The 71,634-nt window shown below is 36.4% G+C and overlaps 7 protein-coding genes, 1 long non-coding RNA gene and 1 pseudogene across 10 annotated transcripts in view; 6 read left to right on the forward strand and 3 right to left on the reverse strand.

The window, feature by feature from the left end:
* The window catches only part of LOC115969086, an 8,501-nt gene extending 4,417 nt beyond the window's left edge, over positions 1-4,084 (reverse strand). For all 3 annotated transcript variants that reach the window (XM_031088652.1, XM_031088651.1, XM_031088650.1), the window contains exons 1-4: positions 3,012-4,084; positions 2,373-2,924; positions 1,872-2,279; positions 307-558 (exon numbers count right to left, since the gene is read on the reverse strand). In XM_031088652.1, the coding sequence (XP_030944512.1) occupies positions 2,169-2,279; positions 2,373-2,924; positions 3,012-3,989 (1,641 nt within the window). In that variant the 5' untranslated portion in view covers positions 3,990-4,084 and the 3' untranslated portion in view covers positions 307-558; positions 1,872-2,168. The remainder of the gene's footprint in view (positions 1-306; positions 559-1,871; positions 2,280-2,372; positions 2,925-3,011) is intronic.
* An 11,653-nt stretch (positions 4,085-15,737) lies between these two features.
* On the forward strand, positions 15,738-17,639 carry LOC115966646. Its single transcript, XM_031085840.1, has 3 exons — positions 15,738-16,070; positions 16,155-16,705; positions 16,955-17,639. The coding sequence occupies exons 1-3, from the start codon at positions 15,738-15,740 to the stop codon at positions 17,637-17,639; spliced, it is 1,569 nt and encodes a 522-aa protein (XP_030941700.1).
* A 4,593-nt stretch (positions 17,640-22,232) lies between these two features.
* On the forward strand, positions 22,233-33,821 carry LOC115966648 (annotated as a pseudogene).
* A 1,258-nt stretch (positions 33,822-35,079) lies between these two features.
* LOC115969332 (B3 domain-containing protein At1g05920-like) lies at positions 35,080-36,326 on the reverse strand. Its single transcript, XM_031088956.1, has one exon. It carries the CDS (start codon positions 35,720-35,722, stop codon positions 35,138-35,140), a length of 585 nt encoding a protein of 194 aa, XP_030944816.1. The 5' UTR covers positions 35,723-36,326; the 3' UTR covers positions 35,080-35,137.
* Positions 36,327-41,117: 4,791 nt separating this feature from the next.
* Positions 41,118-41,856, forward strand: LOC115966649 (citrate-binding protein-like). The gene is made up of 2 exons (XM_031085841.1): positions 41,118-41,393; positions 41,473-41,856. The coding sequence occupies exons 1-2, from the start codon at positions 41,118-41,120 to the stop codon at positions 41,854-41,856; spliced, it is 660 nt and encodes a 219-aa protein (XP_030941701.1).
* Positions 41,857-45,145: 3,289 nt separating this feature from the next.
* Positions 45,146-46,669, reverse strand: LOC115969532. Its single transcript, XM_031089199.1, has one exon. It carries the CDS (start codon positions 46,316-46,318, stop codon positions 45,218-45,220), a length of 1,101 nt encoding a protein of 366 aa, XP_030945059.1. The 5' UTR covers positions 46,319-46,669; the 3' UTR covers positions 45,146-45,217.
* A 306-nt stretch (positions 46,670-46,975) lies between these two features.
* LOC115969493 lies at positions 46,976-49,887 on the forward strand. Its single transcript, XR_004086979.1, has 3 exons — positions 46,976-47,081; positions 48,439-48,515; positions 49,007-49,887. It is a non-coding gene; the product is annotated as an uncharacterized LOC115969493 (long non-coding RNA).
* Positions 49,888-59,808: 9,921 nt separating this feature from the next.
* On the forward strand, positions 59,809-63,796 carry LOC115968334 (receptor-like protein kinase 7). Its single transcript, XM_031087711.1, has 2 exons — positions 59,809-62,769; positions 63,158-63,796. The coding sequence occupies exons 1-2, from the start codon at positions 60,204-60,206 to the stop codon at positions 63,577-63,579; spliced, it is 2,988 nt and encodes a 995-aa protein (XP_030943571.1). The 5' UTR covers positions 59,809-60,203; the 3' UTR covers positions 63,580-63,796.
* A 3,973-nt stretch (positions 63,797-67,769) lies between these two features.
* Positions 67,770-71,634, forward strand: part of LOC115968434 (proline iminopeptidase) — a 12,196-nt gene continuing 8,331 nt past the window's right edge. The window contains exons 1-7 of the mRNA XM_031087831.1: positions 67,770-68,022; positions 68,308-68,516; positions 69,295-69,393; positions 69,480-69,590; positions 69,732-69,794; positions 69,917-70,010; positions 70,660-70,757. Of these exons, the coding sequence (XP_030943691.1) occupies positions 67,884-68,022; positions 68,308-68,516; positions 69,295-69,393; positions 69,480-69,590; positions 69,732-69,794; positions 69,917-70,010; positions 70,660-70,757 (813 nt within the window). The 5' untranslated portion in view covers positions 67,770-67,883. The remainder of the gene's footprint in view (positions 68,023-68,307; positions 68,517-69,294; positions 69,394-69,479; positions 69,591-69,731; positions 69,795-69,916; positions 70,011-70,659; positions 70,758-71,634) is intronic.

The following is a 71,634-nucleotide window of genomic DNA, read 5'->3' on the forward strand; positions in this document are numbered from 1 at the left end:
TGATCATTTCTCAAACTACCTTATGTTTTTTGCCTAATAGTTGCAATAGAAGGATATTTATTGTTGGAAAATTATCTTTTTTTCTCAACAAATAATTGCAATATCTTCTGTAATGAAGCCAAATGCAAATTAGCAGAATCCTTAAAATGGGGAACACAAATCAACATATCTAGTTATTGTTACCTACCACAAAAGTATTTGATCACTCAACATTATGCATTGTAATTCCCAGAAGTCGCTTTGGATTGTAAGAGGGAGGGGACAAAAGAATAAGAAAATTTAATAGCATTTATAATGAAATATTACCACAGCACCAGTGTCCATGTGAGTAATATCAGCAGTAACACCAGGTGAGTTTACAACATCATAAAGATGAAGAACTGAAACTAGAGGGTTCATCTTCATCAACATAGCCAAGAGGCAAGCCAAAGCCCCCAGTAGCAACCAAGATTGCAACTTTGAACCCAGCTGCCCCACCTTTAGCTCAGCAACTTGTCATCCTCAAACTAAAGTTTCCCTCCAACTTACATAATCCACGTATCACATCAATTTCATTTCCTAGCATCAGAAGGCAGGGCATTAGCCAAAATTTCAACTTTGTTGAAAATTATGTATCACATAGGTAATTAGATCCTGTTACAGAAATTACAGTAGAAATGAATGCACAAAAGGAAAGAATGAGGAAAGTTCTCTAAGATGGTTGTCATTATGTCCAATGGCTATCAATAATCATCTAAGAAGCATAGATACAGACATGGGTACGACACAATGACACAAGCAATTTTTGAAAAATTATAATATGAAACGGCCAATATGACATTGGTATGACATGAGTATGACACAGATACGACATGGGTACGACACCCTAAATAAAGTGTCCATGCTTCCTAGGTAAACATAACAGTAGCAGGGAAGAGAAATTTGATTTAAAATAATGACACCAGAACTTATGAGTCCACACTCCACTAGTACAAACAAGAGAATGTGGCTCAAGTTTTATTTAGTGGGATCTGACCTTACACAGAGGTGAAGGGCACAAAAATCATGCTTGCTAAAAGAAAATGAATTGAATTTAAGGGCTTGTTAAATTAAGAACATTTTTATTTAGATATAACAAGTTAAACAGTTGAGGCTTCTCATTCATTATCAAATACTTGATACAACCTTGGTCATTATCCAAAGTCGAAATCCAAAAAACAAAAAAAATAATAAAGAATGATGTAGTAGATTATAACAGTCATCAAATAAATCATTCTCATGCATCATTGATGATCACCATAGCTCAGTCGCTCAAAACTTTTAGTAACACCTCTGTGTACATCACAATCTAAACAGATATTGCGTAATTCTTAGTTTCAAAAGTTTCCTCCAAATCCAAGAGCAGTTGCTAGGACTCTTCATAGTCCATAAGCTTCTTTCTTTCTTTCTTTCAGTAGATAAGTGTGAACCCAGGCTACACAAATGGAGCCAGCATGAACAAAAACTTATATTGTAACTTTAAAATATCATTTTTTAAGTTATAATATCAACTGTTAATAATAATAAAATGTCTTGAATACAAAAGAATTGATAAAGTTTAAATGCCTTTAACATACATGTAGCAATGGAGGACTATATATGCTTCTATCGTGTGATAACACGGGTTACAAAGCTGAACTTCCCTTTTATAACTTTAATTCAGCACAAGAGGGATTAATTAAACTGTCTCTGAATACCCTAAAGCTGGTTAATCATGCCCATCTGTTTATTTTTTCCCATCATCATCAATTTAAGCATTATCACTAATATAAGCATTTCATGTTGTATAACTACTACTTTTCTCACATCAATAATAATTCTGAGATGTTGGATAATAGTTTATGACTAAATACCTTCTGAAGAAAAATTGAAGGCAGAGAGTGTAAATACCAAGCCGAAGAATTGCACGCTCATCTTCAATTTAACTTGCTTGTATAAAATAAAATGCCCTCATATCTACAATCTGTAAGCATGGACTATCAATTGTCCATATCTCAGTTATCAATGATTGTTGAAAGACAGAGGTAGAGTTAATGTGCCTGAACAAGATAAAGCGCATGCTAGTGGAGACACTTGCATTTTAGGCAGTATTCATATATTCAGATTAATTGAGGAGTAATACACCGATGCACCACTATCCCAAACAAAAGTCACAGAAAATCAGTTATAGAACTGAAAGCTGCCTTCTCACACTGTCCAACTGTTAATATAAGACCTTCTTCAGTGGTTTGGTTAAGTTTGCAACATAGGCGACGTGGTGCCTGTCCAAGGACATTCAAACCATTAAACTACATAAAATTGAAACAAACCTTTGTAGAGATAGAACAACAAAAAGCAAAGCAAAAGAAACACACCAAATGCCAATTCTTGGTCAGTGGATTTCCCATGACCTGAATATATTTCAAACCGCGCAGGGGAGGTGAACGAGGAAAGCAGAGAACTCTTCTTTTGAAATCATCTCTTGGTGTGGCCCGCGCATACAAACCCAATGTAGCATTACCTTGCTTTGATACATGTTTCAAGAAAAAAAGGGTAGGCTTTTTACAGAGAGAAGAGTATGGATCCCTGGTGTCAAAATCAAACTCATTCCTCTGACGAACTTTGTTCCAAGCAGTATAGGTGACCTCCGAGCGTTCCAGCTCACGGGGGAGCACAATGTTTGGGAACACTTGAACAACATAACCCAACGAGACAGAAAAAGTGAGACGCCGTGGTCTATCATAACAAATTGATCGCTGCAAGAAGCTAGCAGGGTCGAGTCTCATGGCCTTAGTGAAGAGTTTCAAGCTGTCTAGAGAGCTCAACCCGGGATAGATAGGGTCAACAGCTTCAACATGGTGGATAGACACAAATGGGGCAACTGGGTGTGAGGATAGAATACCATGTGCACTACCCCTGATATCCCACTGCAATTAATTAACTAGTTTCAATTTCAATTTTCAATATTCAACTATGCTAGCACTACAAATGAAATGAGAATTGAGAATTGAGACCTGGTGGAAACCGGGTTCTCTGGTGAGAGGAACTCCGAGTTCAGAAATACAAGCATGGAGGCGATCATCACTGCCATAGAGCTTTGGATATCTATCAAGGCAGTCATCGAGAATGGAAGAGAGCGCCTGTGCAAGTGGGTGGCTAATGGCAATGCCGCCACCACCAAAGGCCATGGAGTGACTGAAATAGGTGTTGGCAGAGTGGCTCTCAGATGGGCTACCAATGTAGACCATTTGAGAAGGATCATACTTGTCAAGAAGAGCTACCAAGTTATCGACATTGAAGATGGTGTCATCGTCACCAAGCACATACCAGCGAGCATTGGGCAAACCCAGTCGAAAACACTCTGTGATTATGCGGGAGATGCGGAGCCCAGATGGGTGGCCCGTCGGATTCGTGTAGCGGAACCGGGATATGTCCTCTGAAACCATCACCGGCGGCAACAACAACAACGATCCATTATCTGCTGCTTCTTCTGCCTCTTCTTCTAACCACACGTGTCCTCGCATCTCGGCTGGTCGCCACCAGAGCTTCACGAATTCCCTGCGACGAGTCCAGAGTTGCGAGGACCCGGCAATGCCGAATACGATGTGTTTCAGTGACAACTCCTCTTCTTCGTCCTGCTTTTCCGTTTCGGAAAGGCTGCGATTGCGAGACTGAGTGGGTGGCGACGGTGGTGGTGGTGGTGGTGGTGATGACACAAATGATTGGTTGTTCCAGGCCCAGCGGAGAGAAGAATGGGGGCTGGCTTCCCAATTCTTGAAGCGGTGCCAGCAGTCGGTGGTGGTGCCGGAGAAAACGAGAGAGAGCCATGCAGTGGTGGAGAGGAGAAGTGCCGCCACGGCCACCGCCGCAGTGCCTATGCGGCTGCGACGCCATGGACGAAGTCGGCTTCGGCTTCGTTCAAAGTGATGATTATGATGATGGGGCATTGGAGATGTCGACAATGTCTTGATGTTGCTGTTGTTCACCATCATCTCCCCTCCTCGTCACCTTCGAAAAAAGTGTGTGTCTACAAGTCCATACAAATTCAACTTATGTGTCCCCAGACAGGCACTAATTTTGAATTTCACGACCGCGTCGATTACCGATTATAATTACTTAACTTCAAATTTTTAAAAATTTAAAATAAATACTAATTTTTTTGAATAAAGTTTAGGGGTGCAAATTATGAAAAAATTTCTAACCGAAAATTTTAAATAAGTGGAAGTTTTTTAGTGGAATGACGGATCACATCATTTGTCTACCATGTGGATCTTATAATTTCTCCCAACTATGACACTTGAATTTTTATCTAAACAGTATATTATCGGGTGCAAATGATTAGATAACTAAACAGTAAGTCTACGTAATACTTATTTAGCGAAAAAAATAGATTGAGGTACTACTGATATAAATAAAATAGAATTTTAGAAGTAAAATTTAAATTTGGAAACTTTAAGATGTAAAATTTAATGATCCGAAACTTTAGGATGTAGTTTAAATAATTGAGGGTAAATTACATAAATGGTCCCTATCTTTTACATCAGATTTCAATTTAATCCCTAACCTTTTAATTGTGTCAAGTTAGTCCCTAATCTTTTAATGTCATGTTAATTTAATCCCTGCTATTATCTATTGGATGGAAAAGTCTGATGTGTCAAACGGTTTAAATAAAAAAAAAAAAATTGTTGCCACATCAATTACCAGTTGGACTAACATGTCAACATAATTTTAAATTAGAAAAAAAAAAAAAAAAAGTGAATCCCTAACTCACGTCTATCAACAACGAAAAATCCCTTTCCTCAATAAACAACAAAAATCCCTAACTCACAATCACGATTGCTTCACATTTGGTCCTCTAGAGAGAAAGGTGAAGCACTACAGTGGAGTTGCCGATCTACTGGTAATATCTCTCTCTTTCGGTATTATCTTCCTCGTAGGTCTTTATCTCTTGTCTGTTTGGAACGTACCAAAAAGCGAAGGTTCGGTTTGAGCTGGTATTGACTTTTGGTGTAGTTTCAGGCAAATTTATGTTTTTGTTTTCCTTTTCGTTCACCTTTAACGTTACCTTTTAGTTGTACTGATTTTTGGGTACAAGCAGATAGAGAGCCCCAATTTCGTACACCATATCTAGTTCTCCAATTTGATTTTTTTTTTGTGAAACTCTTAAGGTAACCCTCTGATTCTAAACAACCCTCACTTATTAAGGATATATTCATTCTTAATTTTCCTTGTGCTAGTATTTTAAGAGCAATATATTGGGAACAATTTGTTCTTGTTATAACTGTGTTTATTTCTTGATTTTCTTTAATACTTTGGAATGCTGTTTGAAATTTTCTAGCTAAGAACCTTAGCTATTATTAGTCTTTGATCAATGACAACATATATATGGAGGATAGTACCAGTGTGTAAGAGCACAATATCTTCCATGATAGGTAAATTGGAAGTAGTAGTGCAGCCATAATTTTGTTTAAAACTACTCATCTGCTTTTGCTTTAATTTAATGTCATTAAAGGTCTTTTTATGACACTTTTTTTTTTTCCAGATTTTCAAGCAATTCTATACTCGTGGATATAGGAGCAACAAAGGAAGACAGAGGTGGTATTTTGTGTAAGGCAAGAAATGACAGACCTCTTTACTCAGCTATGACTTTAGCTAGACTTATCTCATAAAACAACGATCATTCTGCTTGCTGTGAGAGAAGCTTTATTTAGCCTTAAGGAGCTTTGGATTTAAGTAGTCATCCTTTTGACTAGTTGGAGTGAAGTATTTTTGTTCTGAAGCTATATGAGAAAAAGTAACTAGGGAAGGAATGCAATAGTGATCTTAACAAGTTATGCAAAGCTACCTGTCAACAAAAATAAGAAGTTATGTAAAGCTACTGCTCTTTTTTGAAGATTTGTAAATCCTACCTGTTATTGTAGCAGAGCAAAGAAAGTTGGCATTAGAGGAGGCCTCTTGGTCTTTTGTAGATAGATTTGATTTGTTGTATTCTCTTTTTTATCTTGTTTTGTGTACCGATGTGTTTGAACTTTTCTTCGTTTAAATAAAATTTTCTTGATACCCAATTGTTTGAATAAATTATTGTTCTTAATATGAATTCATTGGATTTTTCCCCTTAAGTGCATAATGATTTTGTTGTATAAAACATGTGTCACAATCAGAATGAATCATTTTGTTGCATAAAGAAAGGACTAAACCATTTCGAATTTCAGGAATCAGATTCAATCTCATAAAGTGGGACAATTGTATAGTGGGATGAAGAAGTTTACTGATTGTAATCATAATGACCATGATAATGACAACAAACTTTTCACATCCAACAATTATGTCTCATGTACCACAAGAAGGCTTTGTCTGATTGGAACTCTCCCTTATATATAACTTTTTAAACCTGTTATGTACTGCAAAGTAATATATGCTGAACTTATCTTCTCACTGCTGAAGAATTGAATAGGTTTGTAACAAATTATCTGGATAGTGGACAGCACGAAGTTTTACTGATATAATGAAGGGATTGGGGACCAATAGGAAGATTGTGAACCCATTACAAGTAGAGTACCTTAGATTCATAAGGTTGGTCATTGTCACTAAGACCAGTTACGATCTTGGCATTTGACCTCGTCACCATGTTACTATCTTGTTCTTTGCTTGCCTAGCCCAAATCAACTGGCCCCATCACCAACTTGTCAAAAGCATCATCATCACTATCACTTGACTCTTCAGAATTGTCAGAAATGTTTATATCAACACCCTCATCCATATCACAATCATATCCCTTAAACACATCATCAAAAGATGCATCACAACCAACCCCACCACTAGCTGCAACAGATTAAGTGAAATTTCCCACATCATCAATTATGTTAGGCACATCCACACAATGCTCTACATACAACTCTATCACCTTATGGCCTTAAAAAGCATCTGCCATTCCCATAGCCAAATCATCATTGTCAATAGTTACAAGCCTAAGCCCACCATCCTCCAAGCTCACCATAGGCATCCTATACCACAACATACCATAACTCATATACCCCAACTCTTCAACCATATTTCTCAATTCTTGGGTAGACCAACAATCACGATCATAGCCATCAAAATAATTTATAGCAAACCCCTCATACCTAATTGGATTGTTCAGAAGTTTCTCACCATGATGAACTTCCACAGAAAATTGATCCATTCTTGCAAAAAAAAAAAAAATCAACATTAATTATATTTCATAATTTTATTAATGTGTGGTATTTTTGAAACATACCAAAATAAATTAAGAAGTACATGTGATATTATGCCGCTAGAGTGTAAACATTGAAAAGCCAGAAAATTTATTCAATGAACAAATCAAATACTGTTAACAAATCAAACACTCAAGCAATAACAATGAAAACAACACAATACAAAACTACCACTTTCAAAGAACGTAATCAAACTTTTTTTGTTTTTTCTCAATACCCAACAGATTGAATAGATATTTTATACCATGAAGGACAACTTTGTGATGAAACTATGGAGTAGAGAAATGGGTATAGGGAATTGTGGAGGAAGAGTCAGGGGTTTGTGAATGTTTTATTGTTGTTTGGATTACACAGAGAGAGAGAGAGAGAGAGAGAGAGAGAGAGAGAACCTGAAGCCACTGGAATAGAGAAGGCGCCGCCGGAAGGAAGGAGAAGGCGCCGCTGAAAGGGAGGAGAAGAGATTTTGGATTTTAGGGAGAGTGTTTTACATGGGACTGTGACTGTCCTTGTTTAATGATATAATCAAAATTCTGAATCAAATTAAAAAGATTTGATTTGGGTTTTTTTAAAAAAAAAAAAAAAAACTGATATGTTAGTCCGGTGGTGGTTGATTTGGCAAATTGTTTTTTTTATTTTATTTATTTTTTATTTAGGCTGTTTGACACGTCAGACTTTTCCATTCAAGAGATAACGGCAGAGACTAAATTGACACACCATTGAAAGGTTAGAGACCAAATTGACACAGTTGAAAAGTTAGAGACTAAATTGAAATATAATGTAAAGAATAGGGACCAAATATGTAATTTACCCAATAATTTGAAAAATGATATGTTCATAACAACCTATCACCTAAAAAAGTATCTAAAAATGATGTTGTATCTAATGAGTTTAAAAAAGTAACAACTTATCACCTAAAAATGATGTTGTATCTAATGAGTTTAAAAAAGTAATTTAGTAGTAGATTTAGATTAAAAATCCGTAACAACCTATCACCTAAAATTTGTAGTGATATTGTAAAAATATTGTGAATACAACAGTTCTCAAATAATTTTGGGTGAAAATAGTAGGTGCAAAAAATCCAGTGAAAATAGTTTTTTTCTTTTTTATAGGAATTAATTAATAGTAGTAGATGCTTGACTAATCTAGGCTGGGTTTTGTTGAGATCCCATGATTATGACCATGAAAAAAGAAAGAAATGCTAATTAATTAATTAACTAATATAATATAGGGTAAAGAATTAAAAATGAAAGGAGATCATGGGAATAATCAATATTAAAATCCGTAAAGGAAAGTTTGAGACATTGATACTGAAAGGAAAGGTTGTTATAGACAATGTCTTTGAGTGTGGATGTGTGTCAGTTTATTAGTTATTGACACCGACAAAGATTTGTTTGTCTGTGTCAGTGTTTGTGTCTGTCAGAATAATAAGATATTACTTGCTAATCTAATTTATGTTGTGTGTCACAATAAGATAAGCATTATTTTTTCTTTAATTACTCAGTTCTGAATATTCCCAATTCTCGTGATTTTTTTTTGGTGTGTTTATGTAATTGTTATTAAAACATTTATTCATCAATATAATATGCTTTAGTGAAGACACACAAAGCTATCCAAAAGAATGACAAAAATAAAACTTGTTCTGTGATAACTTTCTTCATTCTGCTAATAATATGCAGTGCACACAACAATTTATCTTCACATTCTTATCATATTGTATGTATGTAGGGAGCAAAGTGTCCATTTCAAGTCATGGATTCATATCTATGAACTATATGCACTTCATGAACTAATTATCATTTTTGCAAATGTTAGATTCAAACAAGTTTTTAAATCTTGATGCGCTACCCCAAAAAAAAAAAAGTGTATATCCCGGCGCTTCAAAAACGCTGCTATAGCTCTCGAAAGCGCTGGCATGGATCTATTTGGGCTATACCTTGAAGCACCACAATAGGCTCTAATTAAAAATAATAATAATAAATAATAACAAAAAAAGACCAACACCAGTGTTTTAAAACCTATGAGTGGATATTGTTCATGCATATCTCACGTGTTATTATGTTTTTGTTTAGGAAATATTGTTTGGTTGATGCTTAGATACCCTTAATCCAAATAAATATTATAGTTGCTAATGGTATCTTACATTGTAACTCAGGTGAATTGGGAAGCAATGTCGTTGAAGTAGATAGTAGCAGTTAGGAAAATGTGAAGAGTAGACATTGTGAGGAGATGAAAGTCATTCGTGACCAAATAGCTCAATCTATATTTTGTTGGTTGTAGATAATATATTTTATGGTAAGAAGGGAGCTAATGAAAAATATGAGCCTTAGGTAGGAGAAAAAAGATATATATCCAGGCTCAATTAGTTAATAAGATCCATGAAGTTGACCTCTACTTTGTAGGGATGAAGGCTTAGGTTAGTTGAGTTTGATGATAATATTTGGGATACATATATAATCTAGGGAAAAGGGCTTGTATATTAGCACCTGGAAAGCACACAAGGAATTTTGCCCATGTCGAATACGCATGGGACACAGCTGCACGTGTATCACAACTTTTTTTTATTTATTAATTATAAATTATTGTACACGGCTAGGACCCCACTTATGCCAAAAAAAAGAAAGAAAAAAGAAGGGGGGGAATCTTTAACCTTGCGTCTCCATTCTCCGTCTTCAGCCTTCTTTATGTGTTTTCAGTTTCTCTCACGCTGTGTTTCTTCATCTTTCTTAACTTTCTCTCTCGTTTTTTTGTTTTCAAAACTTATCTGTTGTTTTTTTTTAATAGCTTTGTGGCTGACAGGCTGACTATCTCTTCCTTTACAATTTTACTTTTAAGTGGCCAGCTATTAGCCACTACCTCTCTCTCATCCACGCGTCTCTTAATATTTTCTTTTTCAATTCACATATTAAAATGACACTCACATAATGAGTTTTTAACTTTTTATATACTTCGGACATGGGCTTAAATTATTAAAGGAAATAATATTTTAGATCTCTATTAAATAAATAAATATAAAAGACTCTTAGACTTTAATAAAAAAAACATTCATTATTGCTCTTTTATTTGATGAATCATTCATTATTGCTTTTAAATTGAGATATATATATATATATATATGTGTATAAATGGATAATATTATATGCAAAATAAATGCTTAATCATATATAAATATATAAATTATAATATATTTAATAATTAATTAATATACATATTCTTGCCATACCTATATCTTAATTTTTCAGAAATTATTGTGTTGTACCTGTACTTGTATTCATATCTACGTTCGTGCTTCTTAGATTAGCACTTGAATAGTCACGCTATCAACAAGTGTCTAGGGAGCTGTTTGGATTTGTAGTTTTTCATCACCCATAATTCTATTTTCATCACTCATAACTCAAAATTGATGCGTCCCACGGCTGAGTAGTTTGTTTAGATGTGTTTTTAGTTTTTGTTTCCATCACTCAATTATCTGATTTTTGAGTGATGAGTTATGGAAACTGAAAACACATTTTATATATTTTCAAGTTATCAAAACTGAGTTTCCATGACATTTTGGTAAATAAACACACATACATAGGACCCACGGTCAGACTTTTTGCTCTCTCTAACACACGTTGTCTTTTTTCTTTTTTTTTTTTTTTTTTTTGCTTCTTTTATTTCCTTTTCACATTGGGTTTCTGGTTTTGGTTAATTTTTTTTTTTCCATTCCTTTTCAGGCTTGGGCATTTTTTTTTCCCCTTTTCACATTGGGTTTCTAGGTTTGGTTGCATTTTTTTTTTTTCATTCCTTTTCACTGGGTTTCTAGGCTTGGGTTCTTTTTTTTTTTTTTTTTTTTTTTTTCCCCTCTTCACACTGGGTTTTTGGGTTTGGTTGCATTTTTTTTCCCCATTCCTTTTCACTAGGTTTCTAGGCTTGGGTTCCTTTTTTTTTTTTTTCACTTCTCACGATCTTTTCTCTTCTTTGTTTTCCATCTTTTAGTTCTTTCTAAGCTTTATAGTGTAATTTGTTGTGGTGTTGAAGGTGTTGGTGGATTGGTTTGATGTTTTGTGGTTTGCATGGTGATGGTTTTTTTTCCGTTGGGTGCTAGGTTTGGTGAATGGATGAAGAGGGAGGCGATGAACGGTGCTTGAGAGCAATTGGGTTCGGCGAATTTGGGTATTGGGGGTTGAAGGAAAAAAGAAAAGAAAAAAGAAGTAAAAGTTGCACTAAGTCAATCCGTGGGTCCCACAAAAAGTAAATTTTTTTGAGTTATCAAAGTTGGAAACAAGTGTCAAACATGCCACCTTAGAAAGTTGTGGTATTTTTAATGATAAGTGATGAGTTATAGAGTGATGAGTGATGATATTTGAGTAATGAGTGATGAGTAAGCATTTTTTAAAATCTAAACAACCCCTAGTTAATTGAAAAGTAGAGTGTCTCTAGTACAACTTTTTCTCTAGGATTTTTTCACATTTGATGTTGTGTTTTGGTACTTCTATTTTTTTGTATTTCCTTCGGCCATCATTTGTTACTAAAATCATACTCTATTAATGTATAACTCGTGTGTATATATGGTATAATTAAAAATAATCACAATTACAAACATATATAGGTTTAAAATACACCTAGTATAAGAGTTGCACATTTTTTAAATCATAGATATATATATATATATATATATATTTGAGTTTTACAGTTTTTTTTAATAGATATAGACATTGATGGGATTGACGAGAACAAGTTACCTTGACGAGGTCAACGTAGAGACGAGGTGACCCCTTGATGACGAGCAAGCCATCAACGACGAGGAAAGGAAAGTCATTCAATGGTGCCAACAAGTAATCTGGGCAGTTACAAAACCAGCAGAGCAGACCGTTGGAGTCTAATAAAGGCCCCATAATTGGGTTAGAGGCGTTATGAAATAGGAGCATTTACACTCCAACGTCTAGCAGTCAGGCTCATATATATAAAGCCCTCACATTTGCAGAAAGAGGTACGAATTCTAAGATTCTGAAAATATACTTCTTACTCTCTAGTCTTGCGAATTGCTTGATTGTTCTAACTTTGGCATCGGAGACGTTGTGGCAGGCACCACACCGGTGACCACCTTTCTTGGAGAGAACCAGGTGCTAACAGGGAGTTCCATCTGCCTACTGTAACTGACGGGTTTGCACCTCATCAGTTTGGCGCCGTCTGTGGGGACAATTTTCTCAAATTCACATTTGGAAACGTAGTTTTCGTCAACTCTCTACATTCAGATGGAACCCAACTCAGATTCAGCAGCCTTGGCTCAGCAAGTCCAGGCCCTTGCGGCCACCATTGAAGAACTTACCAGACAGAACCAGGAAATGAAGCTACGGCTCCAGCAGGTTCACCAGGCTCTAGGAAGAGAACCGGTCCAAGGGTAATGTGGAGGAAGAAGGGGATAGTCAACGGAGAGGAACCCCTCAGAGGCCAACTACTCCGGACGAACAAAACTCGGACCTCTTTCGAGAAATGAGGAAGGAAATGGACGAGCGGAGGAGCGCCATTAAGGAGAAGACGGACCGAAGCGTGGACAAAATGGTAAGGGCTACGGATTTACCTTTCACCACTGCGGTACTCGAATGCCCTGTGCCGTCAAAATTTCGCTTACCTCAGCTTGAACCATTTGACGGACTAAATGACCCCCAGGATCACCTTAATACCTTCAAGACGACTCTGGGACTTCAACAACCACCTGACGAGATACTGTACCGTTCCTTCTCGACAACTCTCAAAGGAGCGGCAAGAGAATGGTTTATTAAATTGCTACACTCGTCCATAGACAACTTCAACTAGCTGAGTAGCGCCTTCTTACGCCACTTTATAGGGGGGCAACGCCTAAGGAGGCCAGTAGACTACTTGCTCACCATAAGACAAGGAGAAAAGGAGACTCTGAGGTCATATGTCAAGCGATTCACCTGGGAAACTCTAGAGGTAGACGAAGCTGATGACAAGGTGCAGCTGACGACCTTCAAAGCAGGGTTGAGATCTAGAGACCTTGTGGCCTCTCTGGCAAAGAACCCCCCAAAGACAATGGCAGAGATGATCCTGAAGGCACAAAAGTACATGAATGCGGAAGATGCCCTAACTACCATAAAAGATACCGAGAGGCCAGGAGATAAGGCCAAGAGGGAAGACGACCGTAGAGGGTAGAAGAGAGATCGACCAGACCGTCGAAACAATGATGGGAATAGGAGGAAGGACGATAAAAATCCTCGGACAGTAAGATTTACTCCCTTAGTTATGCCTGTTGACAAGATTTTCACGCAGATCAAGGACGAGCACTATCTTAAATGGCCCAGGCCATTACACTCGTCACCCAATGTCCGTGACAAGAACAAGTATTGCCGGTTCCACAGAGACTATGGTCACCTCACCGAGGATTGCAGAGATCTGAAGGAGCAAATAGAAGAGTTAATATGGAAAGGGAAATTACAAAAATATGTAAAGAAAGGAGAATATAGCAAGTTCAGGGACGACAGTAAAATCTAGCATGAAGCCTTCTCGTAGGATGACGACCATACGTCCCATCCTCCACGCAAGGTGATCGGGGAGATAAACACGATCACAGGGGGACCATTCTCAGGAGGATTGTTTAGATCGCTCAAAAAGGCATACCATAGACAGGTGAACAGCGTTCACGCCATGCCTCCATCCAAGCACAGACGAACATACGAGGATATGTCTTTTAGTGAAGGAGACGCCATGGGAGTGAAGCAGCCCCACAATGATCCCCTGGTTATAATGTTGAATATAGAAGGGTTCAATACCAAAAGGATCCTCATTGATAACGGAAGCTCCGCGGACATCATCTACTTCCTAGCCTTCCAACAACTGAGATTAGACCCAAAAAGGCTGCGCCCTTTTGACTCTCCACTCATCAGTTTCAGTGGAGACAGGGTTTACCCCAGGGGCATAGTAACGTTGACGGTGACAGCAGGGACCTATCTAGTACAGTTGACCAAACAAGTAGACTTCCTGGTAGTAGATTGTCCCTCATCCTACAATGTTATCATTGGGAGGCCCACACTCAACAAATGGAAGGCAACGACGTCAACCTACTGCTTGAAGGTGAAATTCCCAACAGGCAACGACGTTGGTAAGGTGAAAGGCAATCAGGTCTTAGCAAGAGAATGCTATCACGCTGTCCTTGCTGGAAAGGAGAACCACACATGGACGATTGAAGAAAAAGAGGAAGACGGGATAGAAGCCCTGGAAATAGTGGAATTGGTAGAAGGAAGCGTGAACAAGACGACCAAGATAGGGACGACGCTGAGTCCCAAGATGAGAACAAGACTCATAAGGTTCTTGAAAGAGAATCTAGATGTCTTTGCATGGAGTCACGAGGACATACCGGGCATATCTCCAAAAGTCATCCAGCACAGGCTGAATGTGGACCCAGAACGGAAGCCCGTCCAGCAACGATAGAGAACCTTCGCTCCAGAACGAGATCAAGCAGTTGCAGAGGAGGTTAACAAACTCTTGACAGCTGGATTCATCCGGGAAGTGTACTACCCTGACTGGCTCGCCAATGTCGTCCTGGTCAAGAAAGCGAACGGGAAATGGAGGATGTGCGTAGACTTCACCGATCTGAACAAAGCATGCCTGAAAGACAGCTTCCCTCTACCAAGAATAGACCAGCTCGTGGACTCCACTGCCGGGCATAAGCTACTGACATTCATGGACGCCTTCTCAGGGTATAACCAAATAAAAATGGCTGAAGAAGACCAGGAGAAGACCGCCTTCATCATGAGTCAAGGACTCTACTGCTACAAGGTAATGCCTTTTGGGTTAAAAAATGCTAGAGCTACGTATCAGAGGCTTGTGAACAAAATGTTCAGCCAGCAGATTGACAAAAACATGGAAGTATACGTGGACGATATGCTCGTCAAGAGCAAGGAAGAGCTTGCACATCTGGACGACTTGAAAGAAACTTTCGCAACCCTCAAAAAGCACCAGATGAGGTTGAATCCAAGTAAGTGCGTTTTCGGGGTAGCCTCGGGGAAGTTCCTGGGATTCGTGGTGTCCCAGCGAGGAATAGAAGCAAACCCAAAGAAAGTGCAAGCTATCATCGACATGGCCTCACCCAAGACCGTCAAGGACGTTCAAAAACTCACAGGAAGGATAGCGGCCTTAAACAAGTTCGTCTCTAGGGCTACAGACAAATGCCTCCCCCTTTTCAAAACCTTGAAGCAGGCTTTTAACTGGACCGACGAGTGCGAGGTAGCGTTCCAAGAGCTGAAGCACTACCTGAACAGCCCACCTTTCCTAAGTCCGTCCAAAGAAGGAGAAAACTTATACTTATACCTGGCAGTGTCAGCCTCGGTAGTAAGTGCAGCTTTGATTAGAGAAGAAGGCAAGAAGCAACTCCCGGTTTACTACGTCAGCTAAGCTTTCCAAGGAGCTGAGTCCAGATACCCAAGGATCGAAAAGATTGCGTTTGCACTAATAGTGGCCTCGCGCAAGCTCAGGCAGTATTTCCAGTCAAATCCTATTCTCGTAATGATGGACCAACTAATCAAGAAGTCAATGAACAAGCCAGAAGCAGCAGGGAGAATGGTCCAGTGGGCAATCGAACTTAGTCAATTTGACATCGAGTACCATCCAAGAACAGCGATCAAGGCACAAGCTCTGGCGGACTTCATCGCAGAATTCACACTCCCTGACGAAGACAGGATTACCGACGAAGCAGATAAATTGATAATACAGACTGATGGTTCGTCAGCCCAAAAGAAGGGGGGAGTAGGGGCCATCATAACCACCCCCGATGGAGAAGTGCTGAAATATGGGGTCCAACTAAAGTTCCCAGCCACCAACAACGAAGCTAAATACGAAGGAGTACTGACGGGACTGAGGCTTGGGAAAGCTCTTGGTGCCAAAAATTTGCTGATCCAAAGTGATTCATAGCTAGTAATTGGACAGATCAAGGGAGAATACGAGGCAAAGGAAGAAAGGATGCAGAAGTACCTCAAGTTGGTAAGACAACTGGCTCAGGAATTCGACACAGTGGAGTTCATACAAATCCCAAGAAGTCAGAATATGGGGGATGACGAAGTGTCAAAGCTAGCGTCATCAGAAGAAGAAGGAACTAGCACGGACCTGGCGATGGAAGTCCAGAAACACCCTAGTATCAAGGAAGTTGCAACATTCGCCGTCCAGAGCACTGATACCTGGATGACGCCCATAATGTCCTTCCTCCAGGACGGGCACTTACCTCAAAACACTGAAGAAGCTAGAAAGATCAAGAAGAGGGCAGCCAGGTTCACGATCCTGAATGACGTCTTGTACAAGAGAGGCTTCTCTATGCCTTACTTGAAGTACGTCGACGAAGAAGAGGCGAAATACATCCTGGAGGAAGTACACGGAGGAATTTGTGGCGACCATGCCGGCTCCAGATCCCTAGCAAACAAAGTGGTAAGGGCAGGGTATTTTTGGCCAACCATGCAGGTGGACGCTGCTGAGATTGTCAGGAGGTGCGACAAATGCCAGCGATACGAGAATGTGCAGCGGCTTCCAACAGAGAAAATGACGACCATAGCTTCCCCATGACCATTTGCACAATGGGGAATCGATATCGTCGGTCCTCTGCCCCAAGGTAAAGGTCAGGTAAAATTCCTTCTTGTTGCTATTGACTATTTCACAAAATGGGTTGAAGCAGAGGCCCTAGCAACGATCACTAAGGCTCGGATCCAGAACTTTGTGTGGAAGAACGTAATCTGCAGGTTCGGGATTCCCTCGACGATCATAACAGACAATGGAAGGCAGTTTGACAGTCAAGGCTTCAGGGAATTCTGCTCAAATCTTGGGATCAAGAATCAGTTCTCATCCCCAGGGCATCCTCAGGCAAACGGGCAGACGGAAGTGACGAATCAGACACTGCTCAAGATTATCAAGACCAGACTGGACGATGTGAAAGGTGCCTGGCCAGAAGAACTACCAAATGTCCTGTGGGCTTACAGAACCACCGCCAGAACCCCAACAGGAGAAACCCCCTTCAGGCTTACCTATGGCACAAAAGCAGTAATTCCAGTCGAAGTAGGGGTTACGAGCATCAGGCGTGGAACTTTCAACGAAGAGATCAATGACGACGAATTGCGACTCCACCTTGATTGTCTGGACGAAGTAAGAGACAATGCATCCAGCAAGATGACGAAATATCAAAGAAAGATGGCCGAATACTATGACAAAAGGGTCAAACTGAGACGATTGGACATAGGTGACCTCGTCCTACGCAGGACCACCATGACAACTAACGACCCTACCCAGGGAAAGTTGGGTCCTACATGGGAAGGCCCCTACCGAGTCATTCACTACTCGAGACAAGGAAGTTATCACCTGGAAACCATGGACGAACAAAGGCTCCCTCGACCATGGAATATTGAGCATTTGAAAAAGTACCACCAGTAAATGTAATAGACAAAGGCAATTACTCCTGAATTCAATAAAAATTTCTTATCCTTTGATGTCTTTATGCAGACAGGTCCAGTCAATTATAAGTCAAACTAACAAGAGTCCACTTTGACGAGTGTATGTCACCAACGACAACACCAACAAACATGAGAAAAAGGTTAAGTGATAAGATTCTGCCAAGACGGATGTAAATCACTGACGAAGCCCTAAGTGACTAGATTCCGTAATGGAATGTAAGTCACCATAAAAGAAAAAGGCTAAGTGATAAGATTCCGCCAAGACGGATGTAAATCACTGACGAAGCCCTAAGTGACGAGATTCCTTAATGGGATGCAAGTCACCATAAAAGAAAAAGGCTAAGTGATAAGATTCCGCCAAGACGGATGTAAATCACTAACGAAGCCCTAAGTGATAAGATTCCGCCAAGACGGATGTAAGTCACTGACGAAAGCACACGAGACGTGCTGGAGATATAAACATAATCCTAAGGCCTACGCGAATGGCAAAGTCCCACTGAACGAACTAAGGACACTGGCGAACCCACAAGGAAAAGAGCAAAAAGAAAAAGAAGAAGGATAAAAACCCACAACAAGGATAAAGAATGACGAGCAAATCACGAGGAATTTGCACTGAGTACCAGCTAAATACAAGGTACGCTAAGAAGTTTATGCTAAATCACGCACATGTGCACAAACACAGACAGTAGTGTAACCACAAAAGCAGGTAAACATTAAATCATAGAAAAGCCCAAAAACAGAGGGCAATTATCCTTGTTCTCTTAACAGGATCAAAAGATATTGTTCTGAAAATTGAAAAAAAAAAAAATATATATATATATATATATATAAATATATATATGTACATCCCCAAAAAGGGCCTAAAACATAATGGGCCAATATAAGTGATAAATTTCTCTAAGGATCAGGCTCGGGCATCTGGAGCGTCAGTAACCGGGTCGTCAGCAACAGGAACGTTCTCAGCAATAGGAGTGTCGTCAGCAGCAGGGGCATCACCGTCAGGAACAGAAGACTGGGCAGCCTCGTTAGCAGCCGTCACTTGATCCACCACTTCTAGGTCCAGACTTGGCAGATCAACCCCTGTAGGGTACTTGACGAGGTACCGGCGGAGGAGTTCAAATCCCTTGAAATACCAACTGAAAAGTACAGTAGAATACTCCTCCGTCTACTGAAAGGCCTCGACGGACCTGGCAGCGATTGTCTTCAACTTCTCTTTGGCCGCCTGAAGCTGGTCATCCTTCTCCTGATTCAGCTGACACTCAACCCTTAGGTCAGAATTTAGAGCCTTGACCTTCTCCTTCAAGGTAGCAGACTTGTCCATCGACTGTATAAGGTCCTTCTTCAAAGTTGAGTTCTCTTTCTCCAGAGCCTCCATCCTAGAAGTCAAAGAAGCCACCTTAGCCTCTTGAGTAAGACACTCAGAAGCCAGATGAAGGCTCTCCCCCAACACCTGACGAAGCAAGATAAGAATGTCAGTAAAAAAAAAAAAAAAAAAAAAAAAAAAAAAAAAAAAAAATGGAAGAAGAGACCAAGGAAAAATGTATGAACAGCCTTACCTGCACAATCTTGTGGACGTGCTGACTCGCGACCACGTTGACGGGTACCCCAGAAAAGACCTTAAGGTCCTCAGTTTTCACAATGTTGTGTGCCCGCTCTACAGCCACACCCTCGTCATCAAAGATGGACGAGCCCACTCTCTCCTTCTCTTTGTCCTTGGCTGACAGCCTCGGCCTCTTTGATGACGGAGTAGGGATTTCCTCGACAGAGGTGGCAGGCGAAGCTACTCGGGCACCATCTACCCCCGGGACGATTGGAGTAGCATCTACAGAAGCAACGGCGGAAGGACCCTTCCCCGTCACAAGAACCACTTTCTTGCCGATACCAGCCAAGGGTTCGTCCTTCTTGGCTCTCATCTTGGCGTACATGTCCTTGTTGAATTTGGTAGTCATCTCTACAAAAAAAATAAAATAAAATAAAAAAATAAAAAAAGAGTTAAGAAATCCAAAAGTACGCGATTAAAGGTCGGTATGGATGAAGCAAACACTTACTCTTCTTCTCCTCGATGCTGATGCTGCGCAAAACGTAGGGAGACGGATCCGGGCCCAAGCAGTAGAAAGTAAGTGTCCGTGGGTCAAGGAGGTCGTCCCAACTCTCAATCGACTTGGAATATTCGATTGCCTTTTGAAGACGTTCCTGGTATTTGCTCTTCAACTTGGGACGCCTTTTAACTGCAAAAGGAAATGAATAAGTGGTTAATGACGACCAAACATGCAAGACAAAAAATAAACAGACGAGAAGGAACATAGACGCACCTAAATTTGGGGTTCCCCACCGACGAAGTAACCTTGGGATATCACCCCAAGCCTCGCTGGAAGGGGTCTCAAAGTCATCCCCTGACACGAAAACGAAACGGGACTTCCAGTACCTGAATGACGAGGCTAGACCCTTAATGATTCTAGTCCTCCTCGTCCAAGGGACTAGTTCGTAATACCCGTACTCTTTTGATTCTTTCAAACGATAGATATGGACGAGCTCACTCACTTTGATCATATCCTCGTTGGCGGCCAACCAAATCTCCATACAATTAATGACTATCCTCCAGGAGTTCGGCATGAGCTGCCCGGGGGCAATGCCAAAGTAATCCAATAGCTCCATCACCAAGGGATGGACGGGTAGCCTAAGCCAAGAGGTAAAAGCAGTCTCGTAGAAGAACACTTCACCTGGGAAGAAATGGCAAGCCTGATCCTCAGGACCAGGCCGACGAACTCGGACCCGCGCAGGGAACTGGAACCTATCCTTAAACCTGGCCACTGTATCAGCGTTCAGCCTACACTCTTCATTGAGAGCATAAAAAGCCCTAACCTGACGAGGGGTAGAAACGGCTGTATCACCCTCGATCGGGCCGCCGCTAGACGACAACCCGGTGTCTAACTCACTAGATCTCACTTCCGACATTCTCCTCGTCTCTCTCTCAAACCAAGCCAATGACCGGCCTAAAATTGGAGATAGCTCCCCTAGAACCACACTCAACCCACTACCTTCAAAAAGATAGTCCCCAATCAAAGGAAAAAAGTCCCCGGAGACACCCAAAGCCGCCCCTAAGCGAGCAAAAAAGAAAGAAACTGAGGGGAAAGCTACCCAAACCTCAGAAGAACTAACCATGAAAAAGGTACCCAATCCTAAACTCCCAAACACAAAAACAGCAAAAGTAAAAGACAAAGGAAAAATCAGGAATTTATAAAGAGTTCATGAAGAAAATAATCTGAGAAATCGAAGAAATAGCGTACCTTGAAAAGAGGAACAGTTGAGGCCGGAGAAATTTGTCGCCGGAGCAAGGTCAAAGTCACCGGAATGAGATCGGAATGGTGGCAGAAACGAAACAAAAGGGACAAACGCTCGGAGTAGGAAGGGAAAGAAAAACCAGAGTGAAGGAAAAGAAAAGTTTTTTAAACCCAAAAACCCAAGGAAACTGAAAAGCAGCGGGAAACCCAAGGGTCACACCATTAATACCCTCAATCAGCATATGCCACGTGGCCACGTTCCATACCACGCCGCCATCTCACATTAATTTCGAAACAAAACCCCAAGCGTCACAAACAACTCAAGGGAAGAAACTTTTCACCTTCTATGGCCCTCATGACATGTCACTGACGACCACAGAACCTGGGGGGCAATTGATGGGATTGACGAGAACAAGTTACCTTGACGAGGTCAACGTAGAGACGAGGTGACCCCTTGATGACGAGCAAGCCATCAACGACGAGGAAAGGAAAGCCATTCAATGGTGCCAACAAGTAATCTGGGCAGTTACAAAACCAGCAGAGCAAACCGTTGGAGTCTAATAAAGGCCCCATAATTGGGTTAGAGGCGTTATGAAATAGGAGCATTTACACTCCAACATCTAGCAGTCAGGCTCACATATATAAAGCCTTCACATTTGTAGCAAGAGGTACGGATTCTAAGATTCTGAAAATATACTTCTTACTTTCTAGTCCTACGAATTGCTTGATTGTTCTAACTTTGGCATCGGAGACGTTATGGCAGGCACCACACCGGTGGCCACCTTTCTTGGAGAGAACCAGGTGCTAATAGGGAGTTTCATCTGCCTATTGTAACTGACGGGTTTGCACCTCATCAGACATGAGTTTACTATTTTTTTACTGGGTTTTTTATGGCTTATTTATATTAGACTTTTCTTTTTTTGCACAAAATTAATTCATATATGACAAAAATTATAAAAACTTAAATAAGATATTTGGTGCAAAATTAGATAACAATTAGAATCTAATTTAAAATTTAATTGAATTTCTTATTGCTTTGACTCTATATATATAGATTTGAACAGCCGAATGACATTTTTGTCTAACAGGTTTTTTTTTTTTTTTTTTTTTTGAGCTTAGGCTTTATAGTTATTGTAGTTATCATATAGTAGTATATATTATTGGCTAGCTCAGACATTTTGTTTTCATGTATAAGATGGTTTCACACGAAGTGGGTGGAAAAACACAAAATAGGATACCATTCTAGAGATGATATTCTTGCATGTTGCTTATAATTTACTTGAGACTTATTAATGTCATATATGTTAACCTATTTTCTTGGTCTATCATTGCTAGTCCAAGAACCACTCATATGCCCTCCCCTCCCAAGACTAATTTGTTTCTCCCTCTTAAACCAGATCAAACCCAAAACTGCACACAACCTCAAATAAATCCATGCCCAATTGATTACCAATGGCCTCAAGTCACCCCCTCTTTTTGCCAAACTCATTGACCAATACTATGCCGTTTCATCATCTCCCTATGCCTATTTAGTATTCAAACACTTTGGGCAGCCAAACGTGTTCCTCTTTAACACTTCGATACGATGTACTCAACCTAAAAACTCACTTCTCGTTTTTGCCAATTGGGTTTCAAGGAGGGGGCTTAGTGTTTGATGATTTTACATACTCATATTTTGATTCTTGGGGCTTGTGCTAGACAGGGACGGACCCAGGATTTTTAGTTGGGGAGGGGGGGCCGGAGATAAACGAAAACAAAATTTCAAATACGCATCCATATAGTATTAATAAACTATCCACCAAGAAAAATACCAAAAAATCATTGTTTCTTAATATATTAAGATACAATCATCTACTAACAAAAACAAAAGACACGAAACACTATTATTTCTTTATAGAATCATCTATGAAAAGGGAACTCGACGCTCTTTCAAATTTTCAAAATTATCTACGATTGAATCCAAACTAAATGTCGAAGCTATATCCTTTTCAATGTATAACATCAAAGAGTCTATCAAAAAATCATTTTCCATTTTGTTTCGAAGGTTAGTTTTGACAACTTTCATAGCTGAAAATGCTCGTTCTATAGTAGCAGTAGAAACTGGAAAAGTAAGCACAAGTCTCACTATTCTATAAACAAGTTTGTAGTGTTCTGAATTTCCAGTTCTTACTAACCATTGAGACAACTCAGATAAACTTTTCAATTTTTTGAACTTTGGATCTTGGACTATATTGTGCTCAAAATGATAAAGCTCCTTCTCCAAAACTTGTTTGTCATAATCTGTGAAATCTTGTAGATAGAAATTCTTTACCAACAAACAAAGATCGCTACTTCTGAAAGATTTTAATGCCTCTCGAGGTTCTAAAGCTGAGCTAAGCCTAAGTAACTCCATTGCATCTTCATTAAACCGATAATTTAGTTCTTGTAGTTGAGAATCTATTGTAGCGTAAAAAATATTTACTCGATAATGATGCTCAATTGTAACGTTATCTTGTTGATTACGAGCTCAACCTCGCCTCGCAACATAACGAGCATTCATATCCAAGACATCAATGCAATGCGTCTCACAAAATGATATCACAATGGTGAGTAAGCCATCCCACCCATCATCTTTAAATTTTTGAATAAGTGCTTTAGTAGATGAAACTAAATGCATGACATTTAAAATGTCTTGAGATTGGCTTTGCAAAGCTTGACAAAGTTTATCAGTGATCTCCATAGTTTTCTTCTCAAGATGCAAGATGAAGACAAATTCAAATGAAGTTAAATCCTTATAAGCTGACTTTTCTTCTACCTGATGTTCTTCATCAATTACATCATCAATTATATTTTGTAAAACTTCAACAGTTGAAGTAAACATCCTTAATAAGCTAGAAACTTATCTAAAATGTAAACTCCAACGTGTTTCTACAGGTCGTTGTAAAGTGCCAATTTGATTAAGTCCACTTCCAGTCTCAAGCTCTTCAAGATCAATCAAACGTGCTATTTCATTAGCATTGGCAACTTTCAATTGCTCATTGCGCTTGCATGAAACATTAACAATTTTGATCAGAAAAAGCAATGTAAGAAAAAAATGACTAATGGGAACAACTTGTTTTGATACTTTTACTAATGCCAATTGTAAGCGATGTGCAAAACAACGGATGTAGTAAGTATATGGGCAATCATTCAAAATCAAAGCTTGTAATCCATTCCACATACCTCGCATGTTGCTTGCTCCATCATATCCTTGCCCTCAAATATTTTGTATATCTAAGTAATGTTGAGATAACAAAGAATATATCCCCTTCTTTAGAGTCAAAGCCGCAGTGTCAACAACATGAATAAGCCCAAAAAAAACGTTCTTTCACAAAGCCTTCTACATCAAATTTGCTCTTTCATGGACTCATCACGAGCTTCATTAACCATTATGCAAAACTTTGCATCACCAATTTCTTCTCGAATGGCCTTCTTCACTTTGACTAAGAAAACATGTAGAATTTCCTTTTGAATCCTAGGTGATGTGTAGGTTGCATTTTGGGAGCTTTTTCTATTATTTCAGCAACCTTCTCATTCCAAAAAATCAATACCCAATGATTCTAAAAAGTTCCCACGATTTAATGAACTAAAACTTTCATCTTGACCTCTAAAAGCTAAGCTTGAAAGGCAAGGTATTAGACAATAAAAACTATGGCCTTCAGTTGCAACCGATTATTTGCAATTTGTTCAATAGTGAAATGATCAACTACCCTTTGTAAATGCTGCCATTAGTTCATCAAATCCTTACACATTTGCTCAGCAACTCTATGAACTGAGTTAGAATTTTTTTCCTATATGACCTTGAAAATAACAATCTTTGCCCCCAACTTTTCTCCAATTTCTAAATCCACCAACAATGAATGTATTTTGTCCCACAACCCCATTTGAATTATAAAAGATAAAACATGGTAGACAATAAGCTACATCTGTCGTAGGAGAATATTCAAGCCATGTTGAATAATTTCCAAACCAAGAAGCTTGAAAGCTACAATTGTACTTTCCACTTTTTTTGAATGTTTTTAGAGGAGGTTGGTGCGGACCTTTTATAATGTAAGCTCGTCGAATTTGATCACGTTGATTAACATGATATTCCAATATTTGTTTGCGTGTTCCAAGATCATAATCCAAAGAATCAAGTTCAATTCTTTGAAATTGTGTTTAAGAGATTGGAACATCGACATTTTTCGAAATTGGAACATCAACATTTTCCGGAATTGGAACATCAACATTTTCTAGAATTGGAACATCCACATTTTCTAGAATTGGAATAGCAACATTAGTTGTGGCAATTCCACGTTGACTTTGGAAGAATTTGAAGTTGAACATTTTCTTTTGAAAAAATCAAGCATTGTAGTTGATTTTTTCATGATCTACAAATAAAATAAAAATCATATAAGAATCACCGTTATTTTCTTAAATTTGTGTGACAATTTTCTATATTATATGATTTGTTTTTTTCTTTTTGTCTTTGGTCTGCCTTTATTTATGTCTTTGTGTTTGGTTGGTTTGCCCTTATTTATGTCTGTCTTTGTGTTGTCTCTGCCTTTATTTATGTCTTTGTGTCTTTGTGTTGTCTCCATCTTTTTAATTTTGACCCACTAACCCAATGAATCCCACTATCGACACTGCTAACAAAAACTTTTCTTAACTTTACTTCCTTTTTTTTTTTTTTCCTGTCACTTGTCTGTTGCCCAACTCCACTTGCCCTATTATGCCCAACTATCAATGAACAAAGAAAAAACTATCTCTACAAACTCTACTCTCTCTCTTATCTCTTATATAAATGCAAGAGAGAGAGTCACAAACACAGAGTGATAGTCACAAAGCCAAAAAACCAAAAAAAAAAAAAAAACACCATAGGCAGCACAGATTCAATTCACAATCACCAACATCAGTTCAGTTCATCACTCATCAGTAAAAACACAAACATGAAACATCAAAAGTCCACAAGGCACAAGCACAGTTTCTGTGAATCTTAGATTCTCAGATCACAAGCACAGATTCTTAGTTTCTGTGATAAGAGTAAATACCTGTGAGTGTGATGGGTCTCTGTGGGCGGTGGCGGTGGCGGCAAGTGGGTCTTGCGTGGCGGCGTGGGTTTCGCCGACATGGGTACTAGACTGGGTAGCAAGATGATTAGATGAAGATGGGTCTTCGGTCTCGCAAGCGTCATGGACCACGGTGTCAGCAGCGACACGGGTCTTCGATCAAGATAGGTCTCTCCGTCTTTGAGTACTCTCTATCTCTCTGTCTTGCCTCTCACTTTTTTTTTTTCCTTCGTTTTCTGCTTTCTCCATTTGGTTTTAGACTGTTGAGACTTGAGAGTTGAGGTTTTTTTTTTTTTTACATGGGTCATGGGCTCCTGGCCAGATGATGGGCTAGGGGTTCATGATTTTTGGGAGGGGGCTTGAGCTAAAAATTAGGGGGGCTCGAGCTAAAAACTCAGGGGGGGCCCAAGCCATTTTTTTTTTGGAAAATTTTACTTGCTAATTTTTTTTTTTTTTTTTTTTTAGGCTTGGGCCCCCTTAGCCCTCTACCTGGGTCCATCCCTGGTGCTAGAGCTCCTTCATTGGCAACATTATGGTAAGGGAGATAGATACATGGACAAGTTTTGAGACATGGTGTTATGTCAAATATTTTGGTGTAAACCACAATGATACATTTTTATGCTAATAGTAAGGATGTTTTTTCGGCACGAAGAGTGTTTGATGAAATGGTGGTGAGAGTAATGTTACATGGAATGCAATGATTACTGGTTATTGTACACAAAGAAAAAGGACTAAGGAATATGCCCATGATGCATTGGTGTTGTTTCAAGATATTTTGGTTGGTGTTTGTGGAGTGAAAATGACCGATACTACATTGGTTTGTGTTCTTTCTGCTACTTCTCAATTAGGTGTGTTAGAATTTGGGGCTTGTGTTCATGGCTATATAGAGAAGACAGTTTGTGTGCCTGAGAATGATGTATTTATTGGCGCTGGCTTAGTTGATATGTAGTCAGAATGTGGGTGCCTGGAGACTGCTTTATCTATTTTTTGGCAAATGAATGAGAGTAATGTCTTGACTTGGACAGTAATGTCAAGTGGACTAGCTATCTATGGAAAAGGAAAGGAAGCTTTGGAGCTTTTGCAGACAATGGAGACTTATGGTGTTAAACCCAAAGCAGTAACTTTTACTAGCTTGTTATCAGCTTGTTGTCATGTAGGGCTTGTTGAAGAAGGTCTACATTTGTTTGATATGATGAAGAGCAGTGGTGGCTCTAGGAATTTTGTCCAGGGTGTTCTTATTCTACTTTGAAAAAATTTCGGGTCATTTTGGCCTATTTCGGATGTTTCAGGACGTTTCGGTAAATACCGGCCGAAATTCAAGATTTGGCCGGTATGAAGTTTGTGCTTAAAAAAAAAAAAAAAAAAAAGGTTCTTAAAACCAAAACAAATTTGTATTCTGTACCTAACAATAAACTATAAGTTCATTTGAAATATTAATAAAATTATTAATTATTATTGTTTAGTTTTTTTGCTGAATAATATTTCAAATGAACTTATAGTTTATTGTTTAGTTTTTTCATAAATTTGTTTGTCTTTTATAAACTATAATTTGTTGTATTGTTGTGTCATTAATTATTAAATTATTAATTGTTGTTTAGCTTAACATAATTTAATTTGTTTGTCTTTTATAATGTATTGATTAATTATTTATACTGCTTTAATTATTGTTGTTTAGCCTAACAATAAACTATATTACTTTAATTTGTTATATTGTTTAGCCCCATGTGCACATTACACTAAAAGAGCCACTGATGTGCACATTACACATCCCATGTGTAGCACAATAATTAAAATACTAAAGCAGTGTAATGTGCAACCCGGCCCCATATGCCCATCTACCCTCACCCCACTCAACACACAAGCACGCTTCATGCTTGATGCGCCCTGCCAATCAGAAAATTTCACAATCACACGTTACACTAAAAGACAATTAATATCTCACCAACACCAACACCAACACCAACACACTACACACTACACACACCAACACCAATGGATAAGATAAACTGATAAAACCAAATTCAAAAAGTCAAAAATAGACAAAAAAATTAATAAAGCTAAAGTTCGGTCAATCATAGATAGAGAGAGTTGCATTCATTTCATAAGAGAGAGAGTTAGTCTTATTAAAGAATAAAGAGAGAGAGAAAGAGAGAGAGAGTTTCATTCATTTCAGTTCAGATAGAGAGAGAGAGTGAGAGACTGAGAGAGAGAAGTTTCAAGTTAGCTTAGTAAAATGAAATACCTTGAGGGAGGGAGCACCAGAGTAGCCGAGTAGGGAGGCCTGAAGGCTGAGGGCGCTGAGGTAGTGATGAGGTGACGAGCGACGCGGAGGGGCGAGCGAGCGACGACGACGATCTGGATTGGGCCGATCTGATCCAATCTGGAGATTCTTCGATGACGTGACCGATCCGATCTCCGTCTGTAGGCTGGAGACTCAAGTAGCATTGCTCTGAGAGTGAGGGACTAGGGCGTTGCTGTCTTTAGGTTTGCTTTAGGCCCTTTAGTGATTTTTTTTTTTTTTTTTTGATAAAGCCTTTAGTGATTTATGATTTAGACCTTTAGGGATTGAGGCATTGCTCTGTGTGTGTGTGTGTGTGTTTTTTATTTTTATTTTTATTTTTTTTATAAGAATTCGTGAGTTTGCTACCTCTGTAATCTATTGGGCTTGGTTCTGTTACAATTTTTTTTTTTGGTTGCTTGAAAGTAGAACAAATAATTTTTTTTTATTTAATTTGAGGGTGTTCTTAATTTTGTGATTGAGGCTGTTCCTAATACAGAGCAAATATAAAAAATATAAAAAATTTATTTATTTTTTATTTTTTATTTTTTCAGGTCAAGGTGTTCCTAGGAACACCCTGAGTTGCATGTGGCGTTGCCACTAATGAAGAGTGTTAACGTGTATTAGGATATGTGGGCTTTAGGCCCACCTTGTTTACTTGTATAGCACACTTACTTGTACTGCACACTCTACCTCCTATATAAAGGCACTTATGTATATTCTATTACTTGAGAAATACAATACAATCATTCAGTATTTCTAATATGGTATCAGAGCCATTGCTCTAATTTTCTTGTGTCTTGCAGTCCTGTCTTCGTTGGTATTTTCCGCTGCCTCGACTTCATCGATCAGTAAACCTTTTTCGTACCCTCTCCCGACTGTTCCACCGCCGTCAGAGGTGCAAAGGTTGAATCTTCACCGCCAAAAGCTCGATTACCGCCACCAAGATCACTACTTCCGTCGGATCTTCCACACTGGATCTCCGATTAAGACATAAGACCTATCACCGGGTAGATCTTCAACCGATCTACACAAAGCCGCTGGAATCATCATCATCTGACCATTCACGCGCTTCCACGCGCCGGTCAAAGATTCCGCAGCTTGTCCACGCGCCTCACGCGCCATCAGTATTGCTCCAATCAACTCACCACCGTCGTCATCGGAATCGTCTTTCTCCGATCTACATAACCGAAGAAAAATCACCCTCATCGGACTCTGCACGAGCCCTCACGCGCCTACCAAAGTTTCGGCGAGGATTGACTCACGCGTCGCTGTGCACCTGCTGACGTCATCGCTAACGTCATCATCCACGTCAGCCCTAGCTGAGGTCTTCAGCTTACGTCATCCTGATGACGTTTTCAGAGTTGACTTTTGTAGTCCAGGTGCTCCTTACCCAGTTTTTCGCGTAGATTTCATTTTTGCAGTCCATTTCTGCATATTTTGCTTTTAAATGAAAAATAAGGATAGGTCTTCTTCTTGTTACAATAATCGTCGCCGACAATCCAGCAAACCTTTTTTCAATTTTTGCAAACGTTTTGGCCATAATATTGAGACTTGCTATCATCGCAACAAATCAGCTGTGTCAATTTCCGCTGCTACTGTTGCTAACACTGAGAGTGCCCAACCAATGACTCCCGTCTCTGCACAGTCTAAGTCTTCAAGACACACTTTCACCATGTCCACAGATGACCTTAAAAATATCATCGCCAATGTCATTCGTATGGTTGGTAATGCATCTTATTCCTCTTCTCTCTCAGTTTTATCTGGTATGTCTCCTTCCTCTTGGCTTATGGATTCTGCTTGTTGCAATCACATGACTCCTCACTCAGCCTTATTTTCTGAACTTAAACCTGCACCACACCCTCTTAATATTCACACAGCAAATGGTTCCACTATGTTTGGTCATAATATAGGTTCCGTTTCGACCTCCAATCTCTCGGTTCCTGGTGTTTTTAATGTTCCTGACCTTTCTTACAATTTATTTTCTGTGGGACAATTAGCTGAGTTAGGTTATCGCATTATCTTTGATTATTCTGGGTGTATTGTGCAGGATCCAAGGACGGGACAGGAGCTTGGGACTGGTCCCAGAGTTGGGCGTATGTTTCCCGTGGACAACATTCGTCTTCCACTTGTTGCTCCTATTTCTGTTGTTGCAGCTGCTGTAGTTTCTTCTACTCCTTCCTTTGCACTTTGGCATGCTTGACTTGGTCATGCATCTTCCTCTCGAGTACAACAATTGGCTTCTAGAGGTTTGTTAGGTTCAGTGTCTACAGAAAATTTTGATTGTGTTTCATGTCAGTTAGGAAAACAACCAGCTTTGCCTTTCAATACTAATGAATCAATATCCACTGATATCTTTGACCTTATTCATTCTGATGTTTGGGGGCCTTCCTCTGTCTCTAGTATTGGTGGGTCTCGATATTTTGTTGTCTTTATTGATGATTACTCTCGCTATAACTGGATTTTTAATATGAAACATCGTTCTGAGTTATTGCAAGTATATTCTAATTTTGCAAAAATGGTTGAAACTCAATTTTCCAAACGAACCAAAATTTTTTGATCTGATAATGCTCTTGAGTACACTCAATATGCTTTCCAAGCTGTTTTGCATTCCTATGGCACTGTTCATCAACTAACTTGTCCAGGTACCTCTCAGCAAAATGGTAGAGCCGAACGAAAATTTCGTCATATTCTTGACACTGTTCGTGCTCTTCTTCTCTCTGCCAAAGTTCTTACTCCTTTTTGGGGTGAAGCTGCCCTTCATGCTGTTCATGCTATTAATCGCATTCTAAGTCTTGTTATTTAAAATCAAACTCCATATGAGCGCCTTTTTGGGTCACCTCCAGACTATCACCACCTTCGCTCATTCGGTTCTGCTTGTTTCGTTCTTTTTTAGCCACATGAGCATAACAAACTTGAGCCTCGGTCAAGGCTTTGTTGTTTTCTTGGTTACGACGAAACTCAAAAGGGGTATCGGTGTTATGATCCTGTCTCTCATCGTCTTCGTATCTCCCGCAATGTTGTCTTTTGGGAACATCACTCCTTTGTCGAGCTCTCTCACTTCCGTGCCTCCCTATTTTCCTCCTCTGTTTTAGATCTTTTTCCAGATGAGGCACATATTCCTTTTGTAACTGCTCTTGATCCTTCTGTAGTTGCTCCTGATCCTCCTATAGACTTCTCTGTCCAACCACCAGATACCTTTGATCTCTTTCCTAGTTCACCTTTTAATAAACAGATGGAAGATGCACAGGTTGAAGACGAGCTACCCAACCCTGAGCTTTGGTTCCCTGCTCCTGCTCCGCCTGAAGATCTTACACAAGACATTCCACCTCGTCACTCAACTCGGGTAAGATCCATTCCTACACATTTACTTGATTATCATTGTTACACTGCCCTTGCTACACTACATGAGCCTCACACCTATCGTGAGGCTTCCACTGACCTTTTATGGCAGATTGCAATGAAAGAGGAACTTGATGCATTATCTAAAAACTATACTTGGGATTTGGTGACTCTCCCCCTTGGGAAATCTGTGGTTGGTTGTAAGTGGATCTACAAGATTAAGACTCGCTCTGATGGGTCCATTGAGCGTTACAAAGCTCGTCTTGTTGTAAAAAGTTTTACACAGGAGTATAGGATTGATTCTGAAGAGACCTTTGCTCCGGTTGCTCATATCTCATCTGTTCGAGCTCTCTTAGCTGTTGCTGCTGCTAGAAAATGGGACCTTTTTTCAGATGGATGTCAAAAATGCATTCCTTAATGGGGATTTAAGGGAAGAAGTTTATATGCAACCTCCTCCTGGTCTCTCTGTTGAATCAAATAAGGTTTGTTATCTTCGGCGTGCTCTTTATGGCCTTAAACAAGCTCCATGAGCTTGGTTTGCCAAATTCAACTCTACCATCTCTCGCTTAGGTTACATGGCCAGTCATTATGATTCTGCCTTATTTCTTCGTCGCATTGACAAAGGCACTATTTTACTTCTTCTGTATGTGGATGATATGATCATAACTGGTAATGATCTTAGTAGTATTCAAGAACTCAAGGGTTTTCTCAGTCAGCAGTTTGAGATGAAAGATCTTGGACATCTCAACTACTTCTTGGGTCTTGAAATCACTCATTCTACAGATGGACTTTACTCAAGCCAAATATGCCTCTGAACTCTTGTCTCGAGTTGGACTCACTGATAGCAAGACTGTTGACACTCCAGTTGAGCTTAATGCGCATTTGACTCCATTAGGGGGAAAACCGTTGTCTAATCCCTCTCTTTACAGACGCTTGGTTGGCAGCCTAGTTTATCTCACTGTCACTCGTGCAGACATTTCCTATGTTGTTCACCAGGTGAGTCAGTATCTATCTGCTCCACGATCGACTCACTATACTGCTATTCTGCGCATTCTTCGATACCTAAAGGGCACTCTCTTCCATGGTCTTTTCTACTCTGCTCAGTCTCCTCTTGTTCTCCGTGCATTTTCTGATGCTGATTGGGCAGGAGATCCCACTGATCGCAGGTCCACCACTGGTTATTGCTTTCTTCTTAGTTCTTCTCTGATTTCTTGGCGAAGTAAGAAACAAACTCATGTGGCCTGCTCCAGTACTGAAGCAGAATATCGTGCCCTTGCTGATACCACATCTGAGCTCCTTTGGCTACGGTGTCTTCTCAAAGACTTAGGTGTATCCACATCCTCTGCTACTCCTCTTTATTGTGACAACCAGAGTGCCATTCATATTGCTCACAATGATGTCTTCCATGATCGGACTAAACACATTGAGATCGATTGTCATTTTATCCGTTATCATCTTATCCATGGTGCTCTCAAGCTGATCTCATTTTCTTCTAAAGATCAACTTGCAGATATCTTCACCAAGTCACATCCTAAGGGACGTCTTCGCACTTTGGTTGACAACCTCAAGTTGGTCTCACATCCACTTTGAGTTTGAAGGGGGCTGTTAACGTGTATTAGGGTATGTGGGCTTTAGGCCCACCTTGTTTACTTGTATAGAACACTTCCTTGTACTGCACACTTTGCCTCCTATATAAAGGCACTTATGTATATTCTATTACTTGAGAAATACAATACAATCATTTAGTATTTCTAACAGTAAATTTGGTGTCTTGCCTGTGATGCAACATTATGGCTGCATGCATGGTTGATCTTCTTGGTCGTGCTAGGCACTTAAAAGAAGCGTATGAATTTATAATGAAGATGCAAATTGAACCAGATGCTATACTGTGGAGGAGTTTTCTAAGTTCTTGCAAAGTTCATGGGGATGTCACAATGGGTGAGAAGGTGGGGAAGCTTCTCCTCCAGCTTCAGCAGAGAAGAGTACTGCAAATTTGACTGTTAGGAGTGAAGACTATGTAGCTTTGTCAAATGTTTATGCTACAGTAGAAAGGTGGGAGGATGTGGAGATGGTGAGAGGAGATGAAGGCCAAGGGGGTAGAGAACAAACCTGGTTGTAGTTCAGAACAAATCATAAACAATTATCTTTTGGATTCATTGTTGGTCTTGAACTTGGTATCAAGCGGTTGTAGTTAGTGCCTATTTGAAATATTCACTTAGAAAAAATTTATCGAAATGAAATTAACTCAACTGTAAGAAGGGAGAATGGTACTAAAGAAGATCCACACGACATCAATAAACTTTTCATTCAACTTGCACTCAAGTTTCTGACTAAGCGGGTGAACTTTATGTGGTTTAAACATCCTCATCTTCTTGTTACAGTTGTACCAAATCTGGTGTATATTAGAGTTTATATTTGCAATCAATGTGAACTACTTGGGTTAGCCTAACCTTGATTAGAAACATCTCAATTCTTGCAAACTTCGAGTGTTGGCAACCTTGCTTGGTCTTTGTGGCCATTCTGTGCAAGTTTGCTACAATTTTAATTGGCAAAGGTGGTATTGACCAATGGCTATATTGAGTGACTGGATAAGTAGTGGCTTTGGTATTATGTACGTTCAATTAGTCTCTATTCAATAAAACTCGATGCTATATGTCAAGGATTTTCTTGTGTTAGATATTTAATTTTTGTGGGTTTAGTTACATTTTTTTGTTTTGGGCTAAAACCCATATGGGTTTTCTAGGTGCCTAGAGATTAGGGCTGTTTGTTAGTGTTATTTAAAAACAGTTAACGTTGTTTAAACAACACATAGAAGATATGTGGGAAGAATTGTGATGACTGTGTGTTCTTAGTTCTTGAATTCGGTCAAATCTAACTTTAGTGGGAGTAAAACTCTAAATATTGTTAAAGAGTGACAACAGTTTATCAGGAAAGAGAAAAGAGAAGCTGGCCGGTGCTATCCCTTTTAACAGCAGAAAAGATTCATGTAAATTCTTGTTCGAACCACATTACCACATTGTGTAATTTGATGAAAAATGATTAGCAATAGAAGTGTTGATTTTTTTTTCTTCCTTGCCTCTTCATTTCTTGAAGTTTATCTTTTCCTTATGGGGCTTTAACTAAGCCAAATGAAATATTTTAAATCTATTATTATTATTATTATTATTATTATTATTATTATTATTATCATTCCAAATTAAAACAGTTACTTATATAAAATTTATAAAAATAATCATAAATTCCTTTAATATAGATAATTAATACACAATTATTGGTAATTAATATATAAATTTTACTCTATAATTAATATGGTTAATTCAATGAATTAATATTTTGATATAAATACAAACCTTGTTGAGAACTAAAATCTATATATATTGATTATCAATTGGAGGTTGACCAAATATACATTAATTACTGAAAATCTACAAGAAAAGTATACTACAAAATTTGAACACAATTTTATAATAATAATAAATAAATAAAAATCACAGCTTCAGCTTTATGCTTTCTAAAGCAACACAAGGGCAAAACAGAGTTGTCCTTTGTTTGTAGCAGTAGAAGAAGAGGCGTCTTCACAAGCTTGTTGGCCAACCTGGAATGACCAAAGTTGCACTAAATCACCTTCCTTGAGATCATTCGATAGCCGAACATTGTTCCAATCGGTTTTCAATGCATATGTTGAACTTGTATTTCTCGTATCCTTAGGCATGTCCCACTGAATCAAAACTACGTCATTAAAAATTTGAAGCTTGGAATTGATGAGTCTCGCAGGGATTTCTTGCCATGCTCTAAGTTCCTTTTTCTCTTGCTTAGACAAGAAATCCTCCCTCACTATTTGTCTCAAAGGTATTGAAAACCGGTTGTTACCCTTTGTTATGTCAGTCTTGAACAGCTTTTTTTGTATCACTAGCAATTCATCACGCCCATTCAATGTATTGATCACATCCTTGAACTCTGGAGGCAGGATGGGTGGTGGGGGTGGACCCACAATCGCTTTCTTGGTTGGCATCGAGCATTGCTTCTTTTTCTTGGCCTCCAAACCCCAATCTTGAATAGCAAAGGCAGAGCCCATGACCTTTTCTTGCATAACCATTGCCCTCTGTTTCTTGGTTTCCAATTCCAAACCCTAATCTTGATCATCATCATGTCCAAATCTTGGTCTCTTTTAAACAGCAGCACTCTTGACCTTTTCTTGGATAAAGATTGGCTTCTTGAGAGCCTTCTCTTGTATCAATCTTGCAAACTTGTCAAATTTTTCTATTTCTAGAGACGCAACCTCAACCAAGGCGTCAAAAGAGAACCGAATGGGAGTAACAGAGCAGGAGTTAGGTAGCTTTTTGGGTGGGATTATTTTCAGCTGTTTGATCTTGTGGGGCTTTGGATTTTCATCAAGATCAGAACCCACGTCCAAATGGGGTTTAGCGTTAGCAGGAAGTTCTGGCCGAAACCCAAAATCCCTCTTCCTTTTGAGATTCAAAATTGGAAATTGGGGATGGGATTGGGGTTTAGAATTAGCGAAGTTTGATCTTCTTCTGTGGTCACCCCAAATGGGTTTGAAACAATACCCAGATCTGAACTGGCATTGTGAGTCGAGGAACGGAATTCGGAGCAATATTTCAAAGACCAAAATTTCTTTTTGCTCCATCTCTAGAGAGAGTGAGAAAGGAATTTGATTAACAAAGCAATCAGACAGAAAGCAGAGAGAGAGAGAGAGGGCTTGTTGAATGAATTATGAGCATTAGAATGAGATAGACACAATTGGGTGTGGGTATTTAAAGCAAAGCAAATCAAAGCAATAGGAGTAGAGTGAGTGAGTGAGTGAGTAAAACAATGGAATCACCGTATATATTATATGATCATTATTATGATTATGGGGGCTGAGGGCTGAGGGCTGAGGGCAGTGGCACTCTATCAGAATTTATAATTTTAATTCTTTCTCACCAAGCATTCTAACGTTAACATTTTTTTTCATCTTCCCCATTTTACCCCTCGGCTTTAGAATTTATTTCTCATACCCGCCCTCCTTCTCTTTCAATTCAAATATAAATTTTAAATTATTGATACCTCCGTATGTTTCTATACTCTAGTCCAAATGGTTTTTCTAGTTTTGTTATTGCATGTAGTAAATTAAGTGGTGTATATAAATAAATTAAATATATTCCTCAATAAATTAATCAACAGAATTGGAAAATTAAGGGGTGGGTTTCCCTTGGACAACGTTGTATTTAACTACTATCGTTGGCTAGCACAAACTACAAACTACTGAAGAGACAGACATTGGATGCAAAACAAGTACTTCTATCAGAAGGTTGAAAGATTGACAACATTAAGTGCCCTATTGACTTCTACAACTATGGAATGAGTACTTCCTTTTTCTTTTTCTTTTTTTAATGTAAAGACAGAGTTTGTAATCAAATTTCAATGAGAAATGCCTATTCTGTTAATTATGGATTTCATTTATGATTTTTTTTTGCTTCATGATTGGATTATAAATTTAATAATGATGCATTAAAGCTTGATTATTGGCTTTCGATTATTATTTAGGTTAAAAAAATTTATTCTAGAAGCCCTAATGTCATAAGGCATGCGATTGCATTCTTTTTCTTTATTGATGAATAGATTTCTTTACTTGTATGACTTAGAATTCTCGTAATTCTTAAAAAAACAATTCGATTAATGGGCTTCTCTAACTAGGTTTCCTATTTAAACAAATATTAGCAAGAGTATTACGTGAGAGATTATACATATAATAGATGAACAACATAATTGTAAAGAAGGCAATCAATTTCACAATAATGGATTTTTTTTTCATAAAATAAAACGTAAAAAAGAATATTATAAACCATTAAGATGGCAATGATAATTATTAGCAAATACTAAATTGCAAGCATTGAGAAACATAAGTACATACTAAATAACACACTCTCGTCCATACACCTAAAAAATAAAACAAAAATTTTCATTTGTCAAAAAAAAAAATCCTAATAATTTCAAAAGTAACAAATTAAGCCCTATAAAATATAAAAAAGTAAAAACTTAACTCTCAACTCATCTAAGTGGTTTAATATAGGTTGGATGTTTGATTTTTTACTTTTTGAAAGCTCAAGGTTAGGGTTTGGTTTGTAAATTTGTTGACAATTTCACATTGTAGTTACTTTTGAAATTACATAATTTAATTTGTTATACTTCATACATTATAGGTTTTTAAATGTAATCTATCAAAATAAAAAATTATTTACCTTTTCTCTTTCTTCTGAAAAGTGATGAAGAATTAAAAATATCATATCATATTATATCTTTATACGATTAAAGTTGAATCCTATAAGATGTAGTTGAGCAATGTATATGGTACACAAAATGAGCTTTTGTCATGTGCTTCATTAATTATTAAGACAGATTACTTTAAGATGAAACCTTATTACCAAAATATCAAGTGCTTTATTAATTGTTAAAATTGTGTATTTTAAGTAAAACTTTATTACCTAAATTTCTAGAAATTTAAAATGATACTCAAACTGAAATTCTATTTCCAAAAGTTTCAAGAATTTTCAAAATAAAATTTATTTTAACTATTTGTTATAATTTTGTGCTTTACTATAATAAAAGTTACATCCTATTTATCGTTTTTACCCTAAGTGGCTCAACATTTGTGTTACAAATTATAAAAATTATAAAATTAAATTTTTTTTATCAAGTGACCCATTAATTACTAAATATTTCATTTATTCTAGGTGCAAAAAGTTTCACGTTGTTCATTAATTATTAAGATAGTTTTGATAAATTCTTAAAATATTTTTTAATTAATGTGTGAATCATGTGAGAATATAAAAGACAGTGTAGTTCAAATTAAAATGAAGGTCAAAAAAAAAAAAAAAAAAGATAGAATCAATAATAAAATGAAAGCAAATACAATTTTTTCAACCAAAAAAAAAAAATCATAAGTCTATAGTCCAAAGAAAAGAAACCTTGTTTCAAAAAAAAAAAAAAAAAGAAGAAGAAAAAAAAACTGGGGTTTAAAAGTAAATAAACCAACTACACTAAAGAATTTAAATTTACTTGCTCCTCGCGTCTAAACCGACTTATGGAGGCTTATGTACAACGGCTATAAAAAAATTGCTTCAACACAAACCAAAAAAAATCCAAGAAATTTTGGTGTCAGTGCAACTCTCTCTCCTTTTCTCTCTCGGAAAAAGAAAGTTCTTCAACAATCAACATAACCCCACAAACCCATTCGTCAAAAGGAAATCAAATCTTGAATCAAGATTTCAATTTTGGTGAAACTCACTATTGCTGGAGACAAGCTCTTTGCCGCTGGTGCCGGCACAGCAATAAGATTAAGATTGAAACTCAGATCTTCTGAGTTTTTTATTTCTTAAACACAAAAATAAATTTTATAATCTGACATGTCAGTTTTAATAGCTGATGTGGCATTTACTTTAAGAGTAATGTTACTGAATTATTTTATAACATTTTTACAAAAAGTTGATGCGGTCAACATCTTATTGGTTTTCATTTAGACTTATCATTAATATCACTTTTTCATTTACCAATAATCACTCACCACAGCAGCAATTTGTAAAATATTTTGTAAAATAATTTGTATTTCTATCATTATTTTTATTTTAAGGCAGGGGTTGGCTCTTTAACAGCAGAAAAGATCCATTTAATTGGATGAAAATCATTAAGCAATAAAACTGTTAATTTTTTGCTTCCCTGCATTCTACTATCTTTGTTTTATGAAGATATATATATATATATATATATTTATTCCCCCCCCCCTTTATGTGGCCTCGACAAAACAGACATTGCAATGTTGAAGCAAAAGGTGTGAATCGGTCAACTAGTCATTGCTGCTTTAAAGGCTATCCATAATATTATAATGACTCCTATGTAAGATGACAACTTGAACGAACATAAAAATTAATCGTTACAAATTGTTTATAGATGCTCCATGATTTTTATATCTGAGTTATATTTTTACCTTTCCCTTTCCTTTGCTCTTCTTCATTGAGTTATGCTTTCATACACTCTCTTTGGTGCTTTCAATTGAATTAATACTTATTGAAACCAAAGAAATAAGATCAGTAAGGTTTCTAAATTCCAGATTTCAGTGATCTTGAGATCACCAAAGAGATTTGTAGCCTCCTAGGCTGGAGAAAAAATGTGGCATTACTGGACAGTGACCCAGTAAAGCTGTCAGCATATGGTTGTCAAAGCTCAAAGATTCTGCATATGATACTGACAACCTGCGCAATCAGTTTAATTCTAAAAAAAATGCTCATGGTGGCTCATAAAAATGATAATCAGTTATGAATCCTTTGATACAAAACCAACATCAGTAATTGTGATCAAGGTGAGAGAGATGCTTCAGACATTAATAATTCTACTATTAGTGTCAATGATCAATACTTGAATCTTTTAGAAAATACCAAAAATGGTAATCTATACAATTCAACCCAAGTTCATGATAAACCAGAAAAGGAATACAAAAAATAAAGAAATGGAACAAATTTGTTGTCAGTATGACTAACGAGTGATTGTTAATGCCTAATGAGCAATTGTTTCAGTTGTTTTGTCAGGCCAAGGTAGAGTTCCTAGCACCTGGCATTGCATATCATTCTTCTATGTTAATCTCGTTGGTTCCTATTGATATTGCTCGCTTCTAGCCACTTAAATTCTTCAAATTCTGGTGGATTATAAAGATTTCCAGTCTATTGTTCAAAAGGGTTGGAGTAATCAGGTTTTGGGTAATCCTTTGTTCAGAGTGAATAAAAGCTCGAGATGCTTAAGGCTAATTTCAGGAGGACAATTGGGCAGTTTGGAGAATAATTTATTGATGTCTGATTGGACATGGAGGAGAATCGAAGGGCTGTTCCAGCTAATCCTGGTTAGCAGGATTGTATTAAGAGAGAGAAGTTGACGCTGCATGAATTTTTGTCCTTGAGAAGACCTGAGGAGTCTTTGTTCAAAAAAAAAAAAAAATCCTAAGTTGCTTGGTTGAACCCGGGAGACCAAAACACTGCATTCTTCCATACTATGGTGAAAGTGAAAAACGCAAGAATTTGATCAAGTGAGTAGTAGATGGAGAAGGTAATAAGGTTGAACATATTGGAAAAAAACTGTGTAGACATGCACAAAGGGGCAGCACAACATGCTGACCACAACAAGTCACCTTGCTCAACCCATGACATGCCTCCCTCATGCACATAGGTAGTTGAGTACAAGATGCCATATATAGCTTATAACTGGACCGTCCTTAAAATATTCTTGGGAGCACTGTAACCATGGCATTGCTATTTTTTAATGAGCAGACTGGTCATATTCCCATGTTAGTTGGGCAAGGAAAATAAGTCCAAACAAAATTAACAAATAAAACAATATCTATGTTTGGCAAGTCTTAGAAAATAATTGTCAGCATAGGTCATAACCACTATATATGGATGCCTACAACTTCAGAGCTCCAACCACACCAAAGAATGAGAGAATAAATGAGAAAAATGAATAATTCCGGTAGGTGTCTGCTTGTCATATTGGTTATGATCGGCGCACTAAAGATGTTCAATTTTTGTGGTGCTGATCTTACTGATGGCTTCACCCCTGTGCCATTAACAGAGTCAAATTTTGAGCTACAGAAGCCATATGACATACCCCTAGACCAATGCTACAGTTTTGTTAATGGGGTTCACTATTTATGGGTCTATGCTGATGACAAGCCACACGACCCCAGTAGTCATACCCAGCCACGTACTGAAATTCGAATAAAGGTAATATGTATGCATGAATTCAGGTTTTTATTTATGCTCATAAATGCAAAAAGCATTAAGCAACTTCTTCCTTTTGTAGGGGCTTGACTATTCAAGTGGAGTCTGGCAATTTGAAGGCTATGGCTTTGTTCCAAATGGAACATCTGGTGCTACAGTAGCACAGATTCATGGTACAGCTCATGGTGCCACCACTTTGATACTAAGAATCTATGATGGGGACATGAGGTATTACAGTAGAGATCTGGTGGCTACTGATCTCTATGATAAGTGGTTCAGACTTAATATAATTCATAATGTTGATATGGGGATGGTAACTGTTTTCATTGATGGTGTCCAAAATTTTCAAGTAAAAGATGAAGGACCAGGAGACTTGTACTTCAAATGTGGTGTTTATGCTGCACCGACTAATATCAGCTACTACATGGAATCAAGGTGGAGAGACATCAAAATATATAAACATTAATTGAGATAAATATATAAAATAAAAGATTTATGTTCCTATGTTGGTCTGCCCTGCAGACTTCTAAAATTAGACCTTGATCAGTTGACCTCTTCAGCGATCCAAAGATGTCTATAACATCTGTATCTTTCTTCATAATATGATCAATTATCTCATTTTTTATCTGTTTCATGTTAGTACTAATGTTCAAAATTTGGTGTAAGGAAGAGGGATGCGTTGGTCACAGTTTGCTGACCCATCCTGCATCAAAGCTAAGTTCAAGGAGAGAGTAATGCCGGACACAAATTTTCACAACATTTTTCACAATAGAAAAAAAAAAAAAAAAATTTTTTTTTTTAAAAAAATCATGTCATCTAAGCAACAATTATAACAAGGTTACAAAAAGACTAAAATGGTACATTTCAAAATTTAGTCTAAAACCCAATGTATGTTTTTATTCCATAGCAATAATAATGATAATAGTAATTTTTTTTTTAGAAACAAATACACACGTAAGGGAGAGGACATGGGGTTCTAAGTTTGACTCAAAGGCATACCACAAACTCCACTCAAAAGCCATGGAAACATAATAGCTATTTATGAAACTTGATTCTTTGATAGAAATCCAACATCAGTTAGTGCAGACCAGGTGAGAAAGATGCTTTAGACATTAATTAATTTTACTATTAGTGTCAATATTCAATACTTGAATCTCATAGAAAAAACCAAAAAGGTAATCTATTCATACCAAACCAAGTTCAGGATAACCAAGAAAAATAATACAAAAATAAAGAACTGGGACAACTTTTGATGTCAATATGACTAATGACTAATGAGTGATGGTTAATGGTTAATGGTTAATGGCTAATGAGCAATGGTTTCCGTTGTTTCCCTAGGTCAAGGAAAACAGTTCCTTGCACCTGGCATTTCATATCATTCGCCTATGTTGATCTCTTTGATTCCTGTTGATATTTCTGGCTCCAACCATCTAAATTCTTCAATTTCTGGTTGGAGTATAAGAATTTCTAGTCCATTGTTCAAAAGGGTTGGAGCAATCAAGTTTTGAGTAATCCATTGTTCAGAGCATATAAAAAGCTTGAGATTTTTAAGGCTGATTTCCGGAGGACAATTTGGCAGTTTGTAGAATAAATTTATTGAAGCCAGATTGAAAATGGAGGAGTGCACGATGTCATCCTATGTAGCCACAAGCCCACAACTCTTGTATCTCACGGGGCTTTAACACTCTATAACTGGGCTACCCTTATTCCTTGGTAGCATCGAAAACATGACATTGTTGTTTGCTAATGAGCAGATGTCATATTCCCATGTTAGTTGAACAAGGATAAGTCCATTGTTCAGAGCATATAAAAAGCTTGAGATTTTTAAGGCTGATTTCCGGAGGACAATTTGGCAGTTTGTAGAATAAATTTATTGAAGCCAGATTGAAAATGGAGGAGTGCACGATGTCATCCTATGTAGCCACAAGCCCACAACTCTTGTATCTCACGGGGCTTTAACACTCTATAACTGGGCTACCCTTATTCCTTGGTAGCATCGAAAACATGACATTGTTGTTTGCTAATGAGCAGATGTCATATTCCCATGTTAGTTGAACAAGGATAAGTCCAAACAAATAAAACAATATCTATGTTTCCAAATGCTTAGAAAATAATGGCCAGCATAAGTCATGACCTATATAAATATAATATATGGATGCCTGCAACTTCTAAAGCTCCAACCACACTAAAGAATGTGAGAAAAATGAATGATTTTCGTAGGTCTGCTTGTCTTATTAGTTCTGGTCGGCTCACTAGAGATGTTCAATTTATGTGGTGCTGATCCTACTGAAGGTTTCACCCTTGTCACATTAGCAGAGTCAAATTTTGAGCAACAGAAACTATATGACATACCACTCGAGCAACGGTACAGTTTTGTTAATGGGGTTTACTGATTATGGGTCTATTCCGATGACAAGCCATATAATCCCAGTAGACATACCAAACCACGGACTAAAACTCGAATAAAGCTAATATGTATGTATGAATTCATGTGTTTATTAATGCTCACAAAATGCAAAAGGATTAAGCAGCTGTTTCCTTTTTTAGGGGCTTGGCTATTCAAGTGGAATCTGGCAATTCGAAGGCTATGGCTTTGTTAAAAATGGAACATCCGGTGCTATAATATCACAAATTCATGGTGCAAGAGAGATATTTTGTCAAACACATAATGTGCATGTTCCAAAATGGGAATGAAAAAAATTATTTTGTAACATGAATCCACTCAAATATTACACCAAAGACAAACTAAGTACATTACAATTGACAAAATTTTCATAAATCAAAATTTCTAGGAACTTCATTAATCAAAATTTCAATGATCATTCTCTTACATTAATTGACAATTGATCCCTATCCAAAAATTAAAAAAATAATAATAAACAATAGGTCATGAGTTATAACATATTGACATGATCTTGAATAAACTCTAAACAAAATATCTAATTAAAAGAAAAATTGTCAAATAAAAAAGGCCAAAATTAGTGTCATGCTGATTCCATATCTCTATTTTCTGCATCTCCGACTCTGCTACTGACAATACTGTGTACCCATTCTCTTCATTGGCTACTGCTACTTGCTCCCTCATTGCCACTACCACTACATTTGTTCTCTCCTGTGTTGACCACAACAAGAGCCTGTTTAGTTCCTCAACTCGTTCATTATATAATGATACCTTTGTCCGATATCTATTAATCATAGTATGAAAAATTTAGCAGAGGGCCCTGAAGAATTCAACTCAAGTTGATAAACATTTTTAAAGAATAACAGAGAAAGTCATTCTCTCGGATAGAATCAAGATTAGGATTCATCTCCTTCAGTTGGGCTTCCAGCAGTGCTACCATTTCAAGAGCCCTCTTTAGGTCACAAGCCTCACTAAGAGTTTCATCAGTCAAGATCACCTGAAGCTTTTCAGGGTCCACTAAGTCTCTCTGAATTCTGCAACCAGTACAATGTTAAGCATGCTTCAAGATCATAAAGATCCCCTGCTTCTTAAGAGTTCCACAAAAGGGACATACTGTTCCATATGCTTTGTAAGAGCATTTTGCAAGTTGTCAAGCCTTTTTTTTACACCAAAGACAAACTAAGTACATTACAATTGACAAAATTTTCATATATCAAAATTTCTAGGAACTTCATTAATCAAAAATTTCAATGAACAGACTCTTTACATTAATTGACAATAGATCCCTATCTAAAATTAAAAAAAAAAAATACTAATAAACAATACGTCATGAGTTATAACATATTGACATGGTTGCTCTCTAATAACTCTAAACAAAATAACTAATTACAAGAAAATTGGTCAATTGAAAAGGCCAAAATTAGTGTCAATCCATATCTCTTCCTTGCCTGCTGCTACTTGCTCCTTCATCGTTCTCCCCTGTGTTGACCACAACAAAAGCCAGGCAGAGTTGATCTTCATTACCAAGTCTAAAAGACCAAATTTGGATCACTTGGTTAAGCTTTCTGCCAAGATCATTTTTTTCCACCACCTCATTCCAAGATTTTATCAGCACATAGCATGAGCTTTTCTTCCCTGACTCCTTGGGCATGTCCCATTGCCTCAAAACAATTTGTTTTACCTTACCAGAGGCCTCCATGAATGGGACTTCCATTGCTTGTTGTTGATCCAGATATTCTCTTTCTGCCTCCCTCAAGAAACTGCCATTGATTCGGCTTAAAGGCATGGACAACCGAGCGTTATGTCGGTTTAGGTCAGTCTTAGTGAGAGGCTTCTGTATGACCAAAACCAGTTGGGTTCCATCCATTTTGTCAATGATATTCTGGAAAGTTTGAGGCAGTTTTGGTGATGGGTTTGAGAGTGGAAGCGTTGGGTTCAATTTGGGCTTCTTTGGTGGCTTTTCTTCAATTTGGTCTTCCTTGGTGGCTTTTCTGCGCTTCTGGGTAACAAGCTTCAAACCTTGACAGTTGAAGCCATCAACTACTCTGGGTGGCGTGGGTTTGGGAGATTCAGAGTGGTTGGGAACAGCAATGGATGAAGCAGCAGAGATTCCCAAATGGGGTTTCTTGGGTGGGATTATTTTGAGGCGTGTGATGATCTTGGGGGAAGCACAATCAAAACCCTCTGGTGGTAGCGACGCTTTCCATTCCGGATCTGCAATGCCAGTGGGTTGAGAAAATCTCTTCCTTTTGACGTTCAAATTTGGCAATTGGTAATGGGTACGAGGCTTGGAAGAACCAAGATTAGATCTTTTTCTTTGGAAGGAGTTCCAGGAGGGTTTGAAACGACATTGAAGTTTCTCCTCTTCTGAAGTCAGTGGCAGAGTGGGTTTTTTAGGGTGGAATAGAATCAAGTCCTCCAAAACCCTAAGAGTGAGCAAGTCCAAGTCCAGTTGTCCATCTCTGGTGCACTCTCTTTTGAGTTCATTAAATGACTCACACTCACAAAGTGAACCGGGAGTCACCATGGTTTTGATGATCAATTCTCTGTGAGTTACAGAGAGATAGAACAACAAGCAAAAAACAGAGACGAGAAAGAGACCCCAAATTCAATTCTGAAGTTGAATTGGCCTCCAAGAATCTTAATTTCTGTTTCTACACTCAGAAAAGGAAAGCAATTGTGGGCTACAAATTGGGTTTTCTCTGTGAGTTTCAGAGATAAAACCAGAAACAGAGAGAGAGAGAGAGGGTTTGTTCTTGGGTATGGAAATATGAGTGTATTTTTTCTTTTTGTTGAGCAATGAGTGTATTTATATTAATTAAAACATTGTAATATATCCTTCTCTGAGTGGGAGAATAAAAGCAGAGTCGGTCTCTCCGTCTCAGTCTCCGACTCTGAGTCGGAGAGACCAAAACAGAGGAGGGGTTTGTATTTGTATGATTCAAAAATAACGGCTAGTTGGGATTTCTTTGTTCCCTATTTTACCCCTATCTTTTTACATTTATTTCTCATACCTGCCCTCCCTGGTCAGCAAAAAATGGCCACGCAATTAACCCTACAAACACAAAGCAAATGACAAGTTTGCCCTCAAACCCCCGCCACCGCCAGCCACTTTCTACCACTACGGAATATTTATTTTATTTTATTTTATTTTGTAAGATGTAAGATCATTTTTTTCCTTTCCAGTTAGTTACTATCTTTGATTAAATATTCATATTTTGGAATTTTACTTACTCGGCAATGGCATGGGGAGACTGGAGAGTAAGGATTGGGGGTGACACTGCATTGAGGTATATCTTTGTATTAGTGGGTTGATAATCTTTTTATTATTAGCTTTAATGTTCTCTAAAAATTTGCAAGTCCATGAGTAAATTTCCACACTTCATATTTTGAAAATGAAAGCTTTTGGAATCGTGTCTTCCATCTTGGACAACCTAAAATTTTTTCAGGTTTCTTTAATTTTCATCCGTTCACACTTCACACTGATGTGAAATTCTTAGTAGCTGTACTACAAATATTGTTTTTTGTTTTTTTATTTTTTTCAAATAGTTTTAATAAATGGTAGAAAAACAGGTCAGAACTACTTGAACATGCAAGAAAACCGGAGATTGATGATATTGCTATAGTGGGACCAGCAGGTTCTCCAGAAAATTTTCTTCATGTGAAAATTGATTACAAGGATTAAGTTTGATATCTTCTTCTTCTTCTTCTTTTTTTCTTTCTTTTTTTTTTTCTCTACTTGATTGGATTTAATGCTAGCTCTCCCACTAGGAACTACTTGGACACAGAAACCCATCTCATAGCAATTTTGAGATTGTACATGAATTTGCTGAAATCTGTCTTTTTGGCTACCAAAAATCCTTTTTTGCACAGTACAATTTCCGGAGGTAATCTAGCCTGTCTTTGATACTGAGAACTTCTCAAGAACATAAATTTGGTTAATGAATGGAGAGATGATAAAAAGTAGAGTGAAATTCATTGGTGCAATTAATTGGTTGGGTTTGGATGTTTTCATGGTGATGAATATATACATATGTGTGTGTGTGTATTAACTGTTAGTGACAATAATCGCACCTAATAAAAACATATCAATCCATAGTTTAAAAAAAAAAAATCAATGGGCTTGTAAAAACTGTTAATTGCATAAAATTTTATTTATCAAGAAAAAATAATGATTGTCTTAGGGTTGATTCTTATTTGGCAAATGCTACTCATAAATGCATAAAAAACTGAAGGTCATGTTGGTCAGCTGCTTGCTCAGAACCCAGAAAGTCGTATGACATGCTTCATATTCAATGTTTCAGCTGAATATTGAGTATAGAATTATTACAGTGGCTTGACATTGCCAATGGTTACGTTACTTGTTTTGTGGATTCTCCCGTACCAAACGCCACATAAATTCAATTTAAATTATATATACTTCCATTCATGTGTACCTTATCTTCTTCTGTCATCATAACTGCTACCCCTGTCCATCAAAATCTAGGTTTCATTTTATTTTATGCTGAGATGTGTTTATTTGATTTTGATCCACTCGGTTGTCTAAGTTATGTAATATAATTTTGTTGTGAACTTGGTTCTTCAAAAAGAATTAGTTTTATTTCTCAAATGTGACTTACCCGTCTATACTGTAACTTCTTTGTGTAGTGATGCCAGAGAAATTTATGCAAAAAAAACTTACCAACTTCATTGAAAAGCGACTCAAGTCAGAAAGGGCTGCTTCTGTAAGCTTCAACGATATGCACAATTGTAAAGTTTACAAATTTTGGTTTTTACTCTGAAGCAATACTTGTATGTTGATTCTTTGTTTATAGAACCATAGAGGATCTTACCCACATTTCCTTCCCTTTGCTCAATAAGCCTCCAAATAATCTACTTTCGTCTCTAACTCCTAACAGCTGATAAATTTAGGAATGTAAGAATGATTTGGTTAACATTTTGGAATTAGTTTTCTTGCTTTAAGAAACAAATTGGTAATTACTGTTCCAAGATATTAACCACGCAGTAATATAACTGTTGAGGCCTTGGGGAAGCTTTATTCGTACACTTTTGGCTTCAATGTCTAAAATAGGTGACAATATCTGGACCATATAGTCTTGGCCTTGAATGAGTAAATGTATTAAACTATTACTTAAAAAATGAAATATGTCTGTTAATTTTTGACTATTTATACTTAACTAAGTGCTAATTTCTTTTTGGCTTTGTTGTGGTTTAGATTTGGACAAGCACATTGCAACAAACTATTGAAATGGCCAGAAAGTTAGAAATAGTTTTGTAAGCAATGTTGTAGAGACTTATGGCTTGAAATGGCTAAAAGATTTAGGTCCTGCATCGTTTGGAATAAGCGTAACAAAAGTATGATTTAACTTAGTAAGCACTCTCTACCACTACAGAATATTTATTTATTTTATTTTGTTGCACATAATTAATTCCCTCCTTGTTGATAATCTTAATCTTCCATTCTGACAAAAAAGGACAGGGAAGCCATTTAGACCTGGAGCCTTGAAGGTTTGCATGGACTTGATGTTATCGACCACCTTTTCTGCAATAGAAAGTAGACAGCTCAACATTCTCAATCTCATCATTGCACTGCTGAAAGAAACCTTCAAATCCTCTAGCCAAGAAGGATTGGATGAGGTAAATAGCTCTCTAAAATTGGCTAAGAAGTATTCCTCAATCTCTTTGGATCATTTATCCACTAGTTATCCAAGTTTATCATATCAATGTTGTTGGACTTTCTTTGAATAATTGTGAATAAATGAATTTTTTTTGTATTTCTGTCACCTTCTTGAAGCCAAAGTTCTCTAGATTTTTGTGTTGATTCTCAATCATAACTGCATTCTCTGGAGTAGAATCATTAGCTTGGTAGAGTTCTAGAAGCCGGAGCAATTCTTGTATTTTAGATTGACACCACCCAAAGCACCTTTGTTCCACTTCCTATGAATTTACCCTTAACTTGTCCAACTTTCTCATAAATTGAAAATATATTGATCCATTGACACTCACATCCCACAAACTTCTAATTACATCATCACTCCTTTCATCTCTCAACCAAGTAGCCTGGTCTTGATCTTCTCCCTAATTTTATATTAGAATTTAGTATAACTAGTCGTAGATCCGCGCGTTGCGCGTGATAATATTATTGTTTTAGTTATTATTGGTTAATAGTTGGTTTTTTATTTTCTTTCAAGTTAATATATTGACTTTTAAAAAATATAGAATCTAATATATTAATTCAACAACAACAATAATAATAATAATAATGTTGAATAAAATAATATGAGAAGAAAAAAATAAAAATAAAAGATATAACAATAAATGCCAGATTAATTATCTCTAAATAAATACCAAATTATTTAAATCATATTATTTAATATTAAAATTTTACATTCTTATATACTATTGACTTTTAAAAAATACACAATCTAATATATTATTCAACAACAATAATAATGTTGAATAAAATAATATGAGAAGAAAAAAATAAAAATAAAAGATATAACAATAAATGCCAAATTAATTATCTCTAAATAAATACCAAATTATTTAAATCATATTATGTAATATTAAAATATTACATTCTTATATACTATCTGTAAGGACACCATTCCTTTGCGGCCCAATAATGTTGTTGGGCTCGCACACGAAAGATCCCTCACAATATGATTTGTAGAGAGTGGGCTAGAAAAGCTTGGGTTTGGTCACGGGGCGATGTTCCGGTCCTGATTTTAGAGGAATTCCTGTAGAAAAAGGAGTTGGGTTTGAATATTTAAACCCTGTGGCATCGCATCCTATGAGATTGGGCTCCTCGGACTTGACCCGAGGGCCATTGAGGTTTTCCCTGATTACCCGACGGCGGGTCTTTTTTATGATCTGCATGTGTTATTAGGGTGTTTCCACCCATGGAGCCCTTTTTTCTGGAGGTGGGATCCGCCCCCTACCAGATTCACTTGCTTCTTCTTTTATACTGGCCTGTGTTCGCTGTCCTTCGTCCACGTGTAGGGTCAATTTTTACAAGACTGACATTTGTCCCATCAGTCCCATCCTAGAATTGTTGGGGATGGTTGATAAAGCTGAAGAATACGACTCTGTCAGGGGCAGGGCATTGAATGGAAATGAGAGCAGCTTTCCCGGATATTCTTAGATTCTCTTTTAAGTTTGGCCCTATACCAGTTTTACCCCTCTTTTCCGGTGGGATTCTGGATCTGCCGAGGACTGAACTGTCCTCGGCTGCCTCCCAAAACTGTTTTGTGCTCTGTATTGTAGAGTTTGGGCCGCAGCTCTCCTCGGCTTGGGCCTTCGGATTCTCCAGGAGCAACTGGGCCTGGCCCTTAAATTATTGGGCCCCACATTATCTTTTTTAATTTTTTTTATAACGCAATAGTATAATATTTAACAATCAAAGAGAGCAAAAAAAAAAACTTAAAACACAAAACTAAATCGTACCAACCCAACGTAGAGTTATAACAAACACAAAAATTTATCAACTTAAGCAGAGATGCAAGAAAAAAAAAGAAAAAAAAATCCAAAAATAATTGTGTGTGAGAGAGAGAGAGAGAGAGAGAGAGAAACAACCTTTCTGTAATGGAAAACTATGCAAAAAATGAAAGAGAGAATAACAAATTTATAGAAGATGATGTGAATATGAAGAGACAAAATAAAAGAAAATGAATGGAAAGATGAATAGTTACATTAGGGTTGAGGGTAGTGGGGAGATGAAAAGGTAAGGGAGGAAAAGATGAAGAGACAAAATTAGGAAATATGAAAAGTGATATTAAGGTTGAGGATAGTGGGGAGATGAAAAGGTAAAGGCGTGAGAAAGGTTGGAAAAAGTGAAATTATTAAAAAAAAAAGTAAATGTTAAAAAAAAATTATAGGAAAATTGAAAAGAAAAAGGGTAATGACGTGGATGATGTGGCTCAACGTGAATACAGTAACTTTAAATGCTATGCTTCAGCTTTTAGTAATATATAGATTAATTTTTTTATCATGCAATAGTATAATATTTAACAATCAAAGAGAACAAAAAAAAAAAAAAAAACTTAAAACACAAAACTAAATCATACCAACCCAACATAAAGTTATAACAAACACAAAAATTTATCAACTTTAGTAGAGATGCAGGAAAAAAAAAATCCAAAAATTATTGTGAGAGAGAGAGAGAGAGAGAGAGAGAGAGAGAGAGAGAAACAACCTTTTTGTGAGGGAAAACTACGCAAATAATGGAAGAGAGAATAACAAATTTATAGAAGATGGTGTGAATATGAAGAGACAAAATAAACGAAAATGAATGAAAAGATGAATAGTGACATTAAGGTTGAGGGTAGTGGGGAGATGAAAAGGTAAGGGGGGAAAAATGAAGAGACATAATAAAGAAAGATGAAAAGTGATATTAAGGTTGAGGGTAGTAGGGAGATGAAAATGTAAAGGCATGAGAAAGGTTGGAGAAAGTGCAATTATTAAAAAAAAGTAAATGTTAAAAAACAATTATAGAAAAATTGAAAAAAAAAAAAAAGATAATGACGTGGATGCTATTGTAGCTCAACGTGAGCATAATAACATTAAACGCTACGCTTCAGCTTTTAGTAATATATAGATTGGGTTGTGGTCATTTTGTGGTTGAAAAGAGCCTCATCCCCCCTGGTAACACACTGCCTTATATAGCCTCTATCTTATGCTGGAAATTTCTCCCTTTTATTACACCATGCCTAATTCCAATAAAACCCAAATTTATTCTTACATGAACTCTTTGAGACCTCTTCTTGAGGAAGAGCCAGCCTTGCATCCAAACTTTTTCTTCTCTTACAAGACAGTTGAAATCCCCAGAGCAAACTCAAGGGCCTTAAATGCATTCACTGAGCTTGAAATGATCTTCCAGAATCTCTATTTCTTGGCAAAATAGGAAGCCCATAGCCGCGTACAAACAACCAATCCCTACAACCTGATTAAGAGATTACACCACTTACTTGCTAGGCAGATGCATCCACTACTTTTAAAACAACTTCCTTTTTCCATAAAAAGCTAGACCACCATCTCCACACCAGCTCTACCACCGGTACACAATGACAATCCACATAACCTAAGGTCATCGATTTTATTAATCTTATCCTTTTCCACCATAGTCTCAAATAAGAAAATAATGTATGGGTCATGGTCCCTCATGAAGACTCTAACCCTCACCATCTAGGCATTACCAATTCTTTAACAACTCCACATGAATGCTTGCATTGCACATACTCTAAAACACTAAGAAAAAACTAGGAGGAAAATAAAGGGTCACCAGCTGACTCTGATCAATCAAATCCCCACTAAGAATGAAATCTTGTAGCTATTATACCTTAGTTTAGATTGAAACAAAAGCATGACCTGGTAAGGTAGTTGGGCAGTGATCAAGCAATGCCAGGTGGAGAATGACAATAGAAACATACTAATGACCAGTTCTAGGAGAACAAGCTTGAGTCGCATCTAGACACATGAGGCAGAGGAGGAATCCAAATAACTGGGTGGGGATCAAAGCATTTTGCAGAGTGGAGCTTGTGATCAGCTTGGGAAAAGCTCAGTGCACTATAGCAAGAGGAAGTTATCATGTGTCTAGGGGAACGACATGGGGAAAGCTGCACCCTTTCGTTAGGTGCTTTGGTTTACAACTTTAAGTTTCCTTTGAAGGCTTGAAGCACTTTTTTGTACATTCAACTGTTTGAAAGAAATCTATTCATTATAGTTTTCATTTTTTTTGTTTTTTTGTTTTATATATTCATTTTATAATTGTTGGTACAGAGACGGTGCAGTTCGTTATTGAAATCATCATTCTAAGCTTTTATCACGTTAGACCAAGACTGAGACGATGGCCTCCTAGATATATTTTTCAAATGGGAAAGTCTTCAAAAATCAATTATTCACAAAATTTGGGAAAATTATAAATTATCTTAGGAGTATAATAATATTGTACTTCATCCTCTTACATGAATAGTAAATATTACCGTAAATTTAATTTGTAAAATATACTGTAATGTGAGAATAATTTATACGGCATTGTACTTTTAAAGTGTTGTACAATTTTCCAAAAATTTGTTGTGTGTTGTTATTAGACCCATGGTTTAAGTTTGATTTTAATTTTGGTGGGACCATGCGTGTGGGGTGAGAATACATTGTTGGTATATTTAGGAGGAAACCCGAAACCATTGGAAATATGAGGAATTAAACTGCGGCTTTCAGTAGGAACAAATAATTCATGTAACAAAGATTGGATGGAAGATAAAGATGAGATTGTCCCAACCCATAGAATCATTTCTAACAATGTGAGTCATAACTACTAAGTTCCAACGTAGGTTAGCCAAAGAAAAGTGGCTAATACTACATTATTCTAGACTTTTTTTTTCTTTTTTTTTTTGGGGGGTACCATTTATAATAATAAAGAAAAGAGTGGATTGTACTTTGCCACAACTCTGTTTTGTATATATATATATACTAATTATTAGAGCTAGACAATGGATATCTAATGAAGGACACCTCAAGTTGATTAAATGATAATTTTCAAACCATAGTAGACTTTGTTAAAATCAGCCAAACCATAGGTGAGAGTTAACTCTAGTTAACTCTTTCTCTTTTTTTTTTTAAATCATTAATTTTTTTTTTAATTTAAAAAACTCAAAATTTTCAAAACAACATCGTTTTTTAAGGCACTTAATGGCACAATGTGATAAAAAGACTGAATTGATAACAAGTGAAAGTTAAAAGACTGAAAGGAAAGGAAAAAAAAATATTTATAAGATTGAATTGAATTTTAGTCAAAATTAGAAGATGTAAATTGTAATTTTGTCTTATTCTAATTTGTTGCCACTTCATTATTGGTTCCATTGGTCATATTACAAAAATTGCATATTAACACTCTGCTTCTTTTGCTGTAAAATTATATATCTGACATTTTTCCAAAAAACAAAAAAAAAAAAAGCACGCAAAATTAATCATACTGGTTTTATTCAACTAAATATCATGAAGGAGAATTTTTGGGTTTTCTTTTTGTAGAGAAAATTTTGTGTGTAATGGAATAGGTGTAATTGTAAAGTCTCTCGTACACCTACCCCTTCACACACTTGTTGCCATACAAGAAAACTCGCATTAGTGTTTGTATAATAGAAAAATGACCACATTTTAGCTAATTAAGTTCAGAATTTATCCACATCAGTTCATGTAAAGTTGTGTAAAAATAAATTGATATTACAATAACCGTATAAATTTACACTAACATTATTCATTTTGCATTCAATTTTTGTTTACGTATTTTGAGAATAAAAAAAGAATGGAAGATGGTTGTTTTGTGTAAAAAAAATAATGAAAAAATAAAAATAAATTGATATTTATAATAAAGCATTTTGAAAAGTAAATACATAAGATAGAAAATGTAAATTAAAATGGACATAAAGTTTTGCAAGAGAATGCTCCCATACACTTTTACCTTGACCATCTGTCACTGCCAAAGGACAAAAAGAATGTGATGTAGCGAGCAGAGAGCCAAGTGTGGAACACGACAGCCACCAAGATTGACTCACCTAAGCTCTCCATGCCTAGTTGCCCAACTACCACGTGGAATGAGCCTCGTAGTTACGTAACCATTTCAAAATGCTTTCAATAATTTCGTTCTTTGGGTCAATGCCAATAGCCTTGAACGTGTACGTAAGATTCATTTTTTCTTTTTGATATGACCTATTTTGGCCTTTACCTTTTGGGATTTCTTTGCTGTCACTGACTCCAAGTCCAAGTTTTGAATCGCAGGAAGTAGAAGATGTCGATCTGCGAACCTCCACCTTCAAATTCATCACCAGAGTGTATGAAGGTGGGTCAACTTTCTAACTGAAGGTGTTGACTAGGCTATTTTAGTAGAAGTGAGAGTTTTCCTTTTTCTTTCCTCAATGTAGTATATTAGTGTCTGCAATTTTACCGGAAGTTCATCCGATTACCAACAAAGTCTTGAATGATGTAATTGTTTTTTTCTTTAATTTGTTGTTACTTTGATTCTAGGATATATCAACCAGCAACTAGTGGAACTTGGTATTTGATTTTGGGTTTTTTTCTTCAATTTGTTGGAACCATTTGTATTTAATGTTATTTTACAAATTAAAAAAGAAAAAGAAAAAAGTTCAATCAATCTCATCAAGCCCAACACCCCTTTGATGAACAAAACTTTAAATGAACATCAAGATTTGATTGAGAATGCCCAAATCGGTCATGGCACAGCTGAAGATTGAAGTTGAAGATTTGGAATGGATAGTGAGGTTGAAGCGGCCATGGCACTCTCAGGTTGAATGTGAAGGTGGAGGTGTGTATATTGGCGGTGGCTAGATTTGACTATTGGTGAAGATTTAAAATTGTTTGGTTATATGGGTAATGTGAGATTTATTTGGATAAGTGGTGAAATGTATTAGTGGCTTATAAGACCATTCATATTGCTGGCTAGGTGATGATGTGTTTATTTTCATTTGTTGTTATTTTATTATTGGTCCAATTGGCATTTTTAATACTATTAAAATTTATTATTATCATTTAATTAGCCATGTTAGCTTCATGTGTGACAATTGTGTAATCCGTTAGCCACGTGGGCATTTTCTGTTAGTGAGTTAACAGTTTGGACCAAATTGATTGTAAGTTGAAAATAACAAGAACCAAATTGACCACTACCAAAATGGAGCAACCAAATTGACTGTTACACCAAAATAGTGATTTCGCCTTTTTTTAATTTAGTGTTTCCCAATTGGCATATGTTTTGTATTACATTTTTCCTTTGGTGTATTGGGTTTGAGAATGAGTGTGTCCCAAGCATTACTCCACTTTATGAGGAAACTTTCATTTATTAAATTTAAGTAAAATATTAAATTTTATTTTAAAAAAATATAAATGAGAGAAAATATAAATAATTTAATGATATGGAAGATGTGACTAAATTTAAATGTTAACTAAAAAAAGATGAGAAGAAGAAAAAAAAAGTAAAAATATAAGATATAACAATAAGCATCAAATTATCCAAATCATGCTAAGTAATAGAATGTTATTATATTCTTATATACTATCTTTAATTCTTTATAATGCAATAAGATAACATGTAACAATCAAAAAAAAACTTAAAACACAAAACTAAATCGTATCAACCCAAAGTAGAGTTCTAAAGAATTCAAAAAATTATCAACCTAAAGGAGAGTTGAAAGAAAAAATTTTTAAAAAAAATCCACCAAAAAATTGAGAGAGAAATAACTTTCTTTCTTTTTTTGTGAGGGAAAATTATATATAGAATGGAAGAGAGATTGAAAATTTTATATTAAGATGATAAGAATAAAAAGAAATAAAATAAAGGAAGAAAAAGGGAAAGAGAAAGAGTGATATTAATGTAGAGGGTAGTGGGGAGATGAAAGATAAATGAAAGGAAAAATGTTTGACAAAATATAAAGGTAAAAGAAAATTAGTACACTTTTTTTAGGATAATTTTATTTATTTGAATTTAAATAAAATATTATGTGTTTAATTTCTAAAAAATAATAATAATAATATAAATAATTTAATGATATGGAAGATGTGACTGAATTTAAACGTTGAATAACATAAGATGAGAAGATAGAAAAGTAAAAATAAAAGATATAACAATAAAAACCAAATTATTTAAATCATGCTATGTAATAGAATAATATTATATTTTTATATGCTTTATTTAATTCTTTATAACACAATAGAATAACATTTAACAATCATAGAGAACAAAAAGAAAACAAAAAAAATTTAAAAAAACAAAACTAAATCGTATTAGCCCAAAGTAGAGTTTTAAAGAACATAAAAATTTATCAACCTAAAGCCGAGAGATGTGAGAAAAAAAATCCACCAAAAAATAAAGGATTGAATCCCCATGATTCTAAGTGTTTGTTATTGAAATCATCATTCTAAGCTTTTATCACGTTGGACCAGGACCGAGACAATTGCCTCCTAGATATATTTTTCAAATGGGAAAGTCTTCAAAAATCAATTATTCACAAAATTTGGGAAAATTATAAAATATCTTAGGAATATAATAATATTGTACTTCATCCTCTTACATGAATAGTGAGTATTACTGTAAATTTAATTGATAGAATCTACTGTTATGTGAGAATAATCCATGCAGGCATTGTACTTTTGAAGTGTTGTACAATTTTCCAAAAATTTGTTGTGTGTTGTTATTAGACCCATGGTTTAAGTTTGGCTTTAATTTTGGTGGGAACATGCGTGTGGGGTGAGAATACATTGTTGATATATTTAGGAGGAAACCCGAAACCATTGGAAATATAAGGAATTGAATTGCGGCTTTCAGTAGGCACAAATAATTCATGTAACAAAGATTGGATGGAAGATAAAGATGAGATTGTCCCAACCCATGGAATTATTTCTAACAAAGTGAGTCATTGAATTGCGGCTTTCAGTAGGCACAAATAATTCATGTAACAAAGATTGGATGGAAGATAAAGATGAGATTGTCCAAACCCATGGAATCATTTCTAACAAAGTGAGTCATACCTACTAAGTTCCAACGTAGGTTATATAAAAATAACAAAAACTAACATATATAGAAAAACAAAAACTAATGATAAGAGTTGGACAACGGATATCTAATGAAGTACACCTCAAATTGATTAAGTGATAATTTTCAAACCATAGTAGACTTTGTTAAAATTGGCCAAACCATAGGTGGGTTAACCCCAGTTAACTCTTATTTTTTTAAAAAAAAATCACTAATTTTTTTTAAAATTTAAAAACTCAAAATTTTCAAAACAACTTCGTTTTTTAAGGCACTTAATGGCACAATGTGATAAAAAGACTAAACTAATAACAAGTGAAAGTTAAAAGACTGAAAGGAAAGGGAAAACAAATATTTATAAGATTGAATTGAATTTTAGTCAAAATTAGAAGATATAAATTGTAATTTTGTCTTATTCTAATTTGTTGCCACTTCATTATTGGTTCAATTGGTCATATTACAAAAATTGCATAATAACACTGCTTCTTTTGCTGTAAAATTATATATCTGACATTTTTCCCCCCCAAAAAAAAAAAAAAAAAAGCACGCAAAATTAATCATACTGGTTTTATTCAACTAAATATCATGAAGGAGAATGTTTGGGTTTTCTTTTTGTAGAGAAAATTTTGTGTGTAATGGAATAGGTGTAATTGTAAAGTCTCTCATACACCTACCCCCTCACACACTTGTTGCCATACAAGAAAACTCGCATTAGTGCTTGTATAATAGAAAAATGACTACATTTTAGCTAATTAAGTTCAAAATTTATCCACATCAGGTTATGTAAAGTTGTGTAAAAATAAATTGTTGATACAATAACCGTATAAATTTACACTAATATTATTCATTTTGCATTCAATTTTTTTTTTTTCTTTACATATTGAGAGAATAAAAAAAGAATGAATGATGGTCGTTGTGTGTGAAAAAAATTAAAAAATAAAAATAAACTAATATTTATAATAAAATATTTTGAAAAGTGAATACGTAAGATAGAAAATGTACATAAAGTTTTGCAAGAGGATGCTCCCATACACTTTTACCTTGACCATCTGTCACTGCCAAAGGACAAAAAGAATGTGATGTAGCGAGCAGAGAGCCAAGTGTGGAGTTCGACAGCCACCAAGATTGACTTACCTCAGCTCTCCATGCCTAGTTGCCCAGCTACTACGTGGAATGAGCCTCGTAGTTACGTGGAAACACACCACAACCATTTCAAAATGCTTTCAATAATTTCGTTCTTTGGGTCAATGCCAATGGCCTTGAACACAACGTAAGATTCATTTTTTCTTTTTGATATGATCTATTTTGGCCTTTACCTTTTGGGATTTCTTTGCTGTCACTGACTCCAAGTCCAAGTTTTGAATCGCAGGAAGTAGGAGATGGCTATCCTATACCACGACAAAATAAAGAAGTCAGACATAAAGAAATTGAGTAGGAAAAAATTGGATCGGTGAAAGAGCATTCTAACTATAACGAAATAAATTGGGCTTGTGCATGAATTGGAAATTAAAAATCTATCCTGTGGGGGTCACTGGACCACAGATTGAGGGAAGTGTAATAACTAATATGTCATATTCCTTCGGTAATTTTCTCTTCTTTCGGTGCATCCTGCTTCAAAATCACGGGACACCCAACAAACTTTTACCGAAACATGCCAACCTTGCCTTGCGTACCAAAATTCTCCTCTCCAACCGCACTCAGAGTCACATGAGAGATGAAAAACTTCAACTATGTTCAAAATTTCATGCCGCCCTCGTGCTATAATCAACTCTCCTACTTGTCCTAGTATTCTTTGCGTTTCCACATTCCTCTTACTACAACACTGACTCATAGACCAAACCAAAATCACCACCACCACCTCTTTGCATTCATTCTGGCCATGTTATCCAACCAATTTTTCCAGCTGAGGCCGGTTTTATTGCTTCTCTTTCTATGCTTTCTCAGCCTGATATCATTCTCCAAATCCAGTGAGCTTAATTCACTTCTTCAATTCAAGTCTGCTGTCCAGAACCCAGATACCAATCATGTTTTCAGTTCATGGACACAAGCCAACTCCTTATGCAATTTCACTGGGATTGCATGCAACTCCAATGGACTTGTCAGAGAAATCAATCTTCCCCAACAAAATCTACATGGGATTCTTCCATTTGATTCAATATGCTCGCTTCAGTCTCTTGAGAAACTCTCTCTGGGGTCCAATTTTTTGTACGGTACCATCACTGAGGACTTGAAGAATTGTACTAGTTTGCAACACTTGGACCTGGGTTTGAATAAATTTTCTGGAAAAGTCCCTGACTTGTCTCCTTTGAGCAAACTAGAGTACTTGAATTTGAACAACAGCGGGTTTTCTGGGCCATTTCCATGGAGATCATTGGAAAATCTTACGAGTCTCACTTTCTTAAGCCTTGGTGACAATTTCTTTGAACCAAGTACTTTTCCTGTGGAAGTCTTTAAGCTTGAGAAATTGTACTGGCTTTACCTCTCAAACTGCAGCCTTACAGGACCAATTCCAGAAGGTCTTGGAAACCTTACTCAGCTCATAAATCTTGAGCTTTCTTGTAACCAATTGACTGGTGAAATCCCAGCTGATATTGGAAAACTCAAGAACCTTTGGCAACTTGAGCTTTACAAAAATTCATTGACAGGGAAGCTCCCAGTTGGATTTGGAAATCTTACTAGTCTTGAGAACCTTGATATGAGTCGTAATAACCTCCAAGGCAGTATTTCTGAGGTAAGATTCTTGACAAACATTGTTTCTTTACAACTCTTTGAGAACCAGTTCACTGGGGAGGTACCTGAAGAGATTGGGGGGTTCAAGAACCTCAGTAATTTTTCACTCTACAGGAACAAGTTCACTGGTCCTTTACCTCAAAAGCTTGGCTCTTTAGCGGACTTTTTTTACATTGATGTTGCAGAGAATTTTTTGACGGGTCCTATACCTCCTGATATGTGCAAGAATGGTATAATGATTGCCCTGATTGTGATGCAGAACAAGTTCACTGGTGGAATCCCAGAAAGCTATGCTAATTGCTTGTCTTTGATACGATTGAGAGTAAATAACAATTCTCTTTCGGGTGTTGTTCCGGCTGGGATATGGAGCTTGCCGAACTTATCCATATTTGATCTTTCAATGAATCAATTCGAAGGTCCTGTGGCATCTAATGTAGGTAATGCTAAATCTCTTGCACAATTATTTCTAAATAACAATCACTTCTCTGGTGAATTACCATTGGCAATTTCCAAAGCTTCATCATTAGTATCATTAAAGCTGAGTTCAAATCAATTTTCGGGTCAAATTCCGGAAACAATTGGTAGATTGAAGACACTAGGCAATATTTATTTAGATGAAAACATGTTCTCTGGTTATATACCGGACTCATTAGGCTCATGTGTTTCCCTCAGTGAAATAAACCTGTCTGGCAATAAACTTTCAGGCAACATTCCAGCAAGTCTTGGACATTTGCCTAATCTCAATTCCTTGAACTTGTCCAATAACGAACTTTCTGGTGAAATTCCTACCAGTTTGTCATCACTGAGATTAACCCTTCTTGACCTATCAAACAACCAGTTGATTGGCCATATTCCCGACTCTCTATCCATCCTAGCCTTCAGTACCAGCTTTAATGGAAATCCAGGCTTATGTAGTCAGAATTTAAAGCATTTCCAGCCATGTTCATCAGGGTCCACCAGCACACGGAGCCACCTCGGGACACTGGTATCCTGTTTAATTGCTGGAGCTGTGATTCTGCTTCTTGTACTAGTGTGTTGCCTATGTGTCAAGCTAAGACATAAAAATCTTGATAGCCCATTGAAGTCTAATTCTTGGGATATGAAGCCTTATCACATACTTACCTTCACAGAGAAAGAGATCATTGATGGCATCAAAAATGAGAATCAGATTGGTAAAGGAGGGTCAGGGAATGTGTACAGGGTTGAATTAACTGATGGTAAAGAACTTGCTGTAAAGCACATTTGGATATCAGATTCGGGTGACCGGAAAAACTGGCAAAGCAGCTCGGCTATCCTAACAAAAAGGAATATCCGGTCTGCTGAATTTGAGGCCGAGGTGGCCACATTGAGCTCTGTGAGGCACATCAATGTGGTGAAGCTATACTGTAGTATCACAAGTGAGGACAGTAATCTTCTGGTATATGAGTACTTGCCCAATGGGAGCTTGTGGGATCGGCTGCACAATTGTAGTAGGAAGATGGAGATGGGATGGGAGGTGAGGTATGAGATTGCATTGGGGGCTGCTAGAGGATTGGAGTATCTTCATCATGGGTGTGATAGACCGGTGATACACCGTGATGTGAAATCCAGCAATATTTTGCTGGATGGGGATTGGAAGCCAAAGATTGCTGATTTTGGGTTAGCTAAGATTGTGCAGGCTACTGGAGGGGACTGGACCCATGTCATTGCTGGGACACTTGGATACATGGCTCCTGGTAAGTTTCTTCTCTCCTTTGTTGCATTCTCCCAATAATCAAAAGAGAATGAAAAAGGAAAACATACAAATGCTCATTGCTCAAGAAACAAGCTAATTTTTTAGGGAAAGGAAGCTTTTTTTAAAAGATACTAGTCTCTTAAGCAGTGTGCCCATTTTTCTTTGCCTCTTTTTCTTGGTGATTAATACCGAAGTCTAGCTAGCTCTTCTATAGTCCTTTACTTTTTTAATTCTTGTATCATGAACTCCTAGTGGCTTGAAAACTTATTTGGATCAAAGTTAAGATGTCTAATAGGATATTAGATTTCAAAAACACATTAGCTCTAGCATTGGCAAAATTGCTGTTCATATGAAAACTGATTGTTTTTCTTCTTATTTTGGTGGTGAAGAATATGCATACACATACAAGGTAAATGAGAAGAGTGATGTCTACAGCTTTGGGGTAGTCCTATTGGAGCTGGTCATGGGAAAGAGGCCGATTGAGCCTGAGTTTGGAGAAAACAAGGACATAGTCGACTGGGTACGCAGCAAAATCAGTAATAAAGAGAGTGTGCTTGACTTAGTAGACTCAACCATCTCAGAAGCCCTCAAGGAAGATGCAATCAAGGTGATGAGAATAGCAGTCCACTGCACATCAAAACTTCCAAGTCTAAGGCCCTCCATGAGAATGGTAGTTCAGATGCTGGAAGAGGCTGAGCCTTGTAAACTTACCAACATTATTGTCAACAAAGAATGCCAAAACAGTTCAAATGAGAGTCTGAAGAATACTGGCAAGATTGGAGCACTTGAATTTGAAAGTAAAATTTACTGACACCCAGGCCTTGGAGCAATGGTCTAGTACATTGGACATCATCTTGTTAGAGTCCAAATAGATTTATGAGCTTAAACTAGGTAAGAAAGTCATGGCAAGAAGGGAAAAATCATTTTGATCTCTGCTCGTAAGGGACAGAGGTACATATTTTCATTGTATTTTATATGCAATAGTCATCCTCACATTAAGCAATTTACATCATGAAGGTTTTTTTTTTTTCTGCTTCTACTTTATTCAAAAAATTCATAATTTGTCAACCAGAATCACTTGCTTGTACAAAATTTGTTTGGCATAAAATTATAGAGTATATAATATAGATTAGATTAATAAAAGACAAAAGCTGGTTATAAAAGAGGTTGGAGCAATAAGTATCCTATTATCTTGTCCATAGATTCCTCCAACCTACATTGACTTTAATACTTTAATGCAAGGCTTACATATGTTGCTTCGTAATAATTTTTCTGTTATTATCATGCCAAGAAACCAAATTGATTTTTGGTATATATGGGTTTGAACCCTAAATCTCTTATTCAATAACAAAAAACTTTACTAGTTAAATTAACTAGCCACGATTTCATGAGAACTTGAGACTCACTAAACTAATCCCTTGGGGTTGTTTAAAATAAATAGATAAGCTTTAGTAAATGAATTGAACTCTAGGATATGTAGTAGTAAAATATAAAATGGACGCTAACAGATACTACAAGCAACATGGAAGACCTTTTTGTAAGCACTAAGCACGAATCTGGTGCATCTTAGCTTTATAATGTTGGATATGGTAAATTACTGAATTATATAATTGCACGCTAACAGTGACTACAAGCACTACGATGACCATGGAAATTTTTAGTGTATCCTGAATGTAAAGAATAAAGATACATATCAGATATGATCCGTGTGTCACAACTCGCATGCATTGATTGATTTACAAAACATATAGAAGGCCGATTTTAGGGTGATATGGATAGATTAAAGAAACCTTAGAAATATACAGGCACGCATGTGATATATTGATACTTAAATAATCATCACCTAATTGTTATTCCTTTTTTCATTTAGTTTTATAAATTTTAATTTTCTTAGTACAACTTGGAAATGTCTATGTTGAGGGGGGGAACACAAAACAGGAAATGTCTACTTTAAATCACCACCTAGCTTTTTTTTCTTTTCTTTTCTTTTTTTGAAATTTTAATGTTTATAATATAAAGTATTCCTGGGTCTTGGAAAAGAGAGGCATGAACCTAATTTATTGCCAAAAAGGATCCACCAAGAACAATGGAAATTAGAAAGAATCTTTAGGATTGGCTCATATCCCAAAAAAATCAACAACTTGTTTTTAAGAAGAAAAAACAACAAGTTAATAATGCTAATTGAGTTCTTAACGAGCCTCCTATTTCACTAAGAGCCTAATTGATTTTTTTTTTCCCTTTCAATTTGACACAATACAAACTGCTTCCATATAAAGGAATTGAGAATTGAATTTATTGAAATAACTTGAAGCAAACTATAGTTCACGGTCTATGTCGAAAGAAATAATTGTCGTTCATGTAATTGCTAATTAGCTTCTTTTCATATGGGGAAAAAAAATATAACTACTATATGATAAGGAAAATTATAGAATACTTTAAGATTATCATAAATGCGTATTGCTCCCTCTCATATGAATTGTAAGTCCTATTATGAATATAATTAATAAGACCCACCATTATGTTTTTTTTTTAGTAAAAAAAATATGCGTTTTTGGTACTCCTGAAGTATTCTATAACTACTTAGAGCCAAATGACACCAAAAAAGATACAAGCCATTCTCTAAAAGGGACAAATTATATCTATCCAACCAATGTACATCTTATTTTACAAATAAAAAATAATATTCCTATAACATATATATATATATATATATATATATATATATTACACTTGTTTTCATCAATAGAATAATTCTAAAAAATCCATATAAATCATTAGAGGTGTCCGTGAGTAAGTTGGATTTGGGTTTAAGGTAAAACCGATGATCGACCCAATGCAATTGGTTTTTAAGATGCTAGAACCATTGTCAATTGTAAATATACAAGTTGTTTGCCGATTTGATGACAATACATTGCCGACTCGAATTGTTGGGGCATGGGAGTTGTGATCTAGTGGAGATCTCGAAATTCTGTCAAAGGGCAATGGTGAATGGTGCAATCTAGTTACAATGATGAAGTCCAAACCTAGTGAGAGCAATTGAGTGAGACGGTAATACGATAAACGAGAGAGAGAGAGAGAGAGAGAGAGAGTGTGTGTGTGTACTATTTATCAATCAAATCAATTTTGTATTTTAATGTTATAGATTATGCTGTGTGGATGGAGGATGTTCCACCACAGTTTTATTATGTTTTTCAAGTTGCTATAGCCGGTCTTCTTTAATGAAGCTTTCAATTTTTCTTCTCAAAAAAAACAATTTTGTATTTTGACAAGTAAAAAAAACCGTTTGTAAGTAATAAACACAACCTCTTTATATAAAAAAAAAATGACACACATTCATCCACCTACCTAGTCATTCAAAATGATTGGCGTGTCAATGAGTTGGTCTGAGTCAAACCGCTCGGTTTCTATGAGTCGTTGGATACTCCTATAAGCATCCACAGCAGTGGAGCTAAAATTTTAGCTTTTTAGTTACACAAAAAGTCACTTTATTTATTTTACCTTCTTACATTCTACAGCAATGAAGCTATTTTAACTTTTTATATAATAAAATAATATAAACACTACAATAAAATAATATTTCATTCAACCACCAACACTCAACCACAACCACTCTAAAACACATAAAAATCACTGCACAACCACAACCCCGCTGTGCCCATCAAAACCAGTGAAGAAGAAAAAAAAAAAAAAAAGGCAGAAAAATCAATGGCAAAACACAAGCACAGTGCACATTCATGGACACCGCTCAAAGAGCTTGGTGAAGTCACTTTCAAGCTGTTCTTCTCTACCACAAACCTTCCCACACAAAACCCACATAGCATAAACAATACCCACACCAAAAGCCCAAACTTTTTCCCCATCTCCCTCGTCCAAAAACTCAAAATAAGAACAACCCATATCAAGAAAAACTATTTATTTGCGTTTTTCCTCAAAAACCCAACAAATCTATAATTCAGATTGCAAAAAATACAGTTTATAAAAAATAAATAAAAAAAAAACTCAATTTTGATAACTTAAAGCTCTTATTTTTATGTAAATTTTCGATTTTTTTTGAGAACCCAGGTCGGAATTAAACTTTTTGTTTTTGTTTTGCACTGTAAAAAGTTATCTGGGTCTAAGCTGAAATTGAAGAGAAACAACAGAAGGGACTGTGGAGGAAGAAAGAAGGGTCTGTGGAGGAAGAAAGAAGAGTTGGAGAGGCAATGAGGAGAGAGACACGGAGAAAGGAGAATGAAACGCAAAAAGAATAAAAAATAAATAAATAAAGTAGTGTGAATGCAATTTTTTTTTTTTTAGCTTTTAGTTACAGTACACATTTATTTATAGATGTGCACTGTAGCAATGAAGGTAAAAATTTTACCTTTAACTCCACTGCTGTAGTGTGAATTTTTGTGTTTTGGTGGAGCTAAAATAGCTATATAGTTATTTAGCTCCACTTCTGTGAGTGCTCATCATGCATATTAGAAAATAAATAAAAGTATTTTGATAAAAATAAAATAAGATAAATAACAATAATAATAATACAAATGACATGAAATGGAATTATTCATAGAATCAACATTATAGATATCTTCTCTGAATAATGCTAGAGATACATATTAGAAAATAAATAAAAATATTTTGATAAAAATAAAATAAGATAAATAATAATAATAATAATAATAATAATACAAATGACATGAAATGGAATTATTCATAGAATCAACCTTATAGATATCTTCTCCGAATAATGCTAGAGATACAAATTTTTTTAATAAAAAATTTTATAAACTGCTGATGTGGTGAGTGATTATTAATAAATGAAAAAGTTATACTAATGGTGGATTCAAATAAAAATCAATAAAAAATTGGTCACATTAATATTTTGTAAAAATGTTATAAAATAGTTTGTGGTACTAATATTAGATAAGACATTATAGATAACTCATCCTCGCCAAAAACATTATAGATGTATTATATTAGATAAGACAGTGAATAATATAATATACGAAGAGACAGTCACAGACTCACAGATAGATAGACACAAAAAAACGCAAGTCTGCAATTGGGCACCGAGTCCATATTTTAAGCTACATTTGAGAATTGGTACCCTACTTTTGGCAGTAGCAATGAACAATGAATTCATTAGGGCTCTTTATTCCAACTAACGCCACCATTGGCATTGCCATAAATACAACAAATACTCCCGCTTCACTCTCCCATCTTCAACTCCTCCACTTTATTCCTCCATTTTCCAACAATTTCACTTCCTCAGGTCACTCTTTTTCTCTGAGTGTGTTCAATCTTTTTTTAAAAAAATTTGGTTGTTTTCTAATTAAAAGAATTATCTTGGTTTAGTTTAATCTCAATTTCTTCTTTGATTACTGTTTTCTGTTCTTAATTAATCAATACCTGTCAGAAAAAGTATCTATCTTTATATACACACATAGGCACACATGTATGTGTATTTATGTATGTATGAGGCAGCATGGTTTTCAAAATTTGTTTTTTTCAAATGGGTTTGCTGGAAAAGGCTAGAATTCAATTTGGTTTTGTGCAGGAAGGAAGAAATTGGTGCTACGTGCGCAGAGTTTTGGATATAAGAGTGACTGTGATCATCAGCTAATTGATTTGATGGAGTCTGAGAAGGAGGTTGTGGAGTTGAACAGAAACCTCTATCCGGATATTGAGCCGTATAGTACTGGCTTTTTGAAGGTTTCTGACATTCACACAATCTATTGGGAGCAATCTGGAAACCCCAGTGGGCATGTGAGTGGCAATTGCCAATATGGGTCCTTTCTCTCTTTACTTGTCTGACTTCACAATTAGTTTATACATATTGGATAATTCAATGTTTATCGTTGCAAAGTTTTCATCCAAACCAGTCTGGTGGAATCTCCTTGGACTCATTATATGACAATTCAAATGATCATTCACCTGTACTTTTAGTTAGATGATCCATTTAAGCCTTTTAAACAAGTTGCATGACCATGAAATAGGTTATGAGACTAAAAGCATGTATGGACGGTCAGGTTTTGTCTAAACTGGTTTGGAGGAAAATTTTTGTCCGTATTTTATCAGACATATGTACATTCCCAAATGGTTAATCAAATATATTATCGTTCTGATATATAGAGTTATGAGGCTTGCTGTGTGTTCAAATTGTCGTGATGAATATCGTGTGTTTCAATGGAAAATGCCTGTTGGCCAGCTGGTAGAGTGTATTGGTTGAACTATCACAATACTTGTGGCTGAAAATTTCAAGGAAAGAACTATCTTTGGCCTTTGAAGGGGACCATAATTGGGAATTTTGTTTCTCTTAACATGAGTTCAATCTATGGCACCGTTTAGAATAAATATTATTGTGAATGTTTGACCTTTATGGTTAGCACTTATTTAGCAAGGTTGTACAAGGAGTATTGTCTCAAAGAGCTTTGTTGTCTAGCTCATATCTCTCTACATTTCTGTGCTGATTTTTTTTTTTTTACCTAACAAAAGAAATAAAGAAAAAGTATTGGTTAATCTTCTTTTGAACCTTATCTTGCAGCCAGTTGTCTTTCTTCATGGGGGCCCAGGAGGAGGAACCTCGCCAAGTAATCGAAAATTCTTTGATCCTGAGTTTTACCGGATCATTCTATTTGATCAGGTTATTTTGTGAATGTTTATTCTAAATTATTTGCTCCATTGCATTTGAAGTCATGTTTTAATCAAGAAATATATACTTTCTTTCAGAGAGGTTCAGGACAAAGTACACCTCATGCTTGCTTGGAAGAAAACACGACACAGCACCTCATTGATGATATTGAAAAGCTAAGAGAACACTTGGAAATTCCTGAATGGCAGGTCAATATTTCACATCTGGTTTTTAACCTAAAAGAAATTTTTTAATTTTTTGTGTTTTTAATTGTTTGGGACGAAGCTTGATTGTTGTTGCTGTAATGGGTGGTGGTTGTAACTATGGATAACGTTATTATTGTTATGCAGGTGTTTGGTGGGTCATGGGGAAGTACACTAGCTCTTGCATACAGCCAAGCACACCCTGACAAGGTGCGTAAGCTTATTTCATTGTACATTATTTCTTTTGTTGAAAATGGTAATATGCCATCTGTAATTAAGAAATTTCTTCCCTTTATATACACATTTTGACAATCTCTGTATTTCTTTATCAGGTCACTGGCATTGTCCTTAGAGGGATCTTTCTTGTACGAAAGAAAGAGATTGATTGGTTTTATGAGGGTGGTGCTGCTGCCATATACCCTGATGGTATGTTTTTTTTTATTTTTTTTTTTATTATTTTTTTTTTTTTATAATTCTTTGCTGGTCTACTAGATTTATTGCGATTGTGTGGTATAAGCAATATAAGTTTCCTGTCAGATGTTTTCTGGAAAGTATATGTGAGCTTTAGGATTCAATCTATCCTAAGTTTATGCATTTAAATTTTTTTTTTTAACTTTTAAAAAACTTATCAAAAAAAGTATATGCATTTAAAATTAAGAATGTCATCAACACATCTGTGGAATTACTTTCATGCATTTGGAAAAATCCTTCACATTAGTTATGATAACTTTGCTTGTATTTGGTTATTCTTTTAAACATTACAAGAAATTGATATTTGCAACACCTTCCAATTTAAGATATTACATAATATTGTATGAGGTTTGGCTAATGACTATGAGGCATACTAAATCATCCTGTTTTAAAAATGATAAACCATGAGGGAGTTTTTAATTTGCTTATGAACTATACCAGCTAGTTTTGTGAAAACCCAATTTGATTTGACTTTTTTTTAGGCAGGTATGGGAGGTTTTTTTTTTGTTAATGAATTGATTTGGTGTTTTTCTTTTTGCTGGTTAAACTATTGAGAAAATATTTAATTGGTTGAATGCTTCTGCAATTTTGTCTCAATGTACAGCTTGGGAGCCATTTAGAGATCTCATTCCAGAAAATGAAAGGGAAAGCTTCCTTCATGCCTACAAAAAGAGATTAAACTCTGATGATGTGGAAACACAAGTAAGAGTTTCCTTTTACTTTATTGAAAATTTTATCTTTAAAGATTTATTAGCTGTGAGATCTGTGTCCTCTCTCAGACCACAAGAACCTATCAAAATTTGGTTTGCTGGGAATGGAAGTTTCAGAATTATCTAAAATTACAATAGAGGCAGGTCCTGCCCAATGAGTGAGGCATGTATTGAGGCTTGGTTGGACATGTGAAATTTAATATTTGCTATTGTTGTGTCTATTGAGACCTTGAGCTTCCTTTAATTATCTGTTTGGAGGCTTGTACCACATTGCTTGATGTGGTGTATTTGGCAAGAACCGAATGCTAGAAGTTTTGAGGGATGTGAACAGTCTATGCTTGAGCTCAAGTCTTTTTTCTTTCAAACTCTCCTACAATGGAGTTTGGTTCTGCCTTTTGTTTCTTGTTTTTCCCTACCTGTTTTACTTGATATTTGTAATTTTGGTTTCTGACTTTTGCCCCTTTAGTACATTTCCAGTGTACTTTGGTTGGCTATGATTTTTAATACAATTTTACGTTACCTATCAAAAACAATTATCTATTTAGAAAATTTATCTTTTACCTATATCTAAAAGTATGTAACTTTGAAGGTTTCTGCAACATGGAAAATATTTTTAAACTCCTAGGCTATTTAGGATATGTTTGATTGAAAGGATGGAAAAATTGGGGGATGGAAAATATAGGGAGATTAGAAAAGTGGGAGGAAAAAAAAGATTTTTGTTTTTCCTTTGTGTTTTGTAAGAGCAATGGAAAAGCAGAGGGATAGACTATTATGCCCTTATTGTAGTTTGAAATACTGGGGTAATGGGGATACTTTTGTAATTTTATTTTTCATGGCCATTTTCTCCCCAATTCGGAAGGAACAAAATT

The sequence above is a fragment of the Quercus lobata genome, chromosome 11 (assembly GCF_001633185.2).
Source record: "Quercus lobata isolate SW786 chromosome 11, ValleyOak3.0 Primary Assembly, whole genome shotgun sequence".
In the NCBI taxonomy this organism is placed as follows: domain Eukaryota; kingdom Viridiplantae; phylum Streptophyta; class Magnoliopsida; order Fagales; family Fagaceae; genus Quercus; species Quercus lobata.

What these genes read in the sequence shown, in the direction of transcription:
- LOC115966646 (XM_031085840.1), top strand. Translation starts at nt 15,738, where the DNA reads ATGGACCAACTAATCAAGAAGTCAATGAACAAGCCAGAAGCAGCAGGG. An exon ending in ACGAAGCTAAATACGAAGGA is followed by an intron (nt 16,071 to 16,154) that starts GTACTGACGGGA and finishes GTAATTGGACAG; the next exon opens with ATCAAGGGAGAATACGAGGC. An exon ending in GCTGCTGAGATTGTCAGGAG is followed by an intron (nt 16,706 to 16,954) that starts GTGCGACAAATG and finishes CGTAATCTGCAG; the next exon opens with GTTCGGGATTCCCTCGACGA.
- LOC115969332 (XM_031088956.1), bottom strand. Translation starts at nt 35,722, where the DNA reads ATGGTTATGCAAGAAAAGGTCATGGGCTCTGCCTTTGCTATTCAAGAT.
- LOC115969532 (XM_031089199.1), bottom strand. Translation starts at nt 46,318, where the DNA reads ATGGTGACTCCCGGTTCACTTTGTGAGTGTGAGTCATTTAATGAACTC.
- LOC115968334 (XM_031087711.1), top strand. Translation starts at nt 60,204, where the DNA reads ATGTTATCCAACCAATTTTTCCAGCTGAGGCCGGTTTTATTGCTTCTC. An exon ending in ACTTGGATACATGGCTCCTG is followed by an intron (nt 62,770 to 63,157) that starts GTAAGTTTCTTC and finishes TTGGTGGTGAAG; the next exon opens with AATATGCATACACATACAAG.
- LOC115966649 (XM_031085841.1), top strand. Translation starts at nt 41,118, where the DNA reads ATGAGAAAAATGAATAATTCCGGTAGGTGTCTGCTTGTCATATTGGTT. An exon ending in GTACTGAAATTCGAATAAAG is followed by an intron (nt 41,394 to 41,472) that starts GTAATATGTATG and finishes TTCCTTTTGTAG; the next exon opens with GGGCTTGACTATTCAAGTGG.